This window comes from Nicotiana tabacum, chromosome 2 (genome assembly GCF_000715075.1).
Source record: "Nicotiana tabacum cultivar K326 chromosome 2, ASM71507v2, whole genome shotgun sequence".
NCBI classification, from domain to species: domain Eukaryota; kingdom Viridiplantae; phylum Streptophyta; class Magnoliopsida; order Solanales; family Solanaceae; genus Nicotiana; species Nicotiana tabacum.
The window spans coordinates 2,017,800-2,089,888 of NC_134081.1; the positions used below are offsets into that span (position 1 = coordinate 2,017,800).

The window sequence follows — 72,089 nt, forward strand, 5'->3', positions numbered from 1 at the left end:
ATTTATGATGGTTATTTCAGAATTTTGAAGAGGTATATCAAATCTAAAGTGAGTTGTACGACCTCATAATAAAATCGTTGCTGGTACACCACTTGTTCTTATCGCTAATAATATCATGCCTCTTGATCTAACATTTGCAAGTAATGCATAATATAGAAATATTATTTCGATTCCGCCGGAGGCATCTACAAAGGATAATCTCGCTATACCATAGTCGACTTTTTATAATATAATTTTAAAACCTTCTTAATATTATACTAATCTTATTTACTTTGTGATATATTTTTTTAATCTCTAACACTCTTTTTAATCTTATTTATGTACCCTAAGATATTTTTTTAACTTGAAAAATAAGTTTACTCATATAATGAATTTAAAAAATAATTTAATTGGATTCTCTTGCTAAATAATTAATTGAAAGATTTAATTATTTGGTTTTAACATAAAATATAATTTATTTTCTGTTGATTTAGATTCTTAATATTAGCTCATCTCATATTTGAATATTTAAACGTAATTATAATTTTATCCACCATAAATTTTATTTTCAAAGAGTAAAAAGATTAATATGTCATTCCACTTTTAGATCTTTATATTTGCAAATTCCGATTATGTCATTTTATTGTGAGTTATTATGCTTAATATTAAAAGGTTATTTTTGTAATCTAATATTTTATTCATGCTTTTATAATAATATAGATAGATACAGATATAGATAGATATAGATAGATATATCTCCTTCTTAAGAATAATTTAAATTTTAACCAATTTTCTATTGAGTCTTTTTCTCAAAACTGTTCCACGCCTGCAACTTGCTTTTCAATTTCCAAAACCTACCAGATAAGACTCGTTTATTTGAAACCAACTATAACTTGAGATTTATTATGAATAACGCATCATAGAGATTAATCATGCCATGACAATAAAAGTAAAAGATAAACTAAGAAAGAAAAAAGTATAAGAAAATTCAGGGACTTTATGCAAAATATATTTTATCAAGCAAAAAGGGAAAAAGAAACACAATAGAGAATAAGTAAGGAAAAAGTTTGGTGCCACGCTGAATGTTGAATTAGAATAATTCTTATTATGAATTGGTACTTATTTGATTCTTTTGTGTTTGCTGAATTGTTTGTGAAAAAAATGTGACCTTGGCCAAGGGCGAGAATAAACTTCCCAAACTTGAAAAAAACAGTAAGAAAGTATATGCTTGTGAAACCTAATTATTACGATAATTACAGTGATTGCAAATGCTTCTTTGGCGGATAATATCTGGACAACATAAGTAAGGTAGTATTTGATTATATATCTAATGCCCGAAAATATTTGTACTATTAGAATTCCTAACGTGCAGTATTATGTCCTAAAACTAATAGGATTACAAGGCTAATGTCTAAAATTTTAATTATGTCCTTTTATTGTGGATTATTATGCTTAATATTAAAAGGTTATTTTTGTAATCCAACATTTTATTCATACTTTTATAATAATATATAGATATAGATATAGATTAGTACTGATTTTTTTCTTAATTAAGTCTGTTATTGCAACTAGAAAATGCAAAATTTTGTATTATTGCTTCACTTTATTCTTGTTGGGGCACATCATCCGATTTGGACTAGTTAACTTTGGACCTAATCCACAAAGGTGAATTCTGCAATTAAACATTAAAAACGTAAGCTACTTCTTTTCTACTCGTTTATAATGATTATTATCTGTTTTTATTATATTTAATGTGCCACGGCATGATTGTATGAAAATTGAAAATTCCAAATGCTACTGAAAGAATATAAAATAGAGCTATTACAACAATTAAATAGTTGGAATTTCTAGTTTATGAGAAATCGGCCGGCGTTGAAAAATTTAATTGCGCTCTTGTATCTTTTTTTTTCCCCACCAAAATGAGTAGCTTCTTCTCTTTTAATATCTATATTTTTCTTGGCTGACGTTCAATGCGATATAACTTGAGGTCTCTCTATGAGAATTTTTAAATTTTAAATTTTGAATTCATCTCTGAATGTAAGTTGAAAATTGAAGTTGCGTTTGGACATCACTTGACTTTCTTTTTAAAGTTTTGTAAGTGAATGCTATTATTTTACTTTAAATATTTCTCAAACCTATTTTTCACTTTAAATTCTCTATTTTAAGTTGAAATTAAAATAATTAACCAAATTATAAAACAAACATTGATACAACCAATAATAATGAACTAATTTTATGGTTATAAAATTTTTCGCATGTTCTTATTATTTATGGCTCACCCAACTAACCTCTAGGCTCATATGTTCTCATTCTTGTGTTGGATGGATGTTTTGATGTAATTGAATAGCGTATTTAGTGGTTTATTTATAGCCAGCACATGTAATTGGTGCATTCATCTTTTTTTTTTGGAATTAGCTACGAACTTCGTCGTACTGTCGTTAAATCGTATGTACATAACCGAATATTTTGATAATACTATCGCTAATCCGTTGCTCAACAGAATTAGCAACAAATTTTTCTATTTAGCTATAAAATTTATCCTTTTTTTTAGTAGTGATCATTTATCGACTTCACTGCTTATTGAAAGAGTAGCTTGTGCAAAACTGAATTTTCACCTTAACGATCATTTACGTAAAACGGAAGAGGTGGTGCGTGTTAAAAACCCATAAACAATCTATTCAAAACTTTAAAATGGCAAGGAATATGATCCATTATCTATTAAAGTTTATGTTCTGTACACTGATAGTGTATTATAGTATTTTTTTTTAAATCATCAGATTCTTGCAATAACTTGTAGATTATTCCAATAACATATAATGGTGTAATTTGTTTTTTTAATAATGTCATTGTATTAAACCCTTCTATATTCATTTTGGAAAGAAAGATTTGTCACTTTAACCATAAAGTTAGAAAAAAGTGACCTAACCCGCCGATTTAGGTGTAGATTATTCCTCGTTTTACTACTACTAAAGTACAAATTTTTTGCCAAAAGTTGCTCCCCTCCTCATAAAATTTTTGTGGGCTTAAGTTGTTTTCATTCAAAACACCAGCCATTTGTCTCGTGTGCTAGCCCTCCTTTTCTTACCCATTGTTTTGACCTCCCCCTTCGTCGCTTATTTCTGCAATTTGTGTAATAATCTAGGTATTACACCTTAATTTTGTCACTAATTACATACTTTGCCTTTTCTTGGAAAAAGGATACCAAACAATGCGCTTAATAATTATATCAACAAACTTAAAATTGAACAATGATTAATGATATTGTAAATAAATAATAATAATAATAATAATAATAATTAATTAATTAATTAATTTCCTCTTCTTTTAACGACATAGTTAATACAGAAAAATTAAGTTTAAAACTAATAAATTGTTTGAAACAGTGACTTGTATTTATTTTTACTACCTCATATGATGGCCTTAAATGAATACAGCAGATATTCATTCTTCAATAAGTGTTAGTAATACTTTTTTTTTTTGAGTTAAAACTTTTGTACTATTATTTATTTTAGAAGATTAAAGTTAAGATCGATTTTATTATACAATTAAGTCTCTTTTATGCATGTCAAGATTAAACTAAAATAAATTATGTCACATAATAAAAAAATTATTGTGTATGACACAAAATAATAAAACCAATTGTTTGGTATTATCATTTTCTTTTCCCGAAAAGTTGATAAGCAGTAAATAAATGAATTAATAAAAAAATATTTAAGATAATATATTACACTGTCAGTTTCAATTTATGTGGCACTAATAAGGATATTATTCCAAAAAGAATGAGACACCTATATATTTGAAAATAATTTAATTATAAATTTAATATTATCATTAATGAGAGCTTGTTATAATTCTACAAATATTATAACATATTTAAAATAATGAATTACAGAAAGTATTATAAATCCCACAAATATTATCATATTATGTCATATTTAAGATACTTAAAACAACAATAACAATAACAAACTCAGTGTAATTCCACAAGTAAGATCTAGAGAGGGTATTGAATATACAACCTTACTCCTATCTTGTGCAAGTAGCTATGTTTTCGATTGACTCTCGATTTAAAGCAAACATGCAAAATCAGAATAGTATAAAGAAGAAATGGAGTAGTAAAAGTCAGGAAAACAGTATAATTTTTTTTTTTAATAATTCACTCATATGTAGATAACTTTCCTAAATTATTACTCCATTATTTATTGTAAGTAATTTAATTGTATAAATATTTTTAACACAATTTAGAAAAATGAGAATAAGTGTGGAGGGCAAAAGTGTAAAAGGGGTGAAAACCAGAAGGGGTCGCAATGTACATGTAGCGATAACATCGATGATATTGCAAACCCCACCCCCCTCCCTCCCACCCTTTTTGTAACAAGTACCAACCCACCAACCCTATGGCCGTATTATAAAAACCTAACCCCTCTCTCATTTCCTCATTGTATTCTCTTCTATCTCTCTCAGTTGAACTTCTCACTTTGTCTCTTTTTTCTCTAGTTTCTTTTAAGCCTTTTATCATGTCTTGCTACAAGGGCAAATACGCCGGTAAATATTCTTACTTCACCGTTTTCCTTTTATAGACATTTTTGCCTATGGTTGTTTTATTTGAATCTTGCTTTTATCGATCCGAGTTTGTTTGTTTGTTTGTTCCTTTTGATAGATCTTGTGTTTTTTTGATCTGGAATTTTAGATCTTGACTTTAGATTTGATTTGGTTCAGATATTGGTTGTTGAATGCGAAAGAGTACATCTTTATGTTATTTTCTCAATTTCATGGTCCCACTTGAATACTTGATCTGTCAATGGACTAATAGATCTTTATATTATATTTGTCTTCAGTTTCTTATTGAAATCGTTCTCATTTGCCTCGTTTATTGCTTAATCATTAATTATCTGTATGTTTTATTTTTGAGTTCTGTATCTTGTTGCATCCAAATGGCTTACGGGCTGGATCTGATTTCACTTGTTTTAATCAGTTGTAGACTGTTTTTATTTTACTTTAATTTTGTGCATCTCAAATTCCTCTGTAATATGCCTAGATTGGATGTTTTTATAGTTTCCAGATCTAACTTTTGATAGTTCGGCTTAGAAGCTGAATGCTTACCTAGTTATGTCAATTTGGGTGTTATTGCTTATGTTTTAGTAGTTGCTAAGAGGTAATTAAATGGTGAATAATCTGTAGATGAGCTTATTGCTAATGCTGCATACATTGGAACCCCTGGAAAGGGTATCCTTGCTGCTGATGAATCCACTGGCACAATTGGCAAGCGTTTCTCGAGCATCAACGTTGAGAATGTCGAATCAAACAGGAGGGCTCTCCGTGAGTTGCTCTTCACCACCCCCGGAGCTGTTCAGTACCTCAGCGGTGTTATCTTGTTCGAGGAAACACTTTACCAGAAGACCGCTTCTGGTATGCTTTGTACTAGTATTTAATTTGTTGTTAGCATTGATCTCCATTTTGCCTGATTATTAAGTCCATTAAACAGTCTTAGATTGCGGTATGCTAATGTTCTGATATTTGCAGGCAAGCCTTTCGTCGATGTCTTGAAGGAGGGTGGAGTTCTCCCCGGTATTAAAGTTGACAAGGGTACCGTTGAGCTCCCAGGAACCAACGGTGAGACCACCACCCAAGGTCTTGACGGCCTTGCAGAGCGATGCCAAAAGTACTACGAGGCTGGTGCTAGGTTTGCCAAATGGCGTGCCGTGCTCAAGATCGGTGCCAATGAGCCTTCTCAGCTCGCGATCAATGAGAACGCCAATGGCCTTGCAAGATATGCCATTATCTGCCAACAAAATGGTCTTGTACCCATTGTTGAGCCCGAGATCCTTGTTGATGGATCCCATGACATTAACAAGTGCGCTGATGTTACCGAGCGTGTTCTTGCTGCTTGCTACAAGGCTCTCAATGACCACCATGTACTCCTCGAGGGTACCTTGTTGAAGCCTAACATGGTCACTCCTGGTTCTGAAGCCGCCAAGGTTGCACCTGAGGTGATTGCTGAGTACACCATCCGTGCCTTGCAGCGCACAATGCCGGCTGCTGTTCCCGCTGTTGTGTTCTTGTCTGGTGGTCAAAGTGAAGAGGAGGCCACCGTCAACCTCAACGCCATGAACAAGCTCCAAACCAAGAAGCCATGGTCGCTTTCATTCTCCTTTGGACGTGCTCTTCAGCAGAGCACCCTCAAGGCTTGGGCCGGAAAGGAGGAGAATGTACAGAAGGCGCAAGCTGCATTCCTTACTAGGTGCAAGGCCAACTCCGAGGCTACACTCGGAAAGTATGCTGGTGCTACCAACTTGAGTGAGGGTGCTTCCGAGAGTCTTCATGTCAAGGACTACAAGTACTAGAACAAGTTTTTTGGTTTCTGTCCCTTTTTTTGATTTCCGTTTTGAAAACGAGATGGCAGTATCGAATTACGAAAGTGTCTGTTTTAATGGACATAGTGTGTAAGGCTTTCTTTCTGTTTTTTTCTATCTGATGTATGGCCGCGGATTGGTTTAATAACAAACAATATTGGTGTTGTGACATTGACTGGTCTCTTATAACCCATTTTTGAGGTCGTTTTATTGAATCAAAATTTGCTTTTTCCATAATCTGCACCTGTTGTGTTATCCGAACACTAATTCTTGTTTAAAACTACTACTTGGTTTTCATCCCGGATTTAATGTGCCATTTGTTTTAATTTTCACAAAATGACATATTGGTTGGGGTAAACATGTTTCCAAGAAAATTTGCCAACGGCAGCTGTAGTAAACCTGAAAATTGGTCCCTAGGAAAACAATTGTTGGTATGTGAAATGGATCTATACACCTTTCAACATGTGGGGTTGTTTGCTACCTAACCTATTTTTTTCAAATTGTGGTCCCTTATCTGCTGCTTACATTTGACGGTTTCAAATAGCGAGAGTGACTTAGAGATGTCAATGGGTGCGGGTTCAATCTCAACACGCCCCGTATAACATAACTTTTTTTTATTTTCAACCCGCCGCGCTTAAACCCGCCCCGCACAGCATAACTATTTTTTTTAAAAGTTATTTTTTTTGAATATATAATATTAAATTGTGAAATTTATAAATAAAAAATTGGGTTAAGTTATTTTTTTTTAATCCAAAATCTTTTGATCGTAAAATAGTTAATTTGTATACAATTGTGTATCCTCTTTGTAAAACTTTGATCCAGTGAAGAGAAAATTAGAATTGTTTGAGTGTTTCTATGCCTTCATGTCTAGCTTGTGACATGTCCTAAAGATCACCTTTAGCATTTACCAACCAATTCTATGTTAGATGTTATGACCACCAGAGACGGATCCAGGATTTTGGCAGGACGGGTGCATTATTAAGAAGAGGTGGATCCAGAATATAAATTTTACGGGTTCAACCTTTAGTTCTTACAATTGCGTACCCATTGCACTTTTGGAATTATAAGTTCAATTTTTTTTAAATAGTAATTTTCTTACATCTATATCTATTTTCCGTGGTGCATGCTATTTGCAGATGATATTGTATTGATTGACGAGATGCAAGACGATGTGAACACGCAATTAGAAGTATGGAGGCAGACCCTGGAATCTAAAGGTTTCAAGTTGAGCAGGACCAAGATAGAATACTTGGAGTGTAAGTTCAGTGGCGAGACTCAAGGAGGGGAAGGGGAGGTGAGGCTGGACTCGCAGGTCATCCCTAGGAGAGGGAGTTTTAAGTACCTTGGGTCTATTATTCAGGGGGATGAGGAGATTGATGAAGATGTCACACATCGTATTGGGGCGGGATGGATGAAATAGAGACTCGCTTCCGGTGTTTTGTGTGACAAGAAGGTGCAACCGAAACTTATGAGTAAGTTCTACAGAGTGGTGGTCAGACCAACAGTGTTGTATGGGGCTGAGTGTTGGCCAGTCAAGATCACTCATGTACAGAAGATGAATGTAGCAGAGATGAGGATGTTGAGATGGATGTGCGGGCACACCAGGTTAGATAGGATCAGAAATGAGGTTATTCACGACAAGGTGGGTGTGGCCCCTATTGAGGACAAGATGCGGGAAGCACGACTTAGGTGGTTTGGTCATGTGAGGAGGAGGAACACAGACGCCCCAGCGAGGAGATGTGAGAGGTTGACATTGGGGGGCCTACAGAGAGGTAGAGGTAGGCCAAAGAAGAGGTGGGGAGAGGTGATTAGGCAAGACATGGCGCAGCTTCAGCTGACCAAGGACATGACCCTTGATAGGAAGGTATGAAGGTCGAGGATTAGGGTAGTAGAGTAGGTAGTCTAGAGTGTTCACAATAGTGGTATTGGCACACAGTCTCGCTTTCTGTTGGTAGTAGGTTTTATGACTAACCATTGTTTTCTTTCATTATTGATCACCTTACAGTCTTATTTATATTATGCTTTTATATGGCTTTTTGGTATTGTCCCTTCTTGTTTATAATTTCATTAATGTGGTGCTTATACTTTCGTGAGCCGAGGGTCTATTGGAAACAACCTCTCTATCCTCACAAGGTAGGGGTAAGGTCTGCGTACACACTACCCTCCCCAGACTCCACAGTGTGGGATAATACTGGGTATGCTGTTGTTGTTTATATCTATTTTCCATGTTGAAAGTATTGGGATCAGTTAAATCCATTGACTATATGCTACATCATACACTGCTACTAGTTTTAATATACACATTTTGTTTAATCATATAAGATTTTACAGCGACAAAAGAAGAATAGGAATTTTAATGTGTGAAAATTTTGAAAGAATAAACCAAACAAAAAAAATAATAAAAAGAAAAAGTACTTAATTAATATGCAAAAAATAACATCAGGCACGCCCATCTCCCGTGGGCATCTACTTCTAGAAAAATGTCACGACCCAAAATCTAACCATCGTGATGGCGCCTATCGTGGAACTAGGCAAGCCACAACTCAACATCTCAACACAGAAAAATCTTTGAACATAAAGACGGAAGCAATTTAATAATTTAGGAAAGCCTTTTTGAAGACAAAAATATCCAAAATACGATACAATCCATCCCAAAATCGGGGTGTCACAGAGTACATAAGCGTCCAATTCAGAATACAGTCCACTAGTGTCTAGAGAAATAAACTAAAAATACAACTAGTGTAAAGGAGAGTCAAGGCCTGCGAACGCTGTGCAGCTACCTTGGTAGTCTCCGAACTCTGAAGCCGCAATCAGTAACCGCCGTCGTGACCAAAAACGCCTGGATCTGCACACGAGGTGCAGGGAGTAACGTGAGTACATCCAACTAAGTAAATAACAAGTTCAAACTTTGGATTGAAAGGTAGTGATGAACTCAATCGGTACAGATAAAATAGAAATAACTGAACAGAAATGTAGGCATGCTTTCAAATTAAATAGGCAACTCAAAACAGTAAAGTGAAGCAGATCCAAACAGTGTAAAGAATATAACTCTGCTATCTCTACATGCCAATGTACATGCTGTATGTGATGTACCATGCTGTCAGCCTCATGTGCTCATACTCTCGAATGCTCAACCACTCGGTACTATATATGGCCCATACGACCAAGGGAAAATCCATCCCGGAACATATACATCACTGACTATAAGTCACCCAGTACCGAGGAAGGCCAATCCAGCCCTGTGGAGAAGATCCATCTCCAGGTATCAAGTACTTTGGACAAGATCCATGTCCAGGGAAGATCCATCCCTCAATAATATCAACTGTGCTCACTGGGGGTATGTTACAGACTCCGGAGGGGCTCCTACAGCCCAAGCGGTATCATAATCATCAATATAACCGCTGCGGCGTGCAGCCCGATCCCATAACTGTCACTCATAATCAGGCTCTCAGCCTCACTCAATCATCAATCTCTCCAGTCTCCCTCACAGGCTCACAATATCATGAAAACTAGCCCGAAACAATGATATAATGTATCAATAAATAACAACTGAGACTGAGATATGATATGAAATGCATGAACATGACTGAGTACGTAATATCAATGAAATCAGTGAGATGACAGCAAGAAACGACCACTAGGGGTCCCAACAGTACCGGCATAAAACCTAAACATGATATCTAGCATGATTGACAGCTTAATTACTTTATCACATGATGAAAATACGGATATCAACCAGATAGAGTCATTCTACAGTGCCATGGAATCAATCGGGCCACAATTCTCACGGTGCACGCTCCCACGCCCGTCACTTGGCATGTGCGTCACCTCAATACCAATCGTATAACATATAGTTCGGGGTTTCGAACCTTCAGAACCAAGTTTGAAAGTGTTACTTACCTCAAACTGAGAAAATCCTTACGTCGAAATGCCTTTGCTTCTCAAATCGATCTCCAAACGTCCCGAATCTAGCCACAAATAATAAAATACAATCAATATAGGCTAAAGGGATCAATTCCACAAGAAAAGTACTAAATCATAGCCAAAAATCCGAAATCGACTCAAACCGGCCTCCGGGACCACGTCTCGAAATCTGACAAAAGTCACAACAACCGAAAGCCCATTCACTAAGGAGTCTAACCATACCAAATTTATCAAAATCCGACACCATTTAGTCATCCAAATCCCCCAAATCCACTCTCCAATTCTCAAGCCCTAAACCCCCAAATTTCACTTCAAAATCTCACTAATTAGGTGGGAAAATCAGTGAGAAAACAAGTTTTATGATCCAAAATGAGTACAAGAAGCTTACCTCAATAATCATCTCGAAAATCTTCTCCACAATCGCCTAAGTCCGAGTCCAAAATGTTGAAATAAGACTAAAATCGCGAACCCTTGCTTTTAAACCTTCTGCCAAGACTTTCCGCATCTGCGGACCTATTGTCGCACCTGCGATGTCGCATCTGTGGTAAAAATGCCGCTTATGTGGAAGTCACTTGCACCTCCAGGGCCCCCACCTGCGCTCCAGGTTCCGCACCTGCGAACGTGCATCTGCGACCCTGGCCTCGCTTTTACGGAGTCACTCTCTCCTAGCTTCCCCCGCACCTGCGTTCACTTGTCCGCATCTACGCTACCGCAGGTGCGGGAAATTCTTCGCACCTGCGACCCCTGTCCTTCATGGCCTTGCCCGCATCTGCGATTCATACCACGCTTCTGTGTGCTCACACCGCAGCAGCTCCTCAGCTGCTTCATCAACTCAAAAATCAAGTCCTTTAACCATCCGAAATCTACCCGAGGCCCCTGAGACCTCAACCAAACATGCCAACAAGTCATATAACCCAATACGAACTTAGTCGAACCTTAGAATCACTCAAAACAACACCAAAACACCGATTACACCCGGATTCAAGTGTAAAGAACTTCTAAACTTTCGAATTCTACAAACGCTGCCGAATCATACCAAATCACGCTCGATTGACCTCAAATTGTGTACACAAGTCATACTCAACATTACGGACCTACTCCAACTTCCGGAATCGAAATCCGACCCCGATATCAAAAAGTCAACCCCCCGGTCAAATTTTCGCCATTTCAAGCCTAAATCAGCTACAGACCTCAAATTCACAGTCCGGACACGCTCCTAAGTCCAAAATCACACAATGGAGCTAACGGAACCGACAGAACTCCATTTCGGAGTTGTCTTCACACCATTCTGACTACGGTCAAAATCCTAAGATTTAAGCTTCCGTTTTAGGGACTAAGTGTCCCAAAATACTTCGAAACCAAAACAAGACCTCCCGGCAAGTCACATAAGCAGAAACAGATATGGGGAATGCAGTAAATTGGGGATCAGGGCTAATACGCTTAACACAACCGGCCGGGTCATTACATCCTCTCCCACTTAAACATACGTTCGTCCTTGAACATGCCGAGAGTTGTTTTCAAGCCACCAAATCACTATTCCATCTTACCACGCACGTACCCAGGGGTGATCCCATGTCACCCTATCCCATATAGGTTTGATAACACCACATAACTGAAATTTCTTAATTCTACCTAGCTCACAAGCCTTAAAATCCAATTTCCAACATCCGAAATTTCTTATAAGGTCAGAATCCCGCAACCTACACACTGTATAAGTCTGAACAAACTGTACCAAAAGCCGTAACCATAACTCAAATACTTAAAACTCAAATACCACATAGCTCAAATGCTCGAAGCAATGATTTCTAATCACCATAGCTGCTCGAAACAACCCCATGCCGGTAATAAACCTCATATCAAACAAGACTCAATTCTAAACCCTCCGCACACCACCGATGATGAAAAATACATGTAGAGACTCGTAACCATTCATCATATCTACCAGTCATGGAGCTCCCTCTCGTTCGACAAGAACCATAGCAAATTCCTAAGCCGACTTTCAATATTATCCTTCCAAATATGCCAGAATCAAATCTGATAGCACCCATCCTAGATCCGACGACTTCATCTTATCAAATACCAGCTACTCTAATGTCATGCCACACAAATATTATCTAAAGCCACAACCCATGTAATCCGTGCACCAATAAGCAACATTCCAAATGTACTCAATCACGAAAATGACTCAAATAAGAGAATCGTCCCGTAAGCTCGACGGGTACCACCCCAATGCAATGCTAAGAACCCATCACACACCGTAGAACCATAACACACGAATCTAACACAAGGATCATATCTCAACATAACTCTGCTGCAATGCGCGACCCCATCCAAACACTGATCCATATGAAATACCTCAGTCACCATGCTCAAAATCAATAACCACGCGCAATCCGGCATCAAGTACTCGAAGTGCATTACCATAACCATGAAAAAGCAAATGACACAATACCACACAAACCCGAAAGAACATAACCAATGCGCAACCACTCATGCATCACCCAAATACCCATCTTGCATAATTTCCGCTATAAGATCCCAATAGAACTGCACCATGGGTGCATACAACTAACGAATCACAACCCCTCGTAGCATAGAAGAGTAACTCACCGAATATATCAAAACACGAATAAGCTCAACAACAACCGAATGGCACATCCCTTATGGAACCAACCAATCCGACTCGGTGTAGAATACACATCCTAATTGGGCCTACCAATGGACCCCCAAATCAACTTCGGGCACCCACACATGGATAAATAACCCTCTGAAAGCCCAAAATGACTGAATCATAACACATACTATCGTCTAGCTAGCTTCGACCATGACTTCACAGTTCACAACCATGAAAATAACCTGCTCTTGAGAACTCCTAGTCTCCAAATCCATATAACACACGAATCCCATATCTGATCCCAACTCCACCGCCAGAATGTCTAACACATCTCTCATACGCGATCATCCCATGAGGAATACTCCTAAAATTCTTCCGTGCTACATAGCAAAATTGAATATCAACAGTCGATCAACCAGGAGAGTACCACAATATCAATGAATATCCGTAAATCAAAACACAATGCCCCTTTCAACCACGCACCCCTCTCAGGGATTACCGAGCAACTATAACATTCATCTAAATATACAACACTGACCATTCTGTCCAGAACTCATGAACTTGCTTTCAAGAATGAACTGTCACCTTGTACATATAAATCTTAATCCTGCACAACACACCACATCTATCATACCATCATGTGGCAAGCACAAGAATCTCACTATCAACTTTGAGTCACCAGCAATTTATATACTCGGTTAGTTAGAAACCTTCCTCTTGCTTCCTTCCAGGAGAAAATCACAATACACAACACGTTCCCCACACTGGTAGAAATATCCGGTTCAAACCATGGTAGAAACCACCAAGAACACTTTGAAATCTATTTGCACCTAATCAAGCTATCAGAACTAATTTCCTCCAACTCGCCCAAGCCACGCAGGTCACTAAAGCCCAAGAATTTGCCACCAAAACATCTGTGATGTCTCCACGTCATTATTACCCAAAAGAACCGAGCATGCCATTACCATACTGGTCTAGCCTACTACCAGTTGTCCTATTTACTTTGAGGTTCTTCTGAATTAACCTCAATTTGATACTTCTCCTTATCAGAACTCCACGATCCTTTCCCAAAGCTCATTACAAGACACCTTGACATAACACCATACTACCATAAGGCCCGTAAGCCATTGTACTCTTCTTAAGTACCTCCATAAATACTGCAACTGTAACGCTCACTCTAAAAATACCTTATGTGAATTTTAAAATTATTCTTCTTACCTTTCTTATACTAAAATGTAGAATCCATAATCATACATGATTACCATAAATCCCGGCACCATTAAATGTAATTTCAGATTCTAAATTGCACCACCCAAACGGGTTGAAAGACACCTGCCTCATTAGTACATCAACGCTCGAAGGGGTAATCCTGCCTTAACACCACCGATCAAATTCATAGGCCGCAGAAGTCCATCTTGTCAAGCTAATGTCAAAGTGCGGACTGCATATATAATTGTGCGGCCACAGAATCTCCGCAGGGTAATTTTGTCCGATAATTTCAGCTGGTATAAATAGTTTTTTTTGTCAAATTTAGGTCAAGCAGAGAACGCCTGAGAATAGATAGCCATTTTTCTTTACTATTTTGGGTAACTTTGTAATAGTTTATAATTTTACCATTAGATTTTCTTCCCTTAATCATCTATTATGAGTTTTATCTTAGGTTCTTCTTTAATTTCTTTATTTTCTATGAGTAGCTAAACCCTTAGCTAGGGTTGTGACCCAATCCTAGTATGGGTACTTAATGGGTGATTGTTTTAAGGCTTGTTTATGATTGGGTATATGATATTTAGCCTAGTTCTTGCTTGAAATTGAGAATTGATAGTTGCAAACATTGATTCATGCCTAATTGACTTAGTCTCTACTTGAGAAAGAGAGATTAAGTCTAAGAAAACTTGGCTAACAAGAAATTGAGGTGAACTCAATAAATTGATAGCCCCAAATAAAAGGGTCGAATATAGAGATAGTAAGACCCGACTTGAGCATCTATCACGTGTTTTGTGAAATGCCCATTTGGACTTGAGAAAGCCAAATTGGGCAAAATCACTCAAACTACCAAGAGGTATAGAGTGAGTAATCACGTGTGATTGCTATATTGTATCTCGACCACCCAAACATGCCCTAAAGCTCTCAATCCGTTAGGTAACCAACTAGGTGGAAATTACAACCCTAGATCTTTTATAACCTAAAAAACAACAATACAGAAAAACATTGTCTCTTAGCTTTACAATTACAACATTAACATAAGATTTAGGAGTAGAAACGAAACAACCGAATATGTGGAAGTATAATCTTAGGCACCTCATATACTTAGACTAGGTATATACCTAATCCAACATAAAGCTCTCTGTGGAATCGACCCCGACTCGTGTTGGGTATTTATAATTGCATCGACCGCCTCACAATCCCAATTAGTGGTGTGAGTTTGGGAGACATCAATTTTTGGCGCCGTTGCCGGCGAGCTAAAAAATAAATTTAGCTATATATTTGATTTTGTATGTGATTTGTCTTCTTTTCCTTCCGGGTTACTAACCTTTTTGTGAATCGATTGTACGTACAAAAATGGCTCTCAACAATGATTCTCTCGGAAATATGCCTTTGGGGGATGTGGACGTGGAAGATGACCTAGTTGAAGAGGTTCCTCTTGAGCCTCAAGCAAATAGACGAGGCCGACCACCTCAAGAAAACATTCCCGTTCCACCCCCAAATCCACCAAGAGCGGCTCCACACCGAGTATTGCCGAATAAAGGGTACGCAAGTGCCATAATCCCGCCACGCATTAGGGCGGGCAGCTTTCAAATCACAAATGTTATGCTCACATTTCTTGAGCAACGGGGATTCTTCACCGGGGCTCCGAACCAAAATGCGTAAAAACACTTGAAAGGATATATGGATACTTGCTGCGGGAGTAAACAGACCAACGTCTCCGAGGATTCTCTAAGGTTGAGGCTATTTCCCTTCTCTCTATGGGGGAAAGCTTGGACTGGTTAGAAAGATTACCAAACCATTCTATCCATACATGTGATGAATTGGCGGAAAAATTCATTGCCAAGTTCTTCTCTCCCGGGCATATGTCTACTCTTAGAGACGAGATTCTAGCATTCAAACAAGAATCCAATAAGCGTTTGCACGAGATATGGGAGAGCTACCGCACTATGGTGAAAGAGTGCCCGAATAATGGCATGACTAAGGCTATGATTCAACAAACCTGCTACAGGGGGATCAATACTACCAATCAATGCGTGGTCAATCAACTTGACGGTGGAATTTTCATAACAACACCATATGCCGAAGCCTGTGAAGTCTTAGATGAAATGGCGGATACTTCATCGGCATGGCAAAGTAGAGCAAACGTTCCTCAAGGTGATCCAAATATGATTCACCTACATAAAGAATTTCATGATCATGGGCAAGCAATTGCCGAGTTGACCACTACAATGAATCAGTTGGCCAAAGCTCAACTTTAATAGTTTCAAGGTCCTAAGCAAGTAAATGCAATGGAAGGTATCAATATGATGGTGAACAAGAGAAGGCAAAAGGGTCAACAAGTGCAAAACCATGTGGAACAATTTGTGCAAGATGATAGTGGGTTTGACCAAGATAAATCATACAATGAGCAAGAGGAAGAAGTGAAATATCTGAATAATTACCAAGGGCAAAGGAACAACTCTCAAGGCCCGAATCAACAACAATGACGATCTCAAGGAAATTAAGAAAATTGGAACAATCAAAACCACCAAGGCAATTGGAGTGGTGGTACCAACAATCAAGGTAATTGGAATAATAACAATAATCAAGGCAATTGGAACAGTCAAGGCAACATAGGAAATTGGGGTGGCAACAATCAAGGATATTGGGGAGGCAACAACCAAGGGAATCGGGGGCCGGGCTTTCAAAGGCCCCCGATGTATCAACAACCGAACAATCCGCCTCCTTATCTGTCTCAAGGTTCTAGTTCTTCCACCAATGAGAAGGGACAGATTGAAAAGATGTTCAAATAAATGATGGAGAAAAATGCCGACTCCGATGCTCAATTAGCCTCTCACAACACTTCAATCCGCAATTTGGAAGTTCAATTGGGAAAAATCTCGCAAGCTTTAAACACTCGTCCTAAGGGGGCACTACCTAGTGATACGATGGTGAACCCAAAGGGTGGGAACAACACGGGATATGCCATGGCTGTAACAACAAGGAGTGGAAGAGGTAGAGATGCAACCACCTTAAATCAAAGAAGAATTGTGGATGATGATGTAGTGGTTCAAGAAGATGATATTCCAAGCAATGTGGTTCACGAGATTGACATACCGGGACCGGTAGTGCCAAAGGCCAAGGCACCAATGCCAAGGCCTCCTCCTCCATACCCTCAAAGGCTCGCCAAGCGAAATAGTGAGAACCAATTCAAGAAGTTTATTGACATGATGAAGAGCTTATCCATTAATGTGCCATTAGTTGAGGCATTAGAACAAATGCCCGGTTATGCAAAATTCATGAAGGATTTGGTGACAAAGAAAAGATTAATGAATTATGAGACTATAAAAATGACACATCAAGTGAGTGCTATTGTACACTCAATGGCTCCGAAATTGGAAGATCCCGACGCTTTCACAATCCCTTGCACTATTGGAAGCGCCGACTTTGCCAAAGCTCTATGTGATCTAGGGGCGAGTATCAACTTGATGCCCTACTCGGTATTCAAAACTTTGGGAATTGGGCAACCAAGACCCACATCTATGAGGTTACAAATGGCGGATCATACTATGAAGAGACCATTGGGTATTATTGATGATGTGTTGGTTCGTGTTGATAAGTTCATCCTCCCGGCGGACTTTGTGATTCTTGATTGCGAAGTAGACTATGAGGTGCCTATTATATTGGGTAGACCTTTCCTTGCTACGGGGAAGGCTCTTGTTGATGTGGAAGCCGGTGAGCTCACCTTCCGAGTGTGTGATAAAAATGTGGTTTTCCATGTGTGCAAATCTATGAGGCAACCGAATAGCAATGAAGTTTGTTCGTTTGTGGACTTAGTGACCGAGGTGATTGTTAATGATGCTAGTGCCATGATGAATGTTGATGACATTTTGGAAGCCGTATTGCTTAATCATGATGATGATGAGAAGGAAGGCTTTGTGGAATGTATAAATGCATTACAAGGAATGGGGTCACATACTTATAAACCCCGAAAATTATCCTTAGATCTTAAAAATCGGAAGACTCCTCCAACAAAGCCCTCAATTGAGAAGCCTCCCACTTTGAAGTTAAAGTCATTGCCTTCACATCTCAGGTATGAGTTTCTTGGCCCATGTTCTACGTTACCTGTTATTCTTTCCTCTTGCTTGACTAACGTGCAGGTAGATTCTACTTTGGCAGTGCTTCAAAAGAGGAAGAAAGCTATAGGATGGACACTGGCAGATATTCGGATTATAAGCCCCGCCTTTGCATGCACAAGATTATTTTGGAGGAGGATGCCAAATCTTCCATTGAACATCAAAGAAGATTAAATGAAGCAATGCAAGAGGTGGTGAAGAAGGAGACCATAAAATGGTTGGATTCCGGGGTTGTTTACCCCATTTCCGATGGCTCGTGGACCTCTCCGGTGCAATGTGTTCCAAATAAAGGGGGTATGATTGTGGTAACAAATGACAAGAACGAGTTGATCCCCACAAGAATGGTCACCGGGTGAAGAGTTTGCATAGACTATAGGAAGCTCAACAAAGTCACTTGGAAAGATCATTTTCCGCTTCCATTTCTTGATCAAATGCTTGATAGGTTGGCCGAACGAGCTTTTTATTGTTTCCTTGATGGATATTCCAGCTACAATCAAATTCTTATTGCTCCTGAGGACCAAGAGAAGACTACTTTCACTTGTCCCTATGGTACTTTCGCATTCTCGCGGATGCCATTTGGTTTATCCAATACACCAATGACTTTTCAACGGTGTATGATGGCCATCTTCACCGACATGGTGGAGGATTTTCTTAAGGTCTTTATGGATGATTTCTTTGTGGTTGGGAATTCCTTCAATGACTGCTTGAAAAATTTGGATAAGGTCTTGGCAAGATGTGAGGAGACAAACTTGGTTTTGAATTGGGAGAAATGTCACTTCATGGTCAAAGAACGCATAGTCCAAGGCCACAAAATTTCAAAGCATGGTATTGAGGTCGACAAGGCCAAAATTGAAGTGATCTCCAAACTCCCTCCCCTACATCCATGAAGGGAGTGAGGAGCTTCTTGGGTCATGCGGGGTTCTATCGCCGATTCATCAAGGACTTTTTAAAGATGGTGAACCCCTTGTGTAAACCTTTGGTGAAGGATGCCAAGTTCCATTTCAACGACGATTGTATGAAGGCATTAGAATTGCTCAAGTTCAAGTTGACTACTACTCCTATTATCACCGCACCGGATTGGATCTTGCCTTTTGAGCTCATGTGTGAAGCAAGTGATGTGGAGGTCGGAGCAGGTTTGGGGCAATGTATCAACAAAATCTTTCATCTGGTCTACTATGCTAGTAAGACCATGAATGATGCCCAAGTCAATTACACAGTGACCGAAAAAGAGATCCTTGCTATTGTCTTTGCTATGGAGAAGTTCCGCCCGCATTTGATGGGTACAAAGGTGATTGTACATACCGACTGTGAACAACTAATTTTTGACCATACCCAAATTCTATACTATTTTGGTGTAAATATTTTCTTTAGGTCTAATTTTATATATATATATATATATATATATATATATATATATATATATATATATACTTATAGAACATATTTTATTTCTATTTGTAAATATAAAAATGAAAATTTACAACAATATATGATTTATTCTATATATATATATATATATATATATATATATATATATATATATATATATATATATATATATATATATATATATATATATATATATATATATATATATATATATATATATATATATATATATATATATATATATATATATATATATATATATATATATATATATATATATATATATATATATATATATATATATATATATATATATATATATATATATATATATATATATATATATATACCTTCTTTTTTGTTTAATGAAAAAAAAAAGGTTAGTAAAAAGTTAAAAAAGAAAGAATAAAAAAGCTACAAACAAAAACGTGTAAAATCTTGAAAGATACAAAAATAAAATGTTATCTTTACTAATTACCCAGCTCACCCCAATCCCTTAACTTCCCATATTTGTTTGCTAAACTCCCCTCTCCCTCACGTCTCCTCTCCCCACAATTCTAACTCCCTCACGTCCCTTTCCCCACTTCTCACACTCTTCTCACCACTTACTCACATCAGTTCTACAACCCACACATCTATATATTTTGGACTTCACAAATGAAGGAGGGGGATTTTTTTTGAAAAAAAAAAAACGTGAAAACAAGAACAAGGAAAAGCTTTGGAAAAAGCTTGAACCAACACCATCTCCTTCACTTTCCTCCATTGAAGACTCCTAACATCCGGCCACTCCTCTCTAGACCCCTATCTGTCACTCTCTTGTTCAAGAAGTGAACTTCTTTCAATCTTTAGCCGTTAAGCCACCCAAACCAGCCACCACCCACCCTAAAACCAGTTAGAGTTTTCCCTGTTGATGTTCGAGGTCGAAGAGGTCCATTCAAGGTGAGGTTTTCTGGTCAGTTGGGTGATGTCTTGTTCGAGGTTCACGGTTACGATCTCGTGATATTGGTATTGATGTGTTCTAAACAGACGTGGCTAGTAGCTAGTAGTTTTTGTACATGAAGTTTCATTATAAATTGAAGAAGGTGTCATATTGAGGAGATGGGCTAATGCTCGAGGTTTACCTGTGCAAGAGGGTCACAAATTTCTTACTCCAAATCTCAAAAAAATATTTGCAACATTTCTTCCAAACTGGGAATACAAGTTATCACTGCTTTTGCTTTCTCTACTGAGAACTGGACCCGTTCCCAGGTACTCATGCCACGTTGCAACTCCAACTTTAACCTTGTTCCTATTTTAATTTGTTGGCTTACTTTTGAACTTTGAAATGGACCTACGTATTCATATGTGTTCGATATTAATTATTTGAATTATATATTTTCTCTTATCATAATGGCAAGCATGTTCGTTCTAAATAAATATATATAAATCTTCTTTCTAATTCAATTAGTTTGCCAATAGATATTAGCAGTAACGAAAGCCTCATGCATTCGTGCAAACGAAGTGATGATGATTTTTTTTTCTATATATTTGTCCATGAGAAGTTTCTTTACTGACTTTTCCATTATAGAAGTTTCTTGGTTTAAATCTACTAGTAATTGGTCATAAGTGTAATTTGTTAAGTCTGCTATTTTAATGACGTAGTTGGAATGTGTAATGATCCTATGGTTTTATTTCATTATTTTACATCATTGTTTAATAGTTCAGATGATTACTAATTTATAGATTATGGCCTAACTTGTTTAAAAATTAATACTTCATAATTATCAAATGCTTTCAACAACTTAGATATATCAGTGATCTTGCTAATGCTCCTTAATTGTAATTTTACACTTCATCCATAATTGACTTCCATAACTCATAGCCTCACAATAATCTCAAAGTTTAGGAAGAATAATGAACACCGTTAGAATACTTTAGGCACTTAATCTATTATCATGATTGTGTACACGTTCGCGTGACATAATTATGATTCCCAAAAGAAATCAAGGTACGCGTTCGCGCGACTTTGGCCAAACAATCTTAAAAATAATAAAGTGTTATTAATTGTGTATACGTATGCGTGACATGATTCTTGACACACCAAACAAAATGAATACACGTACGCGTGATTCGTTTCAAGATAATTCCATAATTACGAATAATAAAGCAATTAAAAGCGGTAAAAAGGCAAATGTACATAGGTTCTAAAAATGAGTAATTAAATAATTTAATTAAGCCAGTTATGATTAAAGCGACCGTGCTAAAACCACGGAATCCGAGAGTGCCTCACACCTTCTCTCGGGTTAACAGAATTTCTTACCCGGTCTTCTGTGTTCGCGGACCGTAATTCGAAGTCAAAACTTCCTCGATTTGGGATTTCAAATAAACCGGTGACTTGGGATACCAGAAATTATCCCAAGTGGCGACTCTGATTAAATAAATAATTCCATTTTGAATAATTTTACTTAAATTGGAAAAAATCCTTTCTTTCCCTTTCCCTAGGGAAAAATGAGGTGTGACAGCTCTGGCGACTCTGCTGGGGACAAGAACCCAGAACTTCTGGTTCAGGGTTCAGAATTCGAGCTTATAAGATGATTTATACTTGGCTTTATTGATTTGATGTTATTAATGTATTTTTGGGTCTAATGTGCTAATTATCGCTTATTTACCGCTTTGATATTATTTGAACTGTATTAAATTGTCTTCTTACGCCTCCTTTCTGAGTCTTCTGAATTTATGGTGCACACGTGCGCGTGGCCCACTTTTCTGTTAGAAGTCATACCAATTAGAACGAGGTTGGGTCAGTAACTAGGCCGGGTAGACTTTCGTGCTCCCGGTACATTACCCTCACCTCGGCTCGAGCTGTCCGCTTGGGTAAGCCAGGTCTAAAACACTCCCCTTAGGATTTAAACCTAGAATAACATAGCCTCATGTCGGATCCCTAGTAGGAACGTTTGTTTGCATCATGTGCATTTAACTTTGGGGACTCAACACAGGGGTTGGGTCCGTCTAGGACAGGTGTACCCGAAATTACAAGACCATCGTGATGCATCTTATGTGCTACTTGTGCATTATGTTTAATCTGGTTTGTGCATGTTGACCGGTTTCTAAAATAAAATAAAAATATAAAAATATTGAGGGAAAACCAGAAAGAAGAAAATATGAGGGAGAAAATTTGCCCGATTTTCGAAAATCTCAGTATTTACCCCAAAAAAAAAAAAGCCTGAATTTTTCAAAAAAAAAAAGTGTCATCCTATTCCTGAAATATTTACGAACTACGCGGGTCTGATTCTCACCGGATGTGAGATACGTAGGCAACCTTCATAGGGTTCGGCCCCATTTTTATAAAATAACTATAAAAAAAAATGTGTCTAGTGTTTTTTTAATCAAAAAACAAATAAGCAGATCCAGCTTTGGTTAATCCCAAATCGTTCCTGTCGGAATAGCCTTAGAACATCTTCAAAATTGTTGAAGGGCTATTCTCGCAAGAACGGACGTGTCTGTCAATTGGGAATCACTTTTACCATAATGCCCTTCCCCCGGCCCTAAAGCTATCCTTGAAAGTAAGAAGGGGCCATAGTTGCAAAAATAGCCACCCTTTCTTTGGTCACAATTGCAAAAATAGCCCCCTTCTCGTTGATTTTTCTTAAAATTGAGTTATTTACAAAAGATTGTTTTGCAAAAGGAGTGCATTGGTTCTGTCTCTTGAGACTAGTGTCAAACCTAACCTTAACCACCCACAGGTACAAAATGAGCACTATCCAGAACACACCATTCACAGTTGTAGACAAGGCTCCACTTCAGCTTCAGATGTGGTGGTATGATTTAGGAGAAGATGGTCAGAAATGGGTCACCAAGCACTTGGGAGCCCTTACAGATATTATAAAAATTAAACCACGGGACGATTTGATTTGAGGCACTAGTGACTTTTTGGGACCCCGTTCACAATGTCTTTCGCTTCTCCGATTTTGAGCTAACTCCCACTTTAGAAGAGATAGCTGGATATTCCGGGTTTGGCAGGGATTTGAGAAACCAGGAGCTCATATTCCCAAGGGCTCTTTCTGTACACCGATTCTTCGATCTTCTGAACATCAGTAAGCAAATTAGAAAAACCAACGTAGTCGAAGGGTGTTGTTCTTTCTACTTCCTGTACTCTAGGTTCGGGCAACCAAATGGGTTTGAAATGCATGAAAAAGGCCTTAACAACAAGCAGAACAAAGACACATGGCAGATTCATCGTCGCTTCGCCTTCATAATGGCGTTTCTGGGAATCATGGTCTTCCCAAACGAGAAGCGGACAATTGATACCCGCATAGCCAGGGTTGTACAGGTCCTCACTACCAAAGAACATCACACTCTTGCCCCGATCATTTTATCAGACATTTATCGGGCGTTGACTTTGTGCAAGTCCGGGGCAAAATTCTTCGAAGGGTGCAATATTTTGTTACAAATGTGGTTGATTGAGCATCTCCGACATCACCCCAAGTTCATGAGCTATGGTCCGAACAAGGACAATTTCATTGAGAGTTACGAAGAAAGAGTAAAAGATTACAACTCTCCAGAAAGGGTGGAAGCCTGGATATCCTACCTAAGATCTTTAAATGCAAGTCAAATTGAGTGGACTTTGGGATGGCTCCCGCTAAGAGAGGTGATACACATATCGGCCCTAAAAAGTTATTTGCTATTGTTGGGTTTGAGAAGTGTCCAGCCGTATGCGCCACACAGAGTTCTAAGACAGCTAGGAAGGTACCAAGTAGTACCTAAGGATGAAGATTTGAGTGTGCAAGTTATTGAGCTACACCCCGAAGCCCCACTCCCCGAAGCTTTAATCCAGCAAATTTGGAATGGTTGTCGCTACTTGAAATATGATACTCAGGTGCCAGATCCTGCGAGAGGTGAGGTAGATCCGGGTTATGCTATATGGTTTGGGAAGAGGTCTCACGTGGATGATGTGCCAGAGCCCAAAAGGCCCACAAAAAGGCCGCATGTTCAAGCCTTTGATGATAAAATCCAAGAACGGTTGGCTTGGGGTGAACGGGAAAAGGGATACAAAACAACTATTCATGCCTTAGAAGAAAGGCTGAGAAACCTCAATTTTGAGAAAGACTTGCAAGAACAAGAAGCCGAAGGGGAAAAGAAGAGTCTGATCTGCAAAAATGAAGCCCTTCGTGCTCAACTTCAACAGATGAAGAAAGCCTCTGAAGTGCCAGTGAGAAGTTGGAAAGACCAGAGAACCATTGCCAATCTGATGGAAAAAGTGCAAGATTATGATTCCCTCTTGGCAAAGACTGAAAAGTCGTTGGACAAAGCCAATGAAAAGATCGTACAGCTAAATGAGAAGGCCGAATCAAGTAAGGATTGCCAAGTAACACAATTTGAAGAAAAGAGGGCTCAATTCAAGAGAGAGAAGGCCCATTGGGTACGTTCAGAAGCTCAGCTCCATGCACAGTTGGAAGAAATGAGAAGGTACAGTAGAGAATACCAGCATGCAGATTTTGATAGGGAGATGGCTCAGGCGAGACTCGAGCAGGCTAGACTTCGGGCTCAGTTGGAGTCAACCTTAGATCGTGAGGGCCACATAAGGGAGATAGCCACCACTCGCCAGCAGCAGTTACAAGAACGAGACCATAATTTCCAGTACTTCAAAGAGCAAGTTCATAATTTGGCTATTTATACCGCTCAAAGTTATATGAACTGCCAAGGGATGGATTATGAGAAGTTTTTGGAGCATGCACCTACTTTTGCCCGTCATCTTGCAGCAGAGTTAGAAATGATGTACCGTACATTAGGGGGTCAACCAGGGCAAGCCCCACCATGAGCAGATGTTCCAGTGTTTGAAAGCTAGAAGATTGTGGAGTTGAATTATAGTCGTAGTTGTTAGAACTTTTTATGTAGTAGTTATGTTTTAGTTTGAGTCATTGTTGAATCTTTAAAATCGCTGTCTTTTAGTCTTGTCAGAGTTTGGTAAGTCATTTTCAATGTAATGTCCTTTCTGTTATTGTATTATTTCGTTTTGTTAAAAAAAAAAACTATTATTGTTTTCCCCTGAACTACGTAATGGTCTGATTCATGCGGCGTCATGATATGTAGGCAATCCTCATCGGATGCGATCATAACCATAATTAATCTATAAAAAAAAAATTAAAAAAAAAACCGCTAAATTCAAGATGAAAATAAACCAATAAATCAATAAGCCGGGATGAAACATAAAGCCTTCCAAGATCATTTTAGAAATGAAAATGGCATTAGGTGCATAACATATAATGTGTGATTAATATCTGCAAAATGCCTAACTCTAACACGTTTGTTGTTTGTCATTTTAAAAGATAAAGTAAAACAGAGGTGGTTGGTTTGTGGTTTTAACTGGCGACTCACCCCTTACAACACGAGATCAAAAGGAAAAAGTAGAATGGCAAACAACAGTGAGAATGAGTCAGATAATGATGATGTCCATGGACAATTGGTTGAACAAGGTTCAGGACTGGTTGAAGAAGTAAGAGTGTTGAAGCAACAATTGGCAGAGATGTACCAAGCCTGGGTGAATGGACAAGCACCGCCCTCACTACCCATAGGGCCTTTGGATAATCTTCATAATGTGTCAGTTGCCACTCAATTGCCTATCTCCATAATAAGTAACCCATTGTACCAACCTGGATTCAGTCCGAGCTTTAACCTTCCCACTATCCCCAGTACCTCCATTCCACGTCCTCCAATCGCACCCTTCAGAAATGACCCACCTACTATACCCATTGTCCATACTTTCACTGTCCCTCAACCGGCTCTTGCTCAAAAGTCCAATAATGATCCATAGCTGGATGCTCATGATGCCCAACATTACTCTCCAGAACTGACTTTAAAGGTTCTAGATTCATACAAGCACACTCCTCATAATGTGTTCCCAATTGAGATCAAAAAGCCCGAAAAAAATATGGAACAAGAGGAAATGACCAGAAAAATGAAGAGCTTGGAACAAACCATGAGAAACATACAGGGTTTGGGGGGCCACAAGAGTGTTTCGTTTAACGATCTATGCATGTTTCCCCATGTTCATTTGCCACCCGACTTCAAGACCCCCAAGTTTGACAAGTATGATGGGCATGGTGATCCCGTTGCCCATTTGAAGAGATATTGTAATCAACTAAGGGGAGAGGGAGGCAAAGAAGAATTGCTCATGGCTTATTTTGGGGAAAGTTTGACAGGAATTGCTTCAGAGTGGTTCATAGATCAAGACATCTCTCACTGGCACGTTTGGAATGACATGGCTCAAGATTTTGTCCAACAGTTTCAGTACAATATTGATATAGTGCCAGACCGCTCCTCTCTCGTCAACATAAAGAAGAAACCAACAGAAAGCTTCAGAGAATATGCAATCAAGTGGAGAGAGCAAGCTGCTAGGGTCAAACCACCAATGAAAGAGGCAGAAATGATTGACTATTTTCTCCAAGCTCAGGATCCAGATTACCTCCATTACATGTTGGCCGCCATCGGTAAACCTTTTGCTGAGGCGATTAAGATTGGTGAAATAGTTGAGAATGGCATGAAGTCAGGCAAAATTGTGAGTCAGGCAGCCCTTAAGGCAACCACACAAGCAATTCAAAGCGGGTCAGGCAATTTCGGAAATCGGAAAAAGAAGGAGGAAGGATCCATGATGGCATCTGGGTTCGGGGGAGTTCAAAGAGGAATAGCTCCTTCTTACGTGCAATTTCAACAAGGACTATCCAATTCTCTTCAACATTATTATCCGCCTCAAGGTCCCCGATACTCAGTTCCCCTACAACAATACACAGTGTTTAATGCTCAGGCTTATGCTAGGCCTCCCAATCACCAACAATGGCGGGCACCGATTCCACAAGGCTCCCGTTAACTCCGGCCGAATTTTGAGTCACCATATAATCCTCATCCCTGACAAGAATATGTGAGAGAACAGGAGCCAAAGAAAGAGTTCACCCCAATTGGAGAATCGTATACAAGCCTATTTCGAAAGTTGATGCAGTTGAAGTTGATTGAACCTATTATGCCGCGCTATGTGAATCCAAATTCAAAAGGTTTTGACTCAAATGCAAGATGTGAGTATCACTCTAACACCCAAGGGCATAGTACTGAAAACTGTTGGACATTAAAGAAAGCCATTGAAAATTTGATTGAAGCAAAGGCAATTGTGGTAACAAACAATGAGGATACTCCTAATATCACAAACAATCCGCTCCCAACTCATGATAATACACATTTTATTGGGATGATTTGTGATGATCGGGATTATAAGCAGTCTGGCAAGACAGAGATGGTTGTTAGAACCATAGGGTCAGAACCAAAAGTGATAGTGAGCCCGCCGCAATTGGCACCATTGATGGTGAAAGGTGCGAATTCTAGTTTGAACTTGGCATGTTCTGAAAAAACGATTCTTTATGTTCCTGGAAGCACAAAAAAGGTTGAGGTTCAATTGGGTGGGCCAAAACTTTACATCCCCGGAGGCATTCAAAAGATCATTCCGAATAATGGTTTGAGGAATATAACAGAGCCAGTCGTGATCCGACCTGTTGCCCAACTCCTAGTGACAAACACAAAAGCTATTCCCTGGAATTATAACAAGACTGTCATGACATACAAAGGAAAAGAGATAGTTGAAGAAACAAGTGAAATGGGGGGCTTGACCCGCTCTGGAAGGTGTTATTCACCAGAGGAATTGAGAAAAGCTAAGCAAGCCAGGGAAAGTCACTTGCCAGTGAAAGAACCCGTTACAAAAAAAGAAGCGGAGGAATTCCTTAAGAAGATAAAAATGCAAGACTACTCAATCATTGACCAACTAAGGAAAACTCCTGCTCAGATATCTTTGTTATCTCTACTTTTGCATTCAGAAGAGCATCGTCGTGTGTTGATCAAAACTCTGAACGAGGCATATGTCTCAGAAAAGACAACGGTGAATCAGCTAGAAAAAATGGCTGAAAGATTCTTTGAAGTAAATAGAATTACTTTCAGCGATGATGATTTGCCTGAGGAAGGGGCTGGCCACAATAGAGCTTTGCATCTTATGGTCAAATGTGAAGGGCACTACGTAAAAGGAGTCATGATTGACGGAGGCTCAAGTGTAGATGTGTGTCCTCTTTCTACTCTACAACAGCTGAACATTGACACTAACAGAATTCGAACCAGTAATGTCAGCATCAGAGCTTTTGATGGTTCAAAAAGAGACACTATTGGGGAAATCGAACTCACCATGACAATCGGCCCGGTTGATTTTAACATTGTCTTTCAAGTGTTAGATATGGAAACTTCCTATAATTTTCTTTTGGGAAGGCCGTGGATCCATATGGCCAGAGCTGTACCATCCACCCTACATTAAATGGTCAAATTTGAGTGTGACAGGTAAGAAATTATTGTTCATGGGGAGGACGACTCATCCGTCTATAAAGACCCATCCATTCCATATATCGAGGCCAAGGAAGGATGTGAATCCATCATATATCAAGCATTTGAGGTGATTGAGGTGGACCAAGTGGAAGAAGGAAAACCAATTCTGCATCCCCGTCTTTCAGCCACATCTATGATGGTAGCTTCGCTGATGTTGAGGAATGGCTATGAACCAGGAAAAGGATTGGGATCCTCTCTGCAAGGAATTGTGAACCCCATTGCTCAATTTTCGAAGAAAAATACCTTTGGCTTGGGCTTTAAACCAACATCAGCTGACATAGACAGAGCCAAGGCCCGCAAAAAGAATGGTTGGAATCTGTCCAAACCAATCCCTCACATTGCCTACTCTTTTGTAAAGCCACAATTTGAAGAAGTCCAAAATCCTTCTACTCAGGATGACATTGACTGAGTTTGCCAGGGTCTCAAGGAGATGTTTTATGAGATCAATATGGTTCAAGTTGGGGAGGGCCCTAGTCGGGCAAGTGTTCAACTGATTGGTCCAGATACTTCGCTCAGCAACTGGGAAGCAATTCCTCTTCCCATCAGGAAGGAGACTTGGTAGCCTGTTTTGTTGTTTTTTCTGTATTTGGATTATTTTAAGGGTTGTAATCCAGATATTTTAGTTTAATTGCTTTGCTGTGATGTTAACCCTTCTATCCTTTCAAATTCAATGAAATGAAGTTCCATTTTCGTAGTAAAATTCTATCTTTTTATTTTCCTAATTTTTGTTAATTTCTTATCATTTTCAGTTTCGATAATGCTGTCTTTAAAAATATCACATGCATGCGGAATTCATGCCCAGATCTTAAAAAGCTGTCTAATCTCGAAATAATGAATCAAGAAGTTGAGTATGACGAAGATGAGGCTTTTAGAGAAATGAAAAGGCAATTGGATCAATTTGAGAATAAGCCTATGCCTAACTTAAATGAAACTGAGGCAATTAACCTGGGAAGTCCTGAAGAAACCAGAGAAACAAAAATAAGCATTCATACTAAACAAAAGACGAGAGATGCCATAATTCAAGTTTTGTCGAGTACAGAGATGTATTTGCTTGGTCGTATGATGACATGCTGGGTTTGAGTGCCGATCTAGTGGTCCATAAGCTTCCCACACATTCTAATTTTCCACCAATCCAGCAAAAACAAAGGAATTTTAAGACAGACATGAGTGATAAGATTAAAGAAGAAATCACGAAGCAACTAAGTGCAAATGTGATCAGGGTCGTCTGATACACTACATGGTTAGCAAATGTTGTGCCAGTGCCAAAGAAGGATGGGAAAATCAGAGTTTGTGTTGACTATAGGGATTTAAACAAAGCAAGTCCAAAGGACAACTTTCCCTTACCCAACATTTATATCCTTGTTGATAATTGTGCTAAACATGAAATCCAATCTTTTGTGGATTGCTATGCCGGATATCACCAAATTCTGATGGATGAAGAAGATACAAAAAAGACCGCCTTCACAACTCCATGGGGAACTTATTGTTATAGGGTCATGCCATTCGGTTTGAAGAATGCAGGGGCAACTTACATGAGAGCCATGACTACCATATTCCATGACATGATGCATAAAGAGATTGAAGTGTACGTTGATGATATGATCATTAAGTCGAGAACACAAGCTGACCATGTGCAAGACTTGAAAAAGTTCTTTGAAAGGCTACGAAGGTACAATCTCAAACTCAATCCAGCCAAATGTGCATTTGGAGTTCCTTCTGGGAAGCTTTTGGGTTTTATAGTTAGTCGAAGAGGCATTGAGTTAGATCCCTCCAAGATAAAGACCATTCGAGAGCTGCCTCCCCCGAAGAACAAAACAGAAGTCATGAGTTTACTCGGGAGGTTGAATTACATCAGCAGATTCATCGCGCAGCTTACAACCACATGTGAGCCTATTTTTAATTTGTTAAAAAAGAACGCCGCTATCAAGTGGACATATGAGTGCCAAGAAGCTTTTGATAAGATCAAGGAATATTTGTCAAATCCCCCTGTTTTGGTCCCGCCGGAACCTGGTAGGCCTCTGTTTTTATATCTGTCAGTAACGGATAGTTCCTTTGGTTGTGTTCTGGGTCAACATGATGCCACAGGCAAAAGGGAACAAGCAATATATTATTTGAGCAAAAAGTTCACCACTTATGAGGCCAAATACACTATTTTGGAAAGAACATGTTGCGCCTTAACCTGGGTCGCCCAGAAGCTTAGGCATTATCTTTTGGCCTATACAACTTACCTCATATCCCGAATGGATCCCCTGAAGTACATCTTTCAGAAGCCGATGCCAACAGGCAAATTGGCAAAGTGGCAAATCTTGCTCACAGAGTTTGATATTGTTTATGTCACTCGCACTGCCATGAAGGCACAAGCTTTGGCTGATCATCTGGCAGAAAACCCGGTTGATGATGAGTATGAATCTTTGAACACATATTTCCCAGATGAAGAGGTTAATTTAGTTGAAGAAATAGTCCAAGATGACAGTCAAATTTGGAAACTATACTTTGATGGGGCTGTCAACATCAAAGGCATAGGGATTGGGACAATTCTGGTATCACCTACTGGGCAACATTACCCTGCTACGGTGCGACTTCATTTTTTCTGTACAAACAACACAGCAGAATATGAAGCTTGCATCATGGGTCTGAACATGGCAATAAATCTAAATGTGCATGAACTGTTAGTGATGGGAGATTCAGATTTGCTTATTCGGCAGGCTCAAGGTGATTGGGAGACTCGAGACATCAAGCTCATTCCATATAGACAATGTGTGGAGGATCTTAGCAAAAGGTTCAAGTCCATCGAATTCAGGTACATTCCCAGGTTTCACAATGAATTAGCCAATGCCTTGGCCACCCTAGCCTCAATGCTTCCATATCCGGGTAATACTCACATTGACCCATTAGAAATTCAAATTCGGTATCAACATGGTTATTGCAATACAATTGAAGCAGAACCAGATGGTGAACCATGGTATCGTGATATTAAACAGTTTCTGAAAACAAGAGAATATCCGGAACATGCTAATAGGGATCAAAAGAGAACTATTAGGCGACTCTCTAATGGTTTCTTTTTGAGTGGGGAAATCCTATACAAAAGAACTCTGGATTTGAATTTGTTGAGATGTGTGGATGCCAAAGAAGCTGAAATAATTATGAATGAGGTGCATTCGGGAGTTTGTGGTCCGCACATGAATGGATATGTTCTAGCAAAGAAAATCCTTCGGGCAGGATATTATTGGCTTACTATGGAACGAGATTGCTTTCGTTTTGTTCGCAAGTGCCACCAGTGTCAGATTCACAGTGATTTGATTCACTCGCCTCCTTCAGAGTTGTATCCTATGTCGGCTCCTTGGCCTTTTGTTGCTTGGGGAATGGACGTCATTGGCCCAATCGAGCCAAAAGCTTCAAATGGGCACAGATTCATTTTGGTTGCAGTTGATTACTTCACCAAATGGGTGGAAGCTATTACATTGAAAGCAGTTACCAAGAAAGCAGTAGTAGACTTTGTTCACTCCAACATTATCTGTCGTTTCGATATTCCAAAAACCATTATTACAGATAATGCTGCTAATTTGAATAGTCATATGATGAAGGAGGTATGTGAACAATTTAAAATTGAGCATCGCAATTCTACTCCTTACCGTCCCAAAGCTAATGGAGCTGTTGAAGCTACAAATAAGAACATCAAGAAGATTCTTAGGAAGATGATCCAAGGGTCTAGACAATGGCACGAGAAACTGCCTTTTGCTCTTTTGGGATACCGGACAACTGTTCGTACATCAGTTGGCGCAACGCCCTACTTATTGGTTTATGGAACTGAAGCGGTCATACCTGCTGAAATTGAGATTCCCTCTCTCCAAATCATTGTTGAATCAGGGATTGAGGACACTGAATGGGTGAAGTCCCGATTGGAACAGTTGAATTTGATTGATGAAAAGCGTTTGGCGGCGGTTTGTTTTGGTCAGTTATACCAACAAAGAATGGCACGCGCTTACAATAAGAAAGTGCGCCCAAGATAATTCGAGGTAGGACAATTTGTTTTGAAACGTATCTTTCCGCACCAGGTAGAAGCAAAAGGAAAGTTCGCCCCAAATTGGCAAGGTCCTTACCTCATCAAGAAAGTATTGTCAAAAGGAGCTCTACACTTGGTAGATATAGAAGGAAAGGTGACTGATATATCCGTCAATGCAGATGCGGACAAGAGATACTATGTATGACATGGCTATGTTGGGGCATTCTTATATTTAGCATTCTCAGGTTGGGATGACGAAAGGCTATCATTCTCGCTACCCAAACACTGGTCAACCCTAGTTATCCCTTTGAAGCCTTGTTTATATTTATTTGTTTTCCCCTCTTTTGGAACCAATGTACTACAAAAAAAAAAAAGTTCATGTTAATTGAACTACGTTCGACCTGATTCCGAAAGGATACGTAGGAAGCCTCACTCTGGGGTTCGGTCACACCAAAACAAAAATCCACATGTCCCCAGTATTCAAATAAACTGGGGCATGGTTTTATTTTATTTTCGATGGTTGTTCCATCAAAATGGGTCCAAAAGTTGTAATTCAGTTGAGTATTTCTTTTTACCTTTCCCTGCTAAGACCTTCTGATCAACTTTCGAGAATGCTAAGTCAGTATACTACGGGTGATGCCTCAGTCATTGTAAAGAGAGAAAAATAAATGAGAGAGTCTTATTGGTGAAAACCCTCACAGGCACTATAAGGCAATGGTGAGTTGAGAGAAAGATAGATGAGAGAGGCCAATTGGTGAAAACCCACAAAGGGCATCATTGATCGATTTAAGGCTTCATACATCCCGAACAAGCATGGTCAAGACAAAGAACTCAATTTCAAAGTTAAGTTTACAACAGATTTCGAGAATTAGACGGTTCAAATGGATCGGGCATCCAGTCCAAAGTGCATGTCATGTTCATTGAAGTCAGCATATTTCCTCTAGATAAGTCCTTTCTTATTCTTTCCTCTGAAAGGGACACTTCTTGATTAAGTTGTAATACCTATTAGTTCACCTTCTTATTTTCTTTCGCATTACTTTTTTGAGTCCCTTTCAATCTAATTTTGTCAAAGCAAAGCAAAGAAAAGGCCGCAAAACTGGTTACAGTTTTCCCGTTATATAAAGCAAAGATTGTTCGGCATAAACCGTATGGGCAAAGGCATAAAGCCATCTATGATTTTCCTTGACGAGCAAAGGGATGGAAGGGCTGAACAATGTTCCAAGGGTCAACAAAAGTTACTCAGTTAAAAGATTTTTGGGAGCAAGGTTGTTTGCACCACAAATATAAATGGTGATAGGCACAAAATAGTCAGGTTTCGATGCTGAGAAAGAAGATCTCCAGAAAGTAAAGATAGAATCTCCTAGCAATTTGTACGATCATCGACTGAGTTAGCTTTTCTAACAAGTGTAATAGACGCAAGGTCAAGTCACCCAAGAAATCAAGGCCACAAACTGACCACCATTTTAAAACTAACAAATCTTTCTTTGTTCAGAACAGGAACAAAACAGTTGTAGGAAATAGTTCGTGAAAAGACGAACACCACCAAGTGAAGTTCTCAAATCCTTGATTTTCTTCCAATATACATGTAATAATTTTATTTTTAGTTTCATTTTAGGGAACCAATACCCTAAATTCAACACAGGGTACTACATCCCCTGGTTGCATTACTTTCTGCTAACATAGGGTACGACATTCCCTAGTAGTATCTTAGAGTGCCACGGGCCTCATTTTATTGCTAACATGGGGTACGACATTCCCTAGTAGCATCCCAGAGTGCCAAGAGCCTCACCTTATTGCCAACACAGGGTACTACATCCCCTGGTTGCATTTCTTGTTGCAAACATAGGGTACGACATTCCCTAGTAGCATCTCAGAGAGCCAAGAGCCTCATCTTATTGCCAAACACAGGGTACTACATCCCCTGGTTACATTTTAGTGCCAACATAGGGTACAACATTCCCTAGTAGCATCTTAGAGTGCCAAGAGCCTCACCTTATTGCCAACACAGGGTACTACATCCCCTGGTTGCATTTCTTGTTGCAAACATAGGGTACGACATTCCCTAGTAGCATCTCAGAGAGCCACGAGCCTCATCTTATTGCCAAACACAGGGTACTACATCCCCTGGTTACATTTTAGTGCCAACAAAGGGTACAACATTCCCTAGTAGCATCTTAGAGTGCCACGAGCATCATTTTATTGCTAACATTGGGTACGACATTCCCTAGTAGCATCCTAGAGTGCCATGAGCCTCATCGTATTGCCAATGCAGGGTACTACATCCCGTGGTTGTATTTCTTATTGCAAACATAGGGTACGACATTCCCTAGTAGCATCCTAGAGTGCCACGAGCCTCATCTTATTGTCAACACTGGGTACGACATTCCCCGGTTGCCTTCCTTCTGGTTAACATAGGGTACGACATCCCTATTATTCAAAAAAAAAAAGAGAAGAAAAAGATACCCATTTGTTTTTTTTCAATTCTTTATTCTGCAATAGCAAAGATAGTTTAATGTGTTTTTAATAACTCACAAAATATTTCCTAGTGCAAACTGGGGCAGAAATATTTTGTTCGTTTTGTCTGTTTCTGATGGCTTGCAGGTTTTTCCGCAAAGCACGGATTGGATGTGCAAAAATAAGATTCCAACTCTTGCCAAAAGAAAGTGGAACCTTTGATCTCAACACCAGCCGCAACCAACTTCGACATAATGCATGCGAAGACATAGGGTCTCAAGATCCATCTTCTCATCATCAGATCAAGAAACAAGCTTGTGAGAATATTTCATAGTATGTTGCATCGAGAGCATCAAGTTTCAGTCTAAAGTTAATGGGAGAAGTAACTCAAGAATCAAGACTAGACTCTAGATGACTTTTAGATAGGAATTTTGTAACTCTTAGATTTCAAGAGTATGTAATTTTCTATTCATTTTGCTGTAATAGTAGGAACCGCGGACCGGAACCTCGACGGAACTTCGCTCGATTCTCCATTTAAGCATACTCCATCACTCTTCTTTCACTTGAACTACACGTGACATGATTCCCTTATAACCCGGGATATGTAGGCTGCTTAAAACCAAGGCTCAGTCGCATCTTTTTCTTTTATCTTCTTTTTCTTTTAAATAATAGTGAGGTCAAAAATGAGTCACCTTGTTCATTTTCTTTGCCTGAAAACTCTTCATGTTTCCAAGCAAAGAGGGGCATGCTGTGAACAACTAATTTTTGACCATACCCAAATTCTATACTATTTTGGTGTAAATATTTTCTTTAGGTCTAATTTTATATATATATATATATATATATATATATATATATATATATATATATATATTTTTTTTTATAAATTTTCATTTTTATATTTACAAATAGAAATAAAATATGTTCTATAAGTGTATATATATATATATATATATATATATATATATATATATATATATATAAAATTAGACCTAAAGAAAATATTTACACCAAAATAGTATAGAATTTGGGTATGGTCAAAAATTAGTTGTTCACACCGACCATGCGGCACTTCGATATTTGATGAACAAGAAAGATTTTAGAGCAAGATTAATGCGGTGGGTGCTTCTATTGCAAGAGTTTGATCTAGAGATTTAAGACCGCAAGGGTAGTGAAAACCAAGTGGCAGACCACTTGTCTCATTTGGAGGAGGAGGGGAGGCCACATGATGGCCTTGAGATAAATGATTCTTTCCCCGACGAGCAACTTCTAGCCATTTCAATGACCGAGATGCCATGGTTTGCCGAGTTAGCCAATTATCTTGTGAGTGGCATTGTACCGAATGAGTTCTTTTCAAACCAAAGGAAAAAGCTCAAACGGGATTGCCTTGACTATTATTGGGATGAGCCGTATCTCTTTCGGATTTGTACCGATGGTGTGATTCGACGATGTGTGGCGGAGGAGGAACAAAGGGAAACTCTTGAGGCTTGCCACTCTTCACCATATGGTGGTCACCATGGTGGAGCTATAACAACAACAAAAGTGTTGAGTTGTGGATTCTATTGGCCTACTTTTTACAAGGACGCTAGCGATCTCGTCAAGCATTGTGATAAATGTCAAAAGGCCAGTGGGATTTCTAAGAAGAATGAGATGCCCCTCACCACCATCTTGGAGATTGACATTTTTGATGTGTGGGGCATTGATTTCATGGGTCCGTTCGTGAGCTTTTGTGGGAACACTTACATATTGGTAGCTGTGGATTATGTGTCAAAGTGGGTTGAAGCCGTGGCTTTACCCAACAATAAAGCTCGAAGTGTGGTCGCATTTATGAAAAAGAACATCTTCACGAGATTTTGTACTCCAAGGGCCATTATTAGTGATGGGGGATCGCACTTTTGTAACAAAGCTTTTGCTACCTTACTCACAAAGTATGGTGTCACTCATAAAGTGTCGACTCCCTATCATCCTCAAGCAGGTGGGCAAGTCGAAGTCTCCAACTGGGAGATCAAGAGTATTTTGTCAAAGACTGTGAATGATAACCGGACGGATTGGTCAAAGAAACTTGATGATGCTCTTTGGGCTTATAGGACGGCTTACAAAACACCGATTGGTATATCTCCGTATCGGTTAGTGTTCGGAAAAGCTTGTCACCTACCAGTGGAACTTGAGCACAAGGCTATATGGGCATTGAAGAAGCTTAATCTTGAATGGGATGTCACCGCCAACTTAAGGGTGGAACAATTGAATGAGCTTGATGAATTCCGGCATGAAGTACCTCCATGACAAGTACATCCGAAATAAGGAGTTTAAAGAAGGTGATCTTGTGTTATTGTTCAATTCCCAGTTACGGATGTTTCCAGGCAAGTTGAAGTCTAAATGGAGTGGCCCATTTGAAGTTGTGAATGTAACCCCCTTTGGTGCGTTAGACTTGAATAATAAAAATGATGAGGTGTTTAGAGTCAATGGGCACCGGGTAAAACACTATCTTGGAAAGGTTGATGATGGCCATATCGTGGCGGTTCTTCATTTCAAATGATGGTAATCTGCGTCGTGCCACGACGTTAAATCAGACGCTTCTTGGGAGACAACCCACGTGTCTTTTTCTTTTTATTTTTTATTAGATAGGCTTTGTTTTATGCTAACTAGTTTTTAAGTGTATGCATGAATGGATGTGCTTTGTAGGGACTGTGTCATAATTGGCTAAGTGTTGAAAAAGTGCGGACCGCACATTAATTGTGCGGACCGCACAATTCTAAAGGCAGCAGCAGAAATCACTCTGTGGCCGCACAATTCTGTGTGCGGTCGCACAGCTGGAAGACCAAAATTGCAAGTTCTCTGAAGTTGGCCTGTCAAAATTCATAGCTAATCTGTGGCCACACACAAAATTATACGGTCCGCACAAATTCTGTGGCCACACCCACTTTTGTGCGGACCGTAGAGTTGCATCAAGATCCAGGTAAAGAGTGCGGTCTACATTCAAAATTGTGCGGCTGCACTCACCTTAGGTTTGGGGTGACTTGGTCAACCTATAAATTGAACCTCAATGCACTATTCACAATTTTACACACTCTGAGTTTTTGAACCCTAAGCAAACACGGTGGACGTTCAATTAGTTCACAATCTTCCTTCATTTCATCAGTGTAGATTCTTACCTGCATCCTTCATAACTGGTATGTTCATTACTTCTTTAGATTTTTCAATTTCTTTTAGTTTTTGTTCTTTTGTGGTAGAGTTATTTTTAGACCTAAAATGTCAATTGTTAGTCGATTGTGCTTAATATCATGTGGGTAAGATCATATATGTTTATTGGGGCCTGGGTAGATCATTAATCATGTTTAATTGCAAATACCATGTCTAAATTGTGCAAAACTTGCAAAACACAGAGTCAGTGCTGCGTAATTTCAAATTGTGCGGCCGCACACAAATTTGTGCGGTTCGCATATCTTAAACTTAAGGATAAAATGTTGCATGAAAAGTGCGGACCGCACTCAAAATTGTGCAGTCCGCAGAAAAATTGTGTGGTAGCAGAAAAGTGTATGCGACCGCACTTTGGAACTTCAGAGAACCAGTGTTCTGGAATTAGGATTGTGCGGTCGTACTCGAAATTATGTGGTCCGCACTTTAGAATGTGTGACCGCACTTCAAAATTGTGCAGTCCGCACATGGCAGTCTGCAGCTGCACTCAAAATTGTTCGGTCCGCACTACCTCTTTTGCAGTCTGTTTTCCTGCAACTGTTATGCATCTGTGTACCCTGTTTTGAGCTCTAACTGACTTATGTACCTCATATTGTAGACAATGGTTCGTTCACGAGGTATATGAGATACATCTAAAGGGAGAGGTGAACCCTCCCGAGGCCGGGGGCAAAGGCACTCAACCTTTAGGGGTGCAAAAGAAAACTTTGACAAAAAAACAAACCTCGGGGAGAGGCAGGGCCACAAAGCCTTCTGAATCAAGCTCATATGTCCCGTCTAGGGAAGCCTCCGAAGGTCACTCAATGGGAGAATAGCCCGAGGCCTAGTCCCAACCATGACACTTCCCAGGGAGATACCAACTCCCGGACGAACCCTCCACCTCAGCAAGTTCTTTTGAGGGTTCCGATGTTGGTAGCTAGGGTTCAGAGCCCTCCTCTACACCTATTCCTCCGGTAATAGTGGAAATAAATGATGATGATGATGATGATGTCCCGGATGATGGTAAAGGAGGCGACACTCGAGTGGGCGGCCTACAGAGGTCAAAGAAGAAGGAAGCATGAGAGGATCAGTTTGTGAGTTTGAAGGCGTTCTCAAGTTTCAAAGAGTGGTGGCCCCAGAGATCGCTCTCACTTGAGAGACAATTCTTAATTAAGGATTAGGATATTCACAATCCAAATACCCTTAGACAGTTCCGGGAGCGCTAGGGGTGGAGGTGGTTTACCCAGAGTGTCAAGGATGCCAAAGAGCACTTGGCACGAGAATTCTATGCCAATGTGGCACACATCAAGAAGGGTACCAAAGTTACCAAAGTGTAGAATTTGAAAGTTAGATTCGATCAGTGCACTCTAAACTAGTATTTGGGATTTGAGGAGTTAGAACGAGCCCAGTACTTGGAAAAGCTCTCTATGGGTGATGCAGTTCGCCCTTGGCTAGCAGAGATATTGACAGCTCTAGGACCACCACCACCATGGATCACAGCGGGGTTTCCCATTGCTCGGGACACCCTCAATTTTGAAGCAAAAGGGTGGCACACTTTTGTGTGCAACCGCTTAGACCCGAGCCAGAATGAAAACAATCTTCCCTCCCCCGAGCAGTTTTGGTGGCATCCATCATGGTCGGGTACCCAATAAATGTGGGTGCCATCATGTCGGCCAATAGTTCATTGGTGGTCCAAAGAGGTGAAAGTTCCTATCCATATCCCAACACACTCACAATATACCTCACAGATGCAAAGGTGGAGCCGAGGAGTTTTGATCAAAAGGTGCGGACTAAACAGCCATTCTCATGGTACTCTTTGCAAGGTCCGGGAAACCCAAAGTTCAAGGGTAAGGCAACTACCACCGGTGGCTAGTCTGATGAGCTAACGGTGGTGGTTACAGATTCAACTGCTGAGCCTTCTACAGCTGCCATGCCTTCCACAGCAGTCGGTCCTTCCACCAAGACAGCTGACATGCCACCATCTCCACCTTCTAGACCATCTACATCAATGCCAATGCCCGCCTCTTCCACATATCCACTCACTGCGCTGCGAGTCTCCCAGACATTGGTGAGTCTCAACTACTAGATGCAGACAACTACTTCAAAGCTGTCTGACATATCTAGTGCTGTTGTAGCACCGTCCTCTACCCTAGCAGCACCTCAGGTACCTCCGTCAGTGGAGGAAACTTTGAAGAAGATCCTGGAAAATCAGAAGATTATCATGGATACAGTGGTGGCGCATGGGAGAGCTATTGAGGAGTTGGGCAAACAGGTGAAGAAGATGCGGAAATCTCAGGCATCAAAGAAATCAGTGGAAAGATTGAGCACCGAGGTGGCCAAGCTTGCATCAGCTAGGGATATTCCCCTTGACCTTCTGATTGTGACAGCACCAGCAGTTCCACCAGTACCTCAGGCATCAGAGACGGTAGCTGGCCAGTCTGAGGAGCCGGACCCTGCTGCCCACACTACTGAGGAGATGCTCCAGATGTTCAGCCACCCCATTATTCCCCGATTGAAGGACGATGAAATCCAGTTGGAGGATCTAGAGCGTGCTGATGATGCTATGCACATTGAGACCACATAGGGAGTTCTCTTCACTCTCTATCCTTATTTTTGTTAAGCATTGAGGACAATGCTTATTTTTTTTTTTCCAGGGGGTAGTCTATTTTGGATAGTTTATTATGACATTGACATTGGCCTGTAATAACTTTTATACTCCTTTTCTTTTATCCTTATTCTCTCTTTCGTTATGTATATATTCCCCCCTTTCCCTTGATGTATATATTCATTTTCCCTCAGTTTGTATATTCATTTGTCTTACTTTCAGTAGTTTATTTTATAGCTTTTGTAGTTTGTTTTTCTTAGTAGTATAACTTCTTATTTACTTTAATAGCTTCTTTTTGATTTGGTAGCTTCTTGTTATGTTTAAATGAGCAATAAGCCTTTGGTTTTCTTAATGCCACGGTTCTTTCCAAAGGTGGGTTTTGTGTGAACCGGGTGGCTCTTCCCAACGATGGATGGCGTGACAACCTTCTTAAGGGATTGAGTCCGTTTTTTTTATGTTTAGGTTAAAATAATAGTAATGAATAAAAAGGTATCAATCATGCTTCACTTGGTACCAACACATTTACCTACGACCTTATGGTTAAAAACAAGTTTTTGGTAGAAAATAACTCTAGTTGTGACCTTTTGACTCTTGTGTTAACTTAAGCATTCATCGAGTGGTTCAGTCGAGCCATTTGTGATTTTCAATCTTAAATAGGGTTGTTGTGGGCCCTTGACTCCGTTCTCTTTAGCAATCCAGCAGCGTGGGAGGTGATATATTTAGTTGCAAGTCCAAAGTACACGTGCTAATCGTCTAGAACTTGCCCCGAATATTTTTCTAGGCGAAATTCTAAGTTTGGCTTGGCTTGAGAAATGATTGTAGGCTCTCCTTGATCCAATTTGAAATCTTTCATAGCCTACAAATGTGATATCCCTAGTCAACCCATTTGAGCCTAAGCCCTTTTTCATTTAATAACCACGTTACAAGCCTGTACCCATTTGTAATGACCCTCTCTTGGCACCCGATCTTTCCTTGGCATTCTTGAGAAACAATTGGCTAAAACATAAGTTTGGAGGAGAGACGAGGAGTTTGAAAGTGATATAAAGGTACAAAGAAGAGGAAATAAATGAAGAAAAGGGAAGGAAAAGAAAAAAAAGAAAGAACAAAATGAAAAATGCCAAAAATAAAGTGAATAAAGTATAAAGTTGAAGGAATCAAAGAAAAACAAGGATGAAAGGCATGGAGTTAACAAAGAAGGAGAAAATGAATATCATGACCAAGAAAGAGTGATGTTAAGTCTCTCTAGTTCCTCCGAGAAAAAAGAAAGCGACTCAAAAAGTCGACAAAGTATGAGCCAAAAAGAGAAAATGGAGTGCTTAAGGAAAGATGATATTCCAACAAATCCTACGTTAGTCCAAAAGCCTTCATTATATCCAGAAAAAGCCCTATATGATTTCAAGTTGAGTGAGCTTACATTAGTGGTGATTTACATGAGGGGAAAGCATATGGTACTTAGAGCCGTACTTGTGACATTCTTTTGAGAGAGATGAGCGAACTTTTCACAATCCTTGAATTGAGTGTTACATTCTAAAGTGAGATATGCTAACAGAGAGTAGAGGAGGAGGAGTTTGGGATCCACAATGACCTACATGAAAGAGCGAGCTTCCTTGATGAATAAAGTCAACTCTTGATGCTCTAGTGTCACATTAAAACTATTGTACTTAAAAAGTTAAATCATTGCATTGTTGATAGTTCATAAGTGTTGTGGGTAATTGTTGATCCCAATTGATATGTGCTTGATTCACCTTAGGATAGATGAAATAGCTCTTTTCTTGTGGAGGTGGAAATTACTTTATTTGCTTGAGGACAACCCAAAGCTTAAGTTTGGGGGAGTTGATAAGTAGGGATTTTGACTACTTATTTGCACTCTTTTACTTTCGTTTTAGCTCAAAATTGCTTAAAGGTATTCTCGAAGACTGATAAAATGTGCTTTTTTGCAGGAGTGTTGGAATATAAGTCAAAGAGATGAAAATCTACTCAAGAAGGAGTAATTTTGGACAAGGACCAAAATAAAGCTAAAAGGCCAAAATGCGGACCTCACAATATTGAGTGCGGCCGCAGAACATGAGGAAGCCTCTGACAACATTTCTATGCAAAGTGCGGACCGCACAATTATTGTGCGGCCGCAGAATATGAGGTTCAGAGAGAGAGATTCTAGGGTCATGAAGAAGTGCAGACCGCACCGTTATTGTGTGGCCAAAGAATCAAAAGTGCGGCCGCACTCAGAAATGTGCGGTCCGCAGAAGTCTTGCATGTCAAAGCTAAAATTCGAGAGTGCAGCCGCACTCAAAAATGCGCGGACCGTGGAATTTGAAGAAGTGCGGCCGCAACCCAGAATTGTGCTGCCGCAGAAGTCCATAATCATACAGGATTACCATAAATCCCGGCACTATTAAATGTAATTTCAGATTCTAAATTGAACCACCCAAACGAGTTGAAAGACACGTGCCTCATTAGCACAATAACGCTCGAAGAGGTAACCCCACCTTAACACCACCGATCAAATTCACAGGCCGCAGAAGTCCATCTTGTCAAGATAATGTCAAAGTACGGACCACACACATAATTATGCGACCGCAGAATCTCCGCCGGGCAATTTTGTCCGATAATTTCAGCTGGGTATAAATAGCTTTTTTTGTCAAATTAAGTCAAGCAGAGAACACCTGAGAATAGATAGCCGTTTTTCTTTACTGATTTGGGTAACTTTGTAATAGTTTATCATTTTAACATTATATTTTCTTCCCTTAATCATCTATTATGAGTTTTATCTTAGTTTCTTCTTTAATTTCTTTATTTTCTATGAGTAGCTAAACCCTTAGCTAGGGTTGTGACCCATCCCTAGTATGAGTACTTAATGGGTGATTGATTTAAGGCTTATTTATGATTGGGTATATGATATTTAGCCTAGTTCTTGCTTGAATTTGAGAATTGATGGTTGCAAACATTGATTCATGCCTAATTGACTTAGTCTCTACTTGAGAAAGAGAGATTAAGTCTAGGAAAACTTGGTTAACAAGAAATTGGGGTGAACTCAAGAAATTGATAGCCCCAAATAAAAGAGTCGAATCTAGAGATAGTAAGACCCGACTTGAGTATCTATCACTTGTTTTGTGAAATACCCATTTGGACTTGAGAAAGTCAAATTGGGCAAAATCACTCAAACTACCGAGAGGTATAGAGTGAGTAATCGCGTGTGATTGCTATATTGTATCCCGACTAACCAAACATTCCCTAAAGTTCTCAATCCGTTAGGTAACCAACTAGGTGAAAGTTACAACCCTAGATCTTTTATAACCTAAAAAACAACAATACAAAAAAACATTGTCTCTTAGCTTTACAATTACAGCATTAGCATAAGATTTAGGAGTAGAAAAGAAACAACCGAATATATGGAAGTACAATCTTGGGTACGCCATATACTTAGACTAGGTATATACCTAATCCAACATAAAGCTCTCTGTGGAATCGATCCCGACTCGCGTTGGATATTTATAATTGCATCGACCGCCTCACAATCCCAATTAGTGGTGTGAGTTTGGGCAACATCAGCTTCCTCCGCACCTGCGTCCACTTGTCCGCATCTGCCTACTGCATGTACGGGAAATTCTTTGCACCTGCGACCCCGGTCCTTCATGGGCTTGCCCGCATCTGCGATTCATGCCACGCTTCTACGTGCTTGCATCTGCGTTGCCCACTCCGCATGTGCGGTTACACCAGTAGCAACAGCTCCTCAGCTGCTTCATCAACTCAAAAATCAAGTCCGTTAACCACCCTAAATCTACTCGAGGCCCCGGGACCTCAACCAAACATGCCAACAAGTCATATAACCCAATACGAACTTAGTCGAATCTTCGAATCATTCAAAAATAATACCAAAATGCCGATTACACCCGGATTCAAGCCTAAAGAACTTCTAAACTTCCGAATTCTACAAACGATGCCGAATCATACCAAACCATGCCCGATTGACCTCAAATATTGCACACAAGTCATATTAAACATTATAGACCTACTCCAACTTTCGGAATCAGAATCCGACCCAGATATCAAAAAGTCAACCCCCCGGTCAAATTTTCAAAAATATGTTTTTAGCCATTTCAAGCCTAAATCAACTACAGACCTCAAATTCACAGTTCGGACACGCTCCTAAGTCCAAAACAACTGGTCGGAGAATGTAGTAAATAGGGGATAGGGGCTAATACGCTCAAAATGACCGGCCGGGTCGTTACAAAAAAAAGAAAAAAAATAACAAGATTGACATATGATTTGAAGTCACAACTAGGGGTGTTCATGGTTTGGTTTGGGTCGGTTCTTTCCTAAAAAAAACCAAACCAAGTAAGTCGGGTTCTTCAAATATTCGAACCAAACCAATCAATTAAGTCAGTATTTTATCGATTCGGTTTTTGTCGATTTTTCGGTATTTTCGGTTATTTATCGATTTGTTTCTTAAATATGAGACATACACTACCCAACACATATTCTGGCGACTACATTTTGAATGTAACACTATCAAACCAATCGCTCTTTGAGAAATCTATTCTTTACACTATCATATTCTGGCGACTATATTGATGATAATTGAATCAAATAGTGATAAATAATTTAAGTACTCAATTAAAAATTAATTATTTTTAACATGAAATAAAATCTTGTACTTAGAAAAATAAAACTACCAATCAAACTAGAATGTAGATGCAAAGAATTAGATTATTATAATAGCAAAAAACTAAAATAAATAATCAAACGACTAATATGTAATATAAAATTTTAGAAATTTTATATAAAAATATACACATATATAGGTGTAATAATAAATTAAAATAGCTACTTTTATAGTCGGTTTGGTTCAGTTTATTTTTTTATTAAAATCAAAACCAAACCAAATTTGATCGGTTTTTAAATTAAAAACCAAAACCAAACCAAACCTAAAAAGTATCTTTTGGTCGGTTTGGTTTGGTTTTCGGTTTGGTTCATTTTTTCAGGTTTTTATGAACACCCCTACTCACAACCTCACCTAGAGAGGTACACTCAATGACCATTATATCATATAATACTTTGAGCATGGGTGCACACACATATATTTAACAGCTTGTTTGGATGGTTGTTACCTATTGTATTGTATCGTATTGTTACTTTAAATACGATGTTTGTTTTGATTGTTACTTAAATTTTATCGTTCAATCCGTTGTTACGTAACGACGAAATGTGCCACTTTATGTAACGACCGATTTGGTGTGGTTGCGTTGTTATCTTGTCTTTTTCTCTCAATCTCACCCTTCATTATTATTAAAAAGTTTTATTTTATCATTTACCCTACTTTTATATATACCGTATCATAATTTTTTTTAATAATATTCCAAGTTTATTTTTCATATTGCTGGTATGTGATATCATAAAACAAAGGCAAACGACAGAATCTATCCAAACATTATATTCATCAAACGATACAGTATAGTACAATACAATATAATACAATACGATACGATACATTATGAAACGATATGTAACAACCATCCAAACAAGTTATAAATATTTTTGAAAAAAATATAACATTACTATACATGATTTAGGGCGGGAAGCATGGGTTCACGTGCCCCATGGGACCCCCTAGATACGCCCCTGTGACCTACAGTTAGATTCAACAAACCAGGATGCGAAAATGTGAAATACAACCGGAAGACAGGTTCCGTTTCCAAAGCAGTGTAAGTTGCATCCTTCATGGAAACCAGTATAGACCCGCAACCCACCGCGCCCCGCATCAATATTTTTAAAATTTATTTCAACCCGTCACGCACCGCATAATCTTAAACCCGTTCTGCACCGCATAGCCTTAAACCCGCCCCGTCCCGCCCCGCCCCGCCCCGTTTTCCATCACTAAGAGTGACAACTTAGTCTATCATGTGATCCTTTGTGGGTTAGGTGTATGGGCACGAGTTAAAACTGCTTTTCTAAGTAATGCCTTTTTGTTTTGTTGGTGTTTGTGAAAATTCTCCAATGAGATAAGAGATGCAAAAAATTGTAGTAATAAGACATTTTTTGAGATGGTCTTTAATTTTTGATCCCGCTTGCCCATCGCAGAATTTTAAGGTCAAAAATTAAAAATTTTGCCCGTGGGGCAAGACTTGTTAAACTTGTAATTCTGTTCATAGGCCGGGAGGAAAATTCAAGACCAACCACTTTAAAGGCTTTTTGTGTACTTCACACCAAGAGATGGTCATAGCTCTCCAAAGGCCTGAGTGATAAATTATCTGGATATCTTATTTCATAGAATATGCAAAAACTTTAGAAGACACAGAATATGGACCGAAGATAGTTACAAGCTTGAGTTGAACCTCTTGCGAACCAAAAAATGCAGATAATATTAGACCAAAGGTGGTACCAAATTAGAGTTTAACCCCTTTTCTTGGGAGGGTTAATCAGACAGGAGAAAAAGGAGAGTATATCTAATCAAGTGGATCTTTAAACTAATTGAATAAGCTATCTATTTGTACTTAAGAAATACGCAATATTGTGAATGCAAAGGGTTTCACGACATAATAGGAATGAATTACTAGCATTTAAAGGTATCCATAAATGAATGGCATGCATTCACAGTATTATCGATATAGTACTTGCTTATTTTGTAAAAAGTTTTAGACGATTTTGATTGGCCTGAAATTCTGTAGATCCATAATACTCACTGATTAACAATGACTTTCAAGTTCATTTTCTGGCTTTTCTGGTCATGCAACACGAATTATGATTATATCCACTTTTCATGTACATACTGATTTTGTAGAATTTTTTGATGGACTCTTATTGGCCTAAAATTTTGTAGGCCCATAGGAAGCGGCCTAGTGACCCATTCTCATAATTTCGCCATGACTTTCGGGTTTATTTTATGTCGTTTTGAGGTCATGCAACATAAATTTGTGATTATATTTATTTTTTCGTGTATATTAGTATATGCTGATTTTGTAAATTATTTTTGACGGACTCTGACTTTCGCCACGAATTATTATTTTGTTGGTGTTTGTGAAAATTCTCCAATGAGACAAGAGATGCAAAAAATTGTAGAAATAAGACATTTTTTGAGATGGTCTTTAATTTTGACCCCCCTTGTCCTATATGCAGATCTTCAAGATAAAAAGTAAAATTTTTTGCCCGTGGGACGAAATTTGTAATTCTGTCCATAGGCCAAGCAGGAGAAAAATTAAGACCAACCATTTAAAAGTTATTTGTGTACTTCACACCAAGAGATGGTCATAACTCTCCAAAGACCTGACTGATACATTATCTGGATATCTTATTTCATAGAATATGCAAAAACTTTAGAAGATAGAGAATATGGACCGAAGATAGTTACAGGCTTGAGTTGAACCATATACGAACCAAAAAATGCAGATAATATTCTCTGTACTTACGAAAAATAGAATATATATATATATATATATATATATATATATATATTAAATTTAAAATATAATCCAAATAATTATTGGATTTAAATTCAATAAATTTTAGATGCCTACAAATGCCCCTACTTCAACATTTGTTAAAGTATTAAAGTAATGACTAGGCTTGAAGTATTAGTAGAACATTGAATTTGGAGTCCAAATCAAATAAAAATTGTCCCCGCAATTTATATTTGTATAGGAATAATACTAAGTTATATAGGCATAGGATTCTTGGAACTTGAATCCAATATTACCAAGGATTTCATTTTTCCCTCGTTAGAAAAGAATCTTACGTAGGCATTGGATTCTTAGATTTGATTTGCCTACCATTATCACCATTTGTATTTTAATTTGCATGGTATACTCCTAAAAGAATCCCACGTGGAGGAAGATGAGATCATATATGTTGATCCCATATGAATCTAACTTGGCAGAGCCATGCTTTTTGAGTTCTATTTGGACTTTAACAATGCCAATTCCCGTTATTAGTCTAATCTCTTTAGATGATTATAACACGCAATCCCACATCAAAATAAACCTTTGAGTAGCAGTCTTTCAAAAATTTTAAATAGCCGCATGTCTTCGTTCAATCAGCATCAATATGAGTTTGCGACTCGCGAGAAGCATAACACCGAGTTTTTTTTCTCCTTTACCTTTTTTTTATTCATTCCCGCCCAAATATCGGAGAGATTACTCTTAAGGTGGTCCGACTATCGGAGAGATTACTCTCAAGGTGGCCCGTTTATCGGAGAGATTATTCTCAAGGTGACCCGACTATCGGAGAGATTACTCTCAATGTGGCCCGACTATCAGAAAGACTACTCTCAAGACGACTTGACTATCGGAGAGATTACTCTCAAGGTAGCCCGACTATCGGAGAGATTACTCTCAATGTAGCCCGACTATCAGAGAGATTACTCTCAAGGTAGCCCGGATATCAGAGAGACTTACATGTCCACCTTAAGATTGAAAAGTATAGTTTCTTTTATGGACAAACCCACGAAAAGACCAACTTAAGGTGCAAAGGGACTTATATGTCCACCTTAAGATTGGAAAGTTATAGTTCCTTTTAAGGATAAATCCACGAAGAGGCCAACTTAAAAGGAAAGTTATAGTTCCTTTTAAGATTGGGAAATTATAGTTCCTTTTAAGGACAAATCGACGAAGAAGGCAACTTAAGGTGCAAAGGGACTTAAATGTTCTCCTTAAGATTGGAAAATTATAAAGTTTCAACTCGAAGGCTTCGTGGACTTGATGACATTGACTTGAACATTTGAAAACTTTGAAGATTTGGCGGACTTTGCAGACTTCAACTTGAAGAGTGGTGGACTTTAAAAATTCAACTTGAAAAACTAGCAGACTTGAAGACTTCAACTTGAAGGTTTGGAGGGCTTAAACAAGTTAACTTTAAGACCGGAGAATTTGAAGACTTCAACTTGAAGGCCGACAGACTTGAAGACTTCAACTTGGAGACTTGGAGGGCTTAAATATTTTAACTTGAAGAGCGGAGAACATGAAAACTTCAACTTGAAGACCGATGGACTTGAAGATTTCAATTTGGAGACTTCAACTTAGAGGCTTAAATATTTCAACTTGAAGAGTAGCAAACTTGAAGATCGTCGAATTTAAAGATTTGGCGAACATAAAGACATAGTGAATCTCTGAACTTCAGTGCAAATACTCGGTAGCCTCCTAAAAGACTATAATCGTCCCACTAAAGACACAGGTTTACCATGGAGGATTGCCCCTACAATTCATATGAGATCCAAAGTTCAACAGAAGAATAATATTTCAGCCCGATTTTCAAGTGTTGGTTGAATGAATTACTTTCATTATAATTTATTTGGACAACGATTGGGGCAATATGTATCTTTTGAACTTATGCGGCTGAACTTAGAATGAAACTTTTAGCTGCCTACGTACCTCGGTGAAGAGGATCAAGTCATACCGTAGTTCAAAATGGGTGAGTTTTTATTTTTTAATTTTTATTTTTTTTATGTCCTAACATTTGCCTAAGCCGCCTCTTTCGAGGTTTTCAACCTAGCGGATTTTTTTTAATTTTATTTATGTCCTAACTTTTGCCTAGACTTTGTTTTTAATTTTATTTATGTCCTAAATTGTTCCTAGGCTGCCTCTTTCGAGGTTTTCAACCTAGAGAACTCTTTTTTTTTTTGATTTTTTTTATTGGTGGTGGGCTGTACATAGTTTAGACTCATGCGGGCCAGGAGTGTAGGAGCATACAGTTTAGGCTTATGCGTCAAGGAGCGTTGCAACTTCAAGGATAATACTTCTTCAAAAATTTGCCATTGATAGGGCCGATTCTCATGCCGTCTGCATCAACCAACTTGTAAGCCCCACTTGAGTAAGCTTCTTGTACGATATATAGCCCATCCCATTTTGAAGTGAACTTCCCTACAATTTTATGGGAAGTAATAATGGGTCTTCGTACGGCAAAGACTTGATCTCCTACTTGAAAGGATCTTGGGCGAACTCTTTTATTGAAAGCACGAGATAATTGAGCTTGGTAACATTCAAGACTCTGTTAAGCTTCCAACCTTTTCTCATCAAAAGCCTCCAACTCTTCTAGTCGAAGTCGAGCATTTTCTTCATCAGTAATCCCTTCTTGAATAGCTAATCGTAATGAAGGTATTTGAAGCTCAAGTGAAAAAATGGCTTCGACTCCATATACAAGTGAATAAGGGGTCACTTGTGTTGGTGTGCGATGAGTTGTCATGTATGGCCATAGAGCTTCTTCCATACAGTCATGCCAATCTCGTTTGGATTTGGAGACAATATTCTTTAACAAGTTGCATAGAGTCTTGTTGAATACCTCAGCTAGACCATTGGCGGCAACATTGTACATAGAAGAGTTACGTTGCTTGAAGTCACAAATCTTGTTCATCAACCTATTGTCAAATGGCTTGCTATTATCTGTTATTATGTAACGAGGAATTCCAAAGTGATAGATTATGTTTACTCGGATGAAACTTGCAACATTTTCTTTCTTTACCTCCTTAAGAGCAACAACTTCAGTCCATTTTGAGAAGTAGTAAGTTGCAGCCAAGATGTATAAGTATCCGCCAGAGGATTTTGGCAATGGTCCAATAACATCTAGTCCCCAAGCGTCAAATGGCCATGATGCAACAGTCGGATGTAGCACTTCAGAAGGTTGATGAATAAAATTTGCACGGAACTAGCAAGCCTTGCATCTTTGAGCGTAGTCCAAGCAATCTTTTACCATCGTTGGCCAATAATATCCCATCCTTTTTATTTGGAAGTGGAGCTTTGGTCCAGAATGATATGATCCACATACCTTAAAATGCGTTTCTTGCAAAGCTTGGAGTGCTTCATCTTTCCCTAAATATCGCAAGAGTACTCCCTCAAGTGGTCTTCTATATAGAGTATCTTTGTAGGAAAGGAAGCGAGGTGCACGTCGGCGGATTTCAGTCCTTCTGCTAGGATTTTCTGGGAGTATCCCGTAGCTCAAGTAATCGATAATGGGTTGTCGCCATTCTTCCTTCTCTGCCTTAGAAACAGCCACAAAATGCTCGAGTTCATTTTCTTCACCTTCACCCTCATTTGGCGGCGGTACTACCCATTTTTTCCAGATAGTAGCTTGAGCCTAATCAGGCAGGGTTAACGATGAAGCTAGGGAAGCTAAAGCATCAGCCTTCTTATTTTATTTCCTTGGCACATGTTGAATAGTCATGTCACCGACCCACCCCATTAATGTTTTAGCATAATCATGATATGGGCGTAGTTCAGGTTTCTTGACCTAATAACTACCTAAAAGCTAATTGATCACCAACTGAGAGTCACCAAAGACTTATAATTGCAAACCGCTTCATTTCGACAGCTATTTCAAGCCCAAGTATTAATGCTTGATACTCAGCAACGTTGTTAGAGCAGAGTTGCGTCAATGTAAAAGAGTATGGAATAACTTCATCTTGAGAAGTGACAAATACTACGCCAACACCAGCTCCTCCGCGATGTGAAGCACCATCAAAGTACATTTTTTATGGAGGTTGAACTTCAATGACAATTGCTTTCTCATCAGGTAGTTCGTCGGTTAGCACCCAATCATCAGGTATAGGGTGATCTGCCAAGAAGTCTGCTAACACTTGTCCTTTTATAGCCTTTTGAGGGATGTACACAATTTTGAATTGTTGAATCTGGAGGTACCATCTTGCCAATCGATCACAAAGGTGACATCATGAACTTGATCGGGTTTGCTCTAGAAACAAGATGAACGACATGAGCTTGAAAGTAGTGCTTCAACTTTTGGATTGAGAAAACTAGTGCCAAACATAACTTTTCGATTGGCAAATAATTCAACTTATTCGGTGTCATCATCCTGCTCAAGTAGTAAAGGGAGTTTTCTTTCCCTTCACTATTTTCTTGGGCCAACAACGCTCCAACAGACCTTTCTTGTGCTGAAATATATAGTATCAATGGCTTTCTAGGTATAAGGGCTGCCAAAACTTGAGGCTTCATCAAGCAAGTTTTGATGCTTTCAAAGGCATTGCTACAAGTTTGGTCCCATTTGAAAGGAATGCCTTTCTTCATGAGGCGACTGAATGGTTGGCACCTCCCAGCTAGGTTTGAGATGAATCTCCTAAGGTATGCTAGCTTTCCTCACAGACTTTTCAATTCATGAATATTGCGAGGCTCAAGCATCTTCAAAATGGAATCCACTTGGCTTGATCAATTTTGATCCCTCGATGTCAGACAATGAAACCAAGGAACTTTTCAGAAGTAACTCCAAAGGCACATTTCAATGGATTCATCCTAATTTGGTACCTATAGAGCAACTCAAACACCATTCTCAAGTCTTTCAAGTGATCGCTCTTCTCTCTTGATTTTACCACCAAGTCATCAACATAGCATTCGACATTCTTGTGGAGAAGATCATCAAAAATATTCTGCATAACCCTTTGGTAAGTAGCACCAGCGTTCTTCAAGCCAAAAGGCATTACCTTGTAGCAATAAATACCCTTGGGGGTACGGAATGTAGTAAGCTATTCATCTTTTAGTGCCATGCGAATTTGGTTATAGCTTGATGAACCGTCCATAAATGACATTACCTCGTACCCAGTAGTAGCGTCGATCATCAGCTCTGGAATAGGAAGTGGAAATTCATCTTTGGGACATGCATTGTTGAGATCTCTGAAGTTAACGCACACCCGAATCTGGCCATTCTTCTTCTTCACATGGACAATACTTGAGACCCATGTTCGGTATTTAACTTCGCAAATAAAGCCAGCTTCAATGAGTTTGTTAACTTCACTTTTGATCAAGGGAACCAAGTCCGGCCTAAAGCGCCTTTGGGCTTGCTTAACAAGACGAGCTCCATTCTTGACTGCAAGGTGATGAACTGCTACTTTAGGGTCGAAGCCAGGCATCTCTTTGTAACTCCAAGCGAAGACATCCTTTAACTCCTTGAGTAACTCGATATAAGTGCTTTCTTCATCGATTGCTAGTAAAGCACTTAGGTATGTGGGCCTTGGTTCTTCATTTGTACCAATGTTAACTTGCCTTCACCCCTTCTTCAAGTTCCAGGGGAGCATCTTTCGCATCTTCATCTTCTTGAGGGTCCCCATCCTTTAAGGATATGTGATAACACGGTGAAATATCCTCCAATTTCTCGTCATCCTCCATTAGAGATGAAACACCGTGCTCACCTTGTGTAGTGACATGATATGAAGAACCTACACTTTTTTTGGCTTCATCATGTTTTTAGTGTAGACCACACTGTATGACTTCACCTTTAGTACCCCATCACACAAAACCATGACTTTTGTTTGTTGCCTCATTCTAGAAGGAACCAGACTTTGGAAATCCTTAGAGATCTTCTGAATTTTGGGCGAAGCGGGTGTTCTTGTATTTCGATAATTTCTCTAGAACTTATTCCCTTTCTTTAATGGACCCAATCTCTCAAACACGGAAGTCCTCACAGTTGATTTTTCAAGTCGATCAAAGACAGAAGGCTTGTTAGGAGCAGTAGATTCATTTTCTATGGTGATATAATTATTGCTCGCCCTTCTTATGGAGATGTGCACTGGTGACGATTGCTTGTATCCCAAACCTTCACGTGGTTGCCTCGTTGTAGCTTCTGATGGGAGCTTCCCTAACTTTGTCGGCTCATTGGGATTATATCCAACTTTTGCAAATAGCCTGTAAGCGTTAAGATCAAAACCTTCATCTGTTCGTTTTGTAGGGAGTGCCATATTTTGCAAACGATTTTTGGCCACAAACCCTGCAAGTGGCTTTGAGGACACCTTTATTGCCTCAATTCGTTTTACCGAAAGAGTTAACTCCTTAAGCATATTAGTTTGGATATTAGATGATTCACCTTCATCTTTCTTCCTTTTAGGGACATATTGGAGAGTAGGAGTTACTTTCTTGCCATAAGACGCAATATTGATGTTTGGCTATAATTCCATATTTTTAATGTATTACCTACCTTACATTTAGGTACTTTAATGCTAAATTATACTATATTTGTGCGTAATTAAATTTATTTTATGTGTAGGTACTTTGGAGATAAAAAATGAAGCAAATATGCTAAACATTGCAATACAGAAGGCAAGAAGACAAATACCTATAAAGAAAAATAAAGGAAGAAGCAATTTATAAAGATTAAATCTTCCAAGTTATGAGAAAGCAATAAGATTATTACTAATGTAAGGATGAAAAATGACAAAGTAACATGAAATGCTTGAAAGAAAGAGTTAGGCAATCGGAACTATCAAGAATGAAAGATTGATTAAATCAAAGAACAAGGCAAGGAACATACAAGTGTCATGAACATCATTTGAAACAAAGTGAGGCATCAGATTTCAGCCACCATATGTCAGGCGACGCGACATGTGCATCCTCGTGTTTGAGCTTGCAAGGCGAGGTACTTAGCTTGCGACAGAGCTGGCAACGCACAGTGTATAGCGATGTGAAGCTCACGTTTTGCCTCGCGCCGCAAGGCCTGTAGCGAGGGTTTTTCGGGTTTGTAAAGCCTATTTTGTCTCCTACTTGATTTTGGATTTGGTTATTTCGTTTGGGTCTTTTTCTTACACATATAAATAGTCATTAAACACCATTTTGAGGGGAGTTTTGCGACCGGAGGTAAGAACATCACGTGGAACCACTCTTGGAGGAGCAAAATCATAGAGTTCTTCATCCCTTTTATCTTTTCTTTGTAATTTGTTTATGCAAAATACATGAAAAATTGTTACTACAAATATGAGTGGCTAAGCACTCTGTTTCTAGGGTTGTGGTTGACATGATTATTAACGTTTATTAATTACATCTTCGTTAATTTGGATTATCATCCTGTGGTTGTTTCTTTAATTCTACTTTTCACTTGTGAATTGTTGTAGCTACCAATTCACCCTACTATCTATGCTATGCTTGGGAAAGCCGTGTTTAGATTAGAGTAGAATAAGAGAAAGCTTGCTTCTGAACCCGTGGCTCGGGGGAAGATTTTGCGGTTAGGAGAGGAATATACCTAACAGTCTTGCTTAATTGAATACCGTATTATATTCGTTCATGATAGACTCAATACCATAGGAATATAGGATTGATATATTGTGAGTATGCGAGTAGTATTGTGGGAACATGCTATTCATATAAATGATCCGGTTAATTAGCAACCATAGATAATTTGGATTAACAAGTGTAATTATTGAACTTAATAGGATTGATAAACCAACTACAACCCTGAAATTTTTATCTCCTATGAAGTAAAATCTCATCATACGCATTTGCATTCTTGATAAATTAGTTGTTACTTGTTTAGTTTCTGCAATAGTAGACTAATAGAAAAACATCACCCTTAAATAGCTTGGATAATTAATTGATTTTAGTTTGCTTAGTTAACGATCAATCTATGTCTCTGTGGGTTCGACATCCGACTTTTGAGTCACTTTATTGCTTTATGGCCACGTATACTTACGTGTACTTGGGGAACCAACAAGTTTTTGGCACCGTTGCCGGGAACTTAGTTATTGATTGTTTATCTAAGTTAAGCATTTAATTGATTTTTGTTCTAGTTTTTAATTTTCTTATTAATTAGTATTTTGTTTCTTTTACTTACTTTCACATTGTATCTTGGAATGTAAATTGTTCGAATGATGATTATTCTTATTTTGATGATCTTTGTCCATATTGTGGAGACCCCCATTGGTAGAAAAATTGTCAAAATATTTTCGAGAGCGAGTTCGGAGCACCATCTCAATCTTATGAGTGAAATATTTGTAATATGTGTGGTAGTCAAGGTGGCCATTGGAATGGATGTACTAATTCTTTTTATCCTTCTTTGAGCCCTTATTATGATGTTTATGATAATGTTTGTGAGTTTGATAGGAACAAAGTGGAGAATGTGGAACATGATGCTCATGTAATGGATATGATGAGGCAAATAATGGAGCAAACTCAATTTTTAAGGGAGCAAACTCATGAACGTCGAAAAGAGATGGAAAATCTCAAGGCTATAAATAAGATAATGAAGGCCAAAATAGAAAAGTGGGTTGAAACATTCGATGATCAACAAGCTGCAGCCTTAGTTGACAGTCAGGAAGAGCTTCAAATTCGAGAAGAGAGTGAGTTCCAACAAGAGAAAAATTTCAAAGAAGAGGAGATTTTGAGCCAAACTTGGCTAATGGAACAAGCTGAGCGATTAGAAATATATGAAGCTCAACGTGAGAAAATTATAGATGGGATAAGAGACTTAATAGAAGAGAGAGCTGAACTGGGACAAGAGATCGAAAATTTTTGTACTGCTATTCACGACTTGGGAGCTCAATTGATTGCAAAGGTTGATGCGTCTAACGCTCAACAAAATAGTTTTGAGTTGTGTGAAATTGAAAAGGAGCTTATACGCCAAATTGAGGAGCTAAAAGCGGAGAGTCAATCATTCGACCATACTTTTATTAATGATGTCTATATTAAGGGAAGCACTCTAAAGTCATGTGAGGAAGTAAATAATATTATATGTGAGGACTCTAGTCTGTGTACATATGAGGATGTAAAGAGTGATGCAATTCTAGATTTGGGACGTACTGGTCCTCATGCCATGCATTTTTCAACATTGTGTTTGGATGATGACATGGAAATCGAGTCATCTGAGCCTTTGGAGGAGCCAATGGACGAGTAACGGGGTGCCTATGTTCTTGAATATGTTGTGCCAAAAAGCAAAAATTACATTCCTCATCTAAAGGTCAAGAGGTGTAGAGAGAAAATTTGATTGATTGGCCTGGTATTCTTTGTAGCCCTACCGAAAGAGCATAGCCACAGACTAGATGCCTTGTTAGGGGTACAATTCATAAGTTCGAGGTGGAGAAAAAAGTGGTTCAAGTCCTGTCGCGACGTTAAATCAGGCGCTTGTTGGAAGGCAACCCAACTTTACTGCTTTCTTTTATTTTTTATTTTTTATTTTTTATTTTTTTATCTTATTATTGTTGTAGTGTCTGTTTTTATTTTGTAGGATTATAAGCATAGGAAGCAAAGCCATTGGAAGAGTGTAAAAGCGAGCTAGAATGAGAACTGAGTGTGGGGTGCCCACACAAAGGACCATGCCTGGGGAAATCTGAGTACCCCGTGAGCCGCTATTGCTTTGGCCTTTGGCCTTTCAAGGAGTTTCTTGTCCACCCTTGTTATTTTTTTGCTTTATTTGTGCATTAGGGACACTGAACTCTTTTAAGTGTGGGGTGAGAGAATTCTCTAAAAATAAATTAGTAGTAGGATGTAGAAATATGTTAACTTCTTATTTTTGATTTCGTAGTTGTGTAGTATTTTAGTAGTTGTGAAAAATCGAAAACAAAAGTAGAAAAATTGGACTTTTTCCAACGATGGATCTCCTAGATAGTTTTCTTGAGGGATTTAAGTCTAAAGAAAAAGAACAAAAAGATTTTTTTTGTAGGTAGTGTAGCAATTCTCCCTTGGTTTTTCTTTGTACCACGGTTCTTTTCCAAGGGTTTTGTTTGAATCGGGTGTAGGTAGTTTTTATTTTTATTTCTTTAGGAATAGGAGCCACTATGAGGTGAATTGAATTGAAGCAATATCTCTTAACTTTGTTATGCCTTGAGAATAGTGAGTACTTTGGATGTGACGCTCAGACTCAGTTTTTGACTCTTGTATAAGTACCTTAAATCATATGATCTTAAATTTGCTTCACTGCCTTGACTAGAGTGTCTTGATGAGTCCAATCCTGAGTGAGTTATGTGCCATGTGTGTGTGACGTTTGTATGTATTCTGTGCATTGCATTTGATGTCTAGAACTTGCCCCGTGTGTTTACAAAGCGAGATAGTAGTTTTGTTCAGTCTTGGAAGTGATATAGGCGTTTCTTTGTTGAGGTGTATATATATATATATATATATATATATATATATATATATATATATATATATATATATATATATATATATATATATTATCCGCCTAATTTTTATGTATCGTAGTTAACCCCGTTGATCCTGTAATCCTGTTTCTTTGGCAACCATATTACAAGCGTTACCCATTTGTTTGAATTAACCGTCTAGTTGAACCTTTTCACCTCTCATGAGCACTTGAATTGTTATGAACTTTGTAAAAGTTAAAGTTTGGGGTGGTTCGTTTGGCTTTTGAGTGGAACTAATAAAATAAGGTGAAAGGTGCACTGTTTTGAAGAAAAAAAAATAAAAGCCACTTGAATTGAAAAAGAAAGAGAGAAAAGAAATAGTTGAAGTGCTGTGAAAAATATTCCTTGATAGTGGTGACTCTTTATGTAATTGTTATTAAAGAAGTATGGAGTTAATATACATTGATGTGAAGGTGGAGTTATGGTTTGACATAAGTGTGGGGTTTAAATATTAAACTGTATGTATTAAAGTGCTTAGGAAGGTGTAGTCACTCTTATATCCAAATGTATCCTACCCATCCCGCAATCTTACATTATAACCAATTAAAGTCCTAATTGATCCTAGACTGAATGAGCTCGATTAGTAGAGTAGTACACTACGGGCAAGTCTATGGCGCATCTTTTGTGGCATATGAATGTTATTTCTGAGAGTGAGCGAATTTTTTCTATCTTGAATTCCTAATTGTTCTTAAATTTTATTGTGTGTGAAACTACATTCTTTTATTGTGTAAGGGAACTTGATTTATGAAGGAAAGGTAATGTCATTGACCTCTATGTTAGAGTAAGTAAGTGAATAATAAATAATGCATGGTACCGGTGAGTCAAATCTTGAGGTGAAGATGTTACACTCTTGTGCTTAGTCTATTTTAAAGATTCTTGGTGTGATGAGTTAGGAGAATTGTTTAAAAATGTTATGTCTATATACAGTGTAGTTTGATTGCTCGAGGACGAGCAACATTTAAGTGTGGGATAATGATGTTTGACTATAATTTCATATTTTTAGTGCATTACTTACCTTATATTTAGGTGCTTTAATGCTAAAATATACTATATTTATACTTAATTGAATTTATTTTATGTGTAGGTACTTTGGAGATAAAAGTTGAAGCAAATATGCTAAACATTGTAATACAGAAGGCAAGAAGACAAATACCTGTAAAGACAAATAAAGGAAGAAACAATTTATTAAGATGAAATCTTCCAAGTTATGAGAAAGAAATAAGATTATTACTAATGTAAGGATGAAAGATGACAAAGTAGCATGAAATGCTTGGAAAGAAAGAGTTAGGCAATTGGCACTATCAAGAATGAAGATTGATTAAATCAAAGAACAAGGCAAGGAACAAACAAGTGTCGTGAACATCATTTGAAACAAAGTGAGGCGTCAGATTTCAGTCGCCATATGTCAGGTGACGTGACATTTTCATCCTCGCATTTGAGCTTGCGAGACGAGGTACTTAGCTCGCGACAGAGCTGGCGTCGTACAATGTATAGCGAGGTGAAGCTCGCATTTTGCCTCGCGCCGCAAGCCATGTAGCGAGGGTGTTCCGGGTTTTTAAAGCTTATTTTGTCTCCTACTTGGTTTTGGATTTGGTTATTTCGTTTGGATCTTTTCCCTACACATATAAATAGTCATTAAACATTATTTTTAGGGGAGTTTTGCGACTAGAGGTAAGAACATCACGTGGAACCACTCTTGGAGGAGAAAATCATAGAGTTCTTCATCCCTTTTATCTTTTCTTTGTAATTTGTTTATGGAAAATACTTGAAAAATTGTTACTACGAATATGAGTGGCTAAGCACTCTGTTTCTAGGGTTGTGGTTGACATGATTATTAATGTTTATTAATTACATCTTCATTAATTCAGATTATCATCTTGTGATTTTTTCTTTAATTTTAGTTTTCACTTGTGAATTGTTGTAGCTACCAATTCACCCTACTATTTATGTTATGCTTGGGAAAGCCGTGTTTAGATTAGAGTAGAAATAGATAAAGCTTGTTTCTGAACCCGTGGCTCGGGGGAAGATTTCGCAGTTAGGATAGAAATATACCTAACAGTCTTGCTTAATTGAATACCATATTATATTCGTTCATGATAGACTCAATACCATAGGAATATAGGATTGATATATTGTGGGCAGGCGAGTAGTATTGTGGGAACATGCTATTCATATAAATGATCCGATTAATTAGCAACCATAGATAATCTGGATTAACGAGTGTAATTATTGAACTTAATAGGATTGATAAACTAATCATAACCCTGGAATTTTCATCTCCTATGAAGTAAAATCTCATCATATGCATTTGCATTCTTGATAAATTTGTTGTTACTTGTTTAATTTTCGCAATAGTAGACTAATAGAAAAACGTCACTCTTAAATAGCTTGGATAATTAATTGATTTTAGTTTTCTTAGTTAACGATCAATCTAAGTCTCTGTGGGTTCGACATCCGATTTTCGAGTCACTTTATTACTTGACAGCCATGTATACTTGCGTGTACTTGGGGAACCAACAAATATCCCCTCAATAAGATTTATTCGAGTTATGTTGCACCTTTTCAGTAACATCTTTGGCTCTACCAACAGTCACCTCAGCTATTTTAGTTGTGGGCTCGTTATTCTTTCTTTTCATGACATCATCAACTTTTAGCTCCTTCACAATGCGGTTCTTCAAGTAGAACTTTGCATCGGTGAAGTGTGGCTCAACCTCGGTGAATGGCTCAGCATCAACAACTATTTTCTTCTCGGCTTCACCCTCGTAGTATTTTAAACATTGATGATAGGTAGATGGAACTACTTTATTCTCATGTATCCAAGGCCTTCCAAGCAAGACGTTGTATGAAGTCTTTGCATCGATCACATGCAGCCATGCACTTGATTGCATATCTTCAATGGTGATTCCTAGCCTGATAGCACCTATGGCTCTTTTCCCCCCTTGGTTGAATCCTTGAATCATCACACGACTTTCCGAGAGTTTGTTCATGGGAATACCAAGTTCTTTCACAGTGCGAATTGGCAAGATGTTCACTGAGGATCCTCCATCAACCAAAATTCGATTTACCCTTTCATCGTGCATATAGCCAACTAGGTACAACGTGCAGTTATGTGTCACCTAGTAGAATATTGTCATTTGCGAACGTAACTTTTTCCTTCCAAGCATTAACTTCTTGAGGAATGGACTCGATGAGCTTTTCCGACGATGGTGCTGATGGTAGGTCATCACTCTTTTCTTCTCCTTTGTCAGCATGGCAACAAGAGGCATCAATACCCTCATGGGAAATCTTCGTGCGGAACCAACTTGGTAAGAACTCCTCCAAGGTCACTGGATGTCGTGGCTTTTGAGGATGGTGCACCTCTAATTTTTCTTTCATCAAATGCTTAACTGGATTCCATATCCTTGGTTTTTTCACCATCATTTTCCTTATTGGTTGTTCTATTGATTCTTTTCGTGCGCTCCTTTTGTGGCGCCTACGGCGAGTCACCAATGTCCAACCCTTATCATCATCATGGTCGTCTACTTCGGCTTTGTTATTCTCCAATAATTCTTCATCTTTGATTTGTTTTAAACTGCATAACTCATCTAGACTGAATAAGCCAAAGGTAATAGAGACTTGATTCGTATTTTCCTTCTCATCTTCAAGCACGATTTTGTTTTCACTGGCCAAGTCCATAACTTTGTCCTTGAAGACAAAGGACTTCTCCAGAGGATGGCTCACGAGTCGATGGTATTTGTAGTAATTTAGGTCATTTGTTTTACCACCTTTATTTGGCCGCTTCATCTCCGTAAGCTCAATAGATTTAACTCGAGGAGTTCTTCAAAAATTGCTGGAACATCAGAATCCAGAAATGGGTACTCCTTCTCTTGCATTTCTTTTAGATTCAACTTTCCACTTGGTTTATCTTGAAAAGATATGGATTTCGTTCTATGATTCTTGATCACTTTCATTGTGAATTTTACAGGTGATGTGTTGACATTCATAGTTTCTTCGTTTTCAGACTTGGGTGCAAACTTGCTTCATTTCCTGACATCTTGCTTGTCGTTCCCTTTGCGAGGCTCATAGATAGGCAGCCTTTCTTTTTCAGTGAAGGCCATGCTTAACTCCATTTCATGGGCACGAGTCGCAAGTTCTTCAAATGTTGTAGGCTTGATACCTTGAAAGATGTAGCAGAGTTCCTAATGCATGCCTTGGATGCACATATCTATGCCTGAAGCTTCACTAAGCCTGTCTTTGCAGTTGAGGCTTGCATTCCTCCAACGATTGATAAAGTCGATAACTGGTTCACCCTTTCGTTGACGAGTATTTGTAAGTTCTATCATACTCACAGTACGTCTCATGCTATAAAAGCGATTGAGGAATTCTTGCTCTAGTTGATCCCAGCTATCAACAGATCCAGCCTCGAGGTCTGTGTATCGATCAAAAGCATTTCCTTTTAATGAGCGGACAAACTGCTTGACGAGGTAATCTCCATAAGTCCCATCATTGTTGCATGTCTCGACAAAGTGCGCTACGTGTTGCTTTGGATTTCGTTTGCCATCAAACTGTTGAAATTTTGGAGGTTGATAGCCAGCAGGCATCTTCAACATATCGATCCTTGAAGTGTACGACTTTGCGTAGGTAAAGGAGGACTTGGAAGCAACTTCATATTTGTTTCTTATAGTCCCTTCAATGAACTTCTTTAGTTGATTGATTGGAATCATCCTTTCCGAAGAGACTAGGATTTCCTTAGTGGATATAACTTGTCGTGGGGGAGGATCAGTTTCTTGAGCTTCTGGGAGTTTGCCAGGTGCATGTGTGGATTCTTCTTCTATCAAGATTCCCACCCTATCTGTTAGCTTGTCAATTCTAGCATCTTGATTTTGCATGCACTTTGTCAAGCCAGCGATTGCTTCTGTCAAGTTTGCCAACTGCTCCTCCACAGACGAAGCGTTTGTGACCATGGATTGCATGATTGTTGTGGATGATGGAGAGTAGCATGGATTTTCACACAGGTTGATCCTCGATTGGCTCACGCTATGCGGTGAAAATGGGGAGGATCCATCACTTGAAGCATCATCATCTTTCTTCACAGCAGAGTTCTTGGATACGGAGAGGTCAAGCAGAGCAAGAGTTTTCTTAATCTTTTCAGCAATATCGTTTCCTCCTTCGAGTGCATTTGTGTAAGATCTTGCTCCTTTTGAGGATGAAGATCCAAAAATAGGGGTTGATACAGACGGCACTTGGAGTGATTGTTATCCTAAAAAACTTGCCTTGCTCCTTGTAGTTAGTGCAAAGCTTCCAAAGATAACATCGAGGATGATTTCTATATCAGCGTAGAACCTGGAATTAGCAGCCTTGGTGGAAGTTGATCTGGGGTTAATTTTCTTTGAAGCCATTTCGATGTTCTTAAACTTTGGTGATTGAAAAGTTGAGATGAGAGGTAGATATTGTCCCACTTGGCGTGCCAGAATTTGTAGACAATAAATTGCGTTGAGAAAATAAAATCAAGACCGAAAAATATTGCAACAATCGTAGTATTTGATTTTGAGTAATTTGAGTATTACAATCTCTATGAATCCTCTGATTCTTCTTTCCAATAGTAAATAAATTCAAGAGCCCTTGAGCTTGATCTTGATTATGTAGTTGTTTCCACAAATGATGATCTTGAATTCAACTAGCACGAACTTTTGATTTGAATTCGTACTCCTTGAATCTTGATTTGTTCTTCGTTCTTGAGTTGGAGCTTGATTGCTTGAACTTGAACTTGATTTGTTCTTTGTTCTTGAGCTTGAACTTGATTTGTTCTTTGTTCTTGAGCTTGAACTTGATTTGTTCTTCGTTCTTGAGCTTGAACTTGATTGCTTGAACTTGAACTTGTAGAGAAATTTGCAGCGTTTGATCCACACGCTCTTTCTTGCTTCTTGTTATAACTTTTGGTCTCTTTTCTGGGTTATGAAGACCCCTATTTATAGTTGTGGAAGGGAAGAGTTATGATAAGAACAAACTCTTTCCGACCAATCAAATTGAAGTGTGATAAGGCCGCATTTGATTGGCCAGAAAATATCACATGCACACGTGGTACGGTTTCATTGGCTTTTTAATTTGGCTTGATATGCTTTGTCATTTTGACACATGGCACGATCTTATTGGCTCTTTCGTTTGACTTGGCGTACCACGTCATTTGACACGTGACACCAAACTTGGCTTCTAGGAAGATGACTTATTGGGCTTAATAAAGTGGGCTCATCATTTGTAGCCCAACTAAATGGATTATCTCACTCAATATTTATTGGACTTAAGTAATTAATCCAATTATATTAGTCCATAATATTTATTTGGACTAATATATGTTTAACTTGGGATTAAATTCAAATTTCTTATGAATTTAAATTAAATATAATTTTAGTTGCCTACAAATCAATAAATTTTAGATGCCTACACTGATTTTATAGAATCTTTTTGATGGACTCTGATTGGCTTGAAATTTTTTAGGTCCATTGAAAATGGCCTAGTGACCAATACGCATTACTTCTCCATGACTTTTGAGTTCATTTTCTAGTGTTTCGAGGACACGTCAACACGATTTTTAAATTATATCCACTTTTCCTTGTGTATTAGTACATGCTGATTTTGTAGATTTTTTTACGGACTCTAATTGGCCTGAAATTATGTAGGTCCATAGGAAACGACCTAGTAACAAATATTCATTGATTCTCCATGACTACCATTGACTTTTGATATTTTGGGATCTTGCAACACAAATTTATGAATATATCCACTTTTTGTATATATCAGTACATGTTTATTTTGAAAAATTCTTTTGACGAACTCTGATTGGCTTGAAATTTTATAGGTTCACAAGAAATAACCTAATGACCAATTCTCATAGGTTCACTATGATCTTCGAGTTCATTTTATGGCGTTTTGAGGACATGCAACATGAATTTGTGATTATATCCACTTTTTGTGTGTATTACCACATGTTGATTTTGTAAAATTTTTTGACGGATTCTGATTAGCTTTAAATTTCATAGGTCCATAAGAAACGGCCTAATGACCAATACTCATTTCTTCACCATGACTTTTAGGTTTATCTTTTCGTATTTCTGGGTCATGTAACATGAAATTATGACTATATCCACTTTTTCATGTGTACTAATATATGTTAATTTTGTAAAAGTTTTTTGACGGACTCTGATTGGCCTAAAATTTTATACGTCCATTGGAAACGGCCTCATGAATAATACTCATTGCTTCACTATGACTTTCGAGTTTACTTTCTGGCATTTCGAGGTTATGCAACACGATTTTATGATTATATTTACTTTTTTTGTTTGTATTAGTACATGATGATTTTATAAAAGAAATTTGACGGTCTCTGATTGGCCTGAAATTTTGTATTGGAAACGGCCTAGTGACCAATACTCATTATTTTGTCATGACTTTCGAGTTTATTTTTTAGTATTTCGTGGTGATGCAAAATGAATTTATTATTATATCCACTTTTCGTGTCTATTAATTAGTACATGCTGATTTTGTAATTTTTTTTTGACGGACTCTAATTGACCTGAAATTTTATAGGTTCATGAAAAACGGCCTAGTGGCTAATACTCATTGCTTTGTCATGACTTTCAGATTCATTTGTTGATATTTCAGGGTCATGCAATACAAATTTTATGACTATATCTACTTTTTCGTGTGTATTAATACATGTTGATTTTGTAAAACTTTTTGTGACAAACTCTAATTGGCCTATAATTTTGTAGGTGTAAACGAAACAACCTAGTGACCGATACTCATTGCTTCGCCATGGCTTTCAGGTTCATTTTGGTATTTTTCAGTCTTGCAACACAAATTTATGACTATATCCACTTTTTTCGTATGTATTACTACATGTTGACTTTCTAATTTTTTTTGACGGACTGTGATTGGACAAAATTTTCGTAGGTCCGTTGGAACCGTTCTAGTGAACAATACGCGTTACTTTGCAATGACTTTCATGTTTATTTTCTAGAGTTTCAAGGTCACGTAATACGAATTTATGATAATATTCAATTTTTCATGATTTTGTAGAATTTTTTTTTATGGACTCTGATTGGCCTGAAATTTCGTAGGTCCATAGGAAATGACCTAGTGACCAATACTGTCACGACCCTAATTTTTCTCCATAGGATGTCGTGATGGAACCTACCTAGTCTCTAAGACTAGGTAAGCCTAACAATTTGCGGAATAACTGAATATAAAACTGAACTCAAATCTCAATACATGAAATATAAATAGAAACTGCGATTCAAATAATTACAACTCCTAAAACCCGGTAGAAATAAGTCACAAGCTTCTAAGAGAAAATACTAAGTGTCTCTATACATCAGAGTCTAAAGAGAATATGGAAAATAACATAATAAGGATAGAGGGGGACTCCGAGGTCTGCGGACGCTGGTAGATATACCTTGAAGTCTCCACGTACGGTCCAGCTCACTGGTATCTGGCATGTTAGGAAGAACCTGGATCTACACAAAAGATGTGCAGAAGTATAGTATGAGTACACCAAAATAGTACCTAGTAAGTGCCAAGCCTAACCTCGGTATAGTAGTGACGAGGTCAGGTCAGGGCCCTACAGGAACAAAAGAGAAGCAAGGTAGAAGATATAATAATATATTAAAATGACAGAGAATTTAAACAATGAGAAATCATAGAAAGGTAACAACAACAAATAGAGATAAACAATAGGGGCACTCCCGAGGTACCGCCTCGTAGTCCCAAACGTAAATATACAATAGGGGGATCTCCCGAGGTACCATCTCGTAGTCCCAAAAGTAAATATGCAACAGGGGATCTCCCGAGGTACCGCCTCGTAGTCCCAAAAGTAAATATGCAACAGGGGATCTTCCGAGATACCGCCTCATAGTCCCAAAAGTAAATATGCAATAGGGGATCTCCTGAGGTACCGCCTCGTAGTCCTAAAAGTAAATACACAACTCATAACCTATGGAACAACGAATCTACAACAAGGAATCATATAGTTAAAGACTGAATACAAGATCACGGAAGCAAGTAATTCGACTAAGCATGTTGCGCAAATTTCAAGTAAAAGTTAAGACACGTAGACATGCAATACTAGGCTAAACATGACAGCTACACATGCTAAGGCAACTCAGTTAAGGAATTTAAAAGAAGACCACTCAGCAAGAACCAGAATTTCCACATTTAGCCCGTGTACGCACTCGTCACCTCGCGTACACAGCGCTCACATATCACAAATTGTTACAACAGTATCAAATCCTAAGGGGATTTACTCCACACAAGGTTAGACAAGTCACTTACCTCAAATCTCGCCCAATCAATCGATAAGAATGCCTTTCCCTCGACCTTCCGACTCCGATCGGCTCGAATCTAGCCAAAACAATTACATACTATAAATATAACTACAACAAACTAATTTAAATAATGAGACTACGATTTTATCAAAGAATTGAAAACTCGGCCCAAAAAGTCGACCCAGACTCACGTCTCAGAATCGGGTAAAAGTCACAAAATACGAACACCCATTCGACCACGAGTCCAACCATACCAATTTTACCAAAATCTCACACCAAGTCTCCACTCTAATCCCCACATTAAACTCTCCAAATTTCTAGCCTCAAACTCCTAAATTCTACTTTAAAAACACACAAACTAGGTGGGAAAATTAATGGGGAAATAAGATTATTGCTAAAAAATGAGTACAAGAGACTTACCTCAAGAAATCCCTCGAAAATGCTCTCAAATATCGCCAAGACCCGAGCTCAAAATGTTTAAAATGAAGCAAAAACGCGAACCCGTGTATTTAAGTGTTCTGCCAGCACTTCTGCTTCTGCGGTGTCGCAGAAGCGACTACTCACCCACATCCGCGGCTTCTTCTGCTCCTGCGTCCCCTCACTCCGCTTCTACGGACTCGCTTCTGCGAGCCTCCAAGCCGTTTCTGCGTTCCCAGCTTCCTTACCAAATTTCGCTTCTACGGTTCAAAGCCCGCTTCTGCGGGTGCGCATCTACGCAAACACGTCTGCTTCTGCGGACATGCCTCCCAAGCACTCGTCCGCTTCTGCGATCACTCTTCCGCAGAAGCGACTCCTCTTTTGCGGCCTTCACGCCACACATGCGACCACATGCCATTTCCTCCAGTCCTGCATCTGCGCCCAAATGCTCGCTTCTGCGAGCTTGCACCTACGGTCAATCTTGCGCAGGTGCGATTGCACCAGAACTGGTGCACTTCAGCCATTCTCACAAGTCCAAAATGATCCGTTAACCATCAGGAAACCACCCAAGGCCCCCGGGACCTCGACCAAATATACAAACCAGTCCTAAGACATCATACGAACTTAATATCAAATCAAGTCCGATTGACCTCAAATTTTGCACACAAGTAATAATTGACATTACGGACCTACTCCAACTTCGAGAATCAGAATCCGACCCCGATATTAAAAAGTCCACTCCCAATCAAACCTTTCAAAAGTCATTCAATTTCCAACTTTTGCCAATTGACGCTAAAATGACCTACAGACCTCTAATTCAACATCCGAACATGCTCCTAAGATCAAAATCACCTTACGGAGCTATTGGAACCGTCGAAACTCCATTCTGGTGTCGTCTTTACATAATTCAAACCACGATCAAATTCCTAGAACTTAAACTCCCAATTTCAGGACTATCTGTCCAATTCCACTCCGAAACCAAAAACCAAACCTACCGGTGAGTCACGAAACCCAAAAACAAAATAGAGGGAGCGATAAATAGGGGTTCGGAGCTAATACTCTCAAAATAATCGGCCGGATTGTTAAAAAATACTCATTGCTTTGCTATGACTTGCGAGTTCATTTTCTGGCATTTCGAGGTCATGGAATACGAATTTATAATTACATAAACTTTTTGTGTATATTAGTACATGCCGATTCTGAAATTTTTTTTTTGAAGGATTCTGATTGTTCTAAAATTTTGTAGGTCCATAGGAAATAACCTAGTGACCAATAAACACTTATTTGCCATGACTAATGTTGCCTTTTTGCATTTCTGGGTCATGCAACACAAATTTATTACTATATTCACTTTTTCATATGTATTAGTACATGTTGATTTTGAAGAATTATTTTTTACGGACTCTGAGTGGCCTAAAAAATCGTAGGTCCAAAGAAAACAACCTAGTGACCAATTCTTATTGCTTCGTCATGACGTTCGAGTTCATTTTATGGCATTTTGAGTTCATGCAACACAACTTTTTGACTATCCTCTTTTTCGTGTGTTTAGCACATGCTGATTTTGAAGAATTTTGTTGACGAACTCTGATTGGCCTGGAATTTTGTAGGTCCACAGAAAACGGCTTAGTGACCAATACTCATTTCTTCACCATGATCATCAATTTTAATTTTTGGTATTTCGGGTTCATGCAATACGAATTTTTGACTATATTCACTTTCTCGTATGTATTAATACATGTTGATTTTGTAGAATATTTTTGACGGAATTTGATTGGCCTAATGTTTTGTAGGCCCATTGAAAACGACCTAGTGACCAATACTCATTGCTTCATCAAGACTTTCAAGTTAATTTTGTAGATCATGCAACACGATCTTGCGTTTCAAGATCATGCAACACGAATTTATTATTATATTTATTTTTTCGTATGTATTAGTACATGTTAATTTTGTAGAATTATTTTTACGAATTCTGATTGGCCTGAAACTTTTGTAGTTCTATTGGAAACGACATAGTGACCAATACTCATTGCTTCGCTATGAGTTTTGAGTTCATTTTATGGCGTTTCGGGTTCATGTAATACTAATTTATGATTATATTCACTTTTCATGTGTATTAGTACATGCTGATTTTGTAAATATTTTTTGACGGACTCTGATGGGCCTGAAATTTATTAGGTCCATAGGAAATAACCTAATGTCCAATACTCATTGCTTCGCCATGACTTTCGAATTTATTTTTTGGTATTTATGGAATATGTAACACAAATATATCACTATATCCACTTTTTCATGTGTATTAATACATGTTAATTTTATAAATATTTTTTGATGGACTTTGATTGGTCTAAAATTTTATAGGTCCATTGGAAACGTCCTCTTGACCAATACTCATCGCTAATCCATGAATTTTGAGTTATTTTTAAGCGTTTCGAGGTCATAAAATTTGAATTTATGATTATATCTATTATTTCATGTGTATTAGTATATGGTGATTTTGTCGAATTTTTTGACGGACTTTGATTGGCTTGACATTTTGTAGTTTCATTAGCAATAGGTTTGTGACCAATACTCATTACTTTGCCATAACTTTTGAGTTTATTTTCTAGCATTTTGAGGTCATGCAACACAAATTTATAATTAAATCCACTTTTTCGTATGTATTAGTATATGTTGATTTTGCAGATTGTTTTTGACGGACTCTAATTGGATTGAAATTTTGTATGTCTATAGGAAACGGCCTAAATTCGCTATGACTGTTGAGTTTATTTTTGGTATCTCGGGGTCAAGTAACACAAATTTATGACTATATCCACTTTTTCGTATATATTAGTACATGCTTATTTTGTTGAATTTTTTTGAAGGGCTCTGATTGGCCTTAAATTTTATAGGTCCATTGAAAACGGCCTAGTGACTAATACTCATTGCTTCGCCATGACTTTCTAGTTAATTATATAATGTTTCAAGGTCATGCAACATGAATTTATGCTTATATCCACTTTTTCATATGTATTAGTATATAGAGATTTTGTAGAATCATTTTAGCGGACTCTGATTGACCTGAAAATTTGTAGATTCATTGGCAAAGGCCTAGTGACTAATACTCATTGCTTCGCCATGACTGTTGAGTTTATTTTCTCGCGTTTCGAGGCCATGCAACATGAATTTATAAACTATATTCACTTTTTCGTGTATATTAGTACAAGGTAATTTTGTAGATTTTTTTGACGGACTCTGATTATCCTGAAATTTTGTAGGTCCATAGGAAACGACCTAATGATCAATACAAATTGATTTTCCATGATTAACGCTGCCTTTTAGCTTTTCGAAGTCATGCAACATGAATTTA

At 38.5% G+C, this 72,089-nt stretch overlaps 2 protein-coding genes and 1 pseudogene across 2 annotated transcripts; all 3 read left to right on the forward strand.

Annotated features, from left to right (window-relative positions):
• Positions 1 to 4,302: 4,302 nt before the first annotated feature.
• On the forward strand, positions 4,303 to 6,503 carry LOC107821177 (fructose-bisphosphate aldolase 6, cytosolic). Its single transcript, XM_016647598.2, has 3 exons — positions 4,303 to 4,524; positions 5,161 to 5,388; positions 5,503 to 6,503. Exons 1-3 carry the CDS (start codon positions 4,497 to 4,499, stop codon positions 6,321 to 6,323), a joined length of 1,077 nt encoding a protein of 358 aa, XP_016503084.1. The 5' UTR covers positions 4,303 to 4,496; the 3' UTR covers positions 6,324 to 6,503.
• A 16,806-nt stretch (positions 6,504 to 23,309) lies between these two features.
• On the forward strand, positions 23,310 to 26,370 carry LOC142173840 (uncharacterized; annotated as a pseudogene).
• A 117-nt stretch (positions 26,371 to 26,487) lies between these two features.
• Positions 26,488 to 29,376, forward strand: LOC142173842 (uncharacterized). Its single transcript, XM_075239692.1, has 5 exons — positions 26,488 to 26,862; positions 27,010 to 27,255; positions 27,487 to 28,281; positions 28,384 to 28,878; positions 28,993 to 29,376. Exons 1-5 carry the CDS (start codon positions 26,488 to 26,490, stop codon positions 29,374 to 29,376), a joined length of 2,295 nt encoding a protein of 764 aa, XP_075095793.1.
• The last annotated feature ends 42,713 nt before the right edge of the window (positions 29,377 to 72,089 follow it).

Excerpts from the sequence above, each read along its gene's own strand:
- LOC142173842 (XM_075239692.1), top strand. The coding sequence starts at position 26,488 with ATGGAACAAGAGGAAATGACCAGAAAAATGAAGAGCTTGGAACAAACC. Across the intron at positions 26,863-27,009 it reads TTCAGTACAATATTGATATA|GATCCAGATTACCTCCATTA; the intron begins GTGCCAGACCGC and ends CTCCAAGCTCAG. Across the intron at positions 28,282-28,383 it reads CCAGGGAAAGTCACTTGCCA|ATATCTTTGTTATCTCTACT; the intron begins GTGAAAGAACCC and ends ACTCCTGCTCAG.
- LOC107821177 (XM_016647598.2), top strand. The coding sequence starts at position 4,497 with ATGTCTTGCTACAAGGGCAAATACGCCG. Across the intron at positions 4,525-5,160 it reads CTACAAGGGCAAATACGCCG|ATGAGCTTATTGCTAATGCT; the intron begins GTAAATATTCTT and ends AATAATCTGTAG. Across the intron at positions 5,389-5,502 it reads TTACCAGAAGACCGCTTCTG|GCAAGCCTTTCGTCGATGTC; the intron begins GTATGCTTTGTA and ends TGATATTTGCAG.